The 72,089-nt window shown below is 39.7% G+C and overlaps 1 protein-coding gene across 1 annotated transcript; it reads right to left on the minus strand.

Annotated features, from left to right (window-relative positions):
- Positions 1–20,260: 20,260 nt before the first annotated feature.
- Positions 20,261–59,159, minus strand: lgr4 (leucine-rich repeat containing G protein-coupled receptor 4). The gene is made up of 19 exons (XM_079467272.1): positions 58,733–59,159; positions 58,291–58,565; positions 44,397–44,468; positions 36,607–36,678; positions 35,726–35,797; positions 30,611–30,826; positions 29,383–29,454; positions 28,021–28,089; positions 27,461–27,532; positions 27,283–27,354; positions 26,760–26,828; positions 26,505–26,576; positions 25,807–25,872; positions 25,636–25,707; positions 25,193–25,264; positions 24,852–24,977; positions 24,517–24,614; positions 23,858–23,914; positions 20,261–23,355 (listed from the first exon to the last, which is right to left on the minus strand). The coding sequence occupies exons 2-19, from the start codon at positions 58,479–58,481 to the stop codon at positions 21,977–21,979; spliced, it is 2,919 nt and encodes a 972-aa protein (XP_079323398.1). The 5' UTR covers positions 58,482–58,565; positions 58,733–59,159; the 3' UTR covers positions 20,261–21,976.
- Positions 59,160–72,089: the final 12,930 nt, after the last annotated feature.

Here is a 72,089-nt window from a genome sequence, read left to right on the forward strand (position 1 = left end):
GCCTAGTGCTCCACAAGTAGTAACCCACCCACAGGGCGGTTCCGTCTGTTGTCTTCTCATGAATGGCTCTCAATCAATGGCCCATGACCTCTCCCAGGTGTACTTCACCTGCTCGCGACACCATCTCGTGTCTGCATGTTTCCCACGTGCTCTCCCCTATTCGGTGAGACCGTGTGTGGATCTCCACTAAAGCTCCTCCCTGCGGTAGGAAATGGTCTCCGTAGCGCGTTCCCTCAGGGGGGAATGACGCTTCCCAGTGGCCCTTACGGTGCCGGGCGGCTTCTCGCTGTTAAGAGAAGTAGGCCGCCGTCCGTGACGGCCGGTGGAAGGGGCTCCCATCTTTTTAAGAAAGCTCTGGACTCCTTCCCTTCCACTGGAAGGTTGCAATTCATGCTAGCGCTCACGTCTGACACGCCCAGGCCAGTCAGGGTCGCTTCGCGAGGAATTGTGACGCGGCACAGCGCTGTGGCGTTTTCCGAGGAACCCCATTCTGTCGACACAACGTCGATAGACCGACAGAAAGGGAACGTCTCGGTTACGTATGTAACCTCCGTTCCCTGATGGAGGGAACGAGACGTTGTGTCCTTCATGCCACAACGCTGGCCGCCCGCTGCAGCAGTCGGGGCACGATCCTCAGGCTCCTCAGCACAAAAGGTGAATGAATGCAGCACGCCGGCTCCCTTTTATACATATAGAAATCCAATAAATAAATTTTAATAAATAAATAAATGAAAACCATGGTTGGATTTAGTTTGTAATTTGGTTTATTTTTATCCCATGAATCCTAATAAATGCCACTTCAACTATTTCTAAAGTTTTTATTTTATTTGGTCTCACATAAAGCAGTCTGTTTAGAGTGAATAATTGATTGTCGAGCGATCGATATCCATTCATTCAGCACCACGTAGGAAAGTACCTCCCAAGGTATAGTTCGGGAAACACACGTAGAAAAGCTATACCTGTAGTTAAGATATACCTTTAGAGTCTTCGTAGCACGCCAAGAGACAGCTTTATTGGGAAACGCAGCCCATATCATTACAGTGTTTTCAATTTTGTCATAATTTATTGAAAACATGTTGTTAGTTGGTGGCACATCAGAGTGGCATGTGCCACTGAATGTTATATGTAACGCCAGTGTTGTTGATCATTCAAACTGCCCATTGCAGGAAACAAAATGAAGAAATATATCATAAGTTCACCACGAATTCGACATTCACACTCGCGTTACTGTGTTTTTGCATGATACTGCATGCACGCCTTTAGGTGGCTGTATAAGTAAGTGTACACTGGTCAGCACTCAATAAACCAAAAATCTGCAGCCTCACGTGTCACAAGGCTGAGATGTCACAATATACGACATATTCCACACAATGTCAGTGGTGCACAATGCAATAGATCGACACATGTGACATGTTTTAGTGGCACATGCCACTATCCATTGGCACACGCCACCACCAACTGACACATGCCAGTGCAAACCAGATGCGCCAGTAGGTTGTGTCATGATGTGCCACTGACCTGTTGCAGAAATGTTGCTGTACAGTATGTGGCACCTAGTGACACATGCTACTCGCTGTATCTATTGTGTGACATAATTTCACGAGTTCGCCTTAGCAAATAATTAAATAGGTGGTAGTTTAAAAATAATGTTTATGCGTATTTGGCGTGCTTGGCAACCGGCAAGTTCTACTTAAATTTTTTTACTTTTTACTGTCACATGTCACACGTTTTAAGTGACACATGTCACTATCCACTGACTCATACCAATGAAAACCGGATCTGCCACCCAATGTACCACTTAGCATAGTGACGTGTCAATGGCTTCTGTGCGTAAGATGGCATGTCACGTAATGTTAAATCCCCCTCTCTCTATCTTATATTTTTTGGCATTAAAGAAAATTTTAAATTTTGATCCACAATGTATTATTGGCTATCGCTGCAAATATACCTGTGCTACTTATGACTGTTTTGGTCTGGTGCTTTTCCACTGTAGCTTAATTTATTTTTGTTTTGGCTTAATTTTGTTGTGAACTTGTAAATTTTGTGTTTAGTAAATTTTGTGCACCTCTACCACCTTGCATGTGTTCATATTTGATGTAATATTTGAATGGATGCATCTACTCTAAACTGTCTGTTTGGACATTTCATTTTAACTGTTATTGGCAAATATTGGCTTGTTATTTTGTGTGGAGCCAGGAATCTTTCACTCCACGCAGCAACATGCCAAAGCACACGAGTTCCACGGCAACGGTTTCATAACGCCACAGTCATCAGTGAGATCAGTGGATGAGTTGTGGGCAATGAACTCTTCGGCTGACTGTAAGTAATGGCATACAGCAGAGGTGTATTCTGACCTTCTCCTGTGTCACTCTACAAAGAGCATTGTACCCGTAATGATTTAAAACAACTCACATAATTAACATTTCTCAAATAAAGCATTTTTGATCTTTGTGTATTGACTACCTAATATATTCTAATTCACTCACTCCCCGAAGGATCAGAATTACTTGTTATATCGACATTAAATTGAGACACCCGTGTATGTATACACTCACCTAAAGTATTATTAGGAACACCTGTTCAATTTCTCATTAATGCAATTATCTAATCAACCAATCACATGGCAGTTGCTTCAATGCATTTAGGGGTGTGGTCCTGGTCAAGACAATCTCCTGAACTCCAAACTGAATGTCTGAATGGGAAAGAAAGGTGATTAAAGCAATTTTGAGCGTGGCATGGTTGTTGGTGCCAGACGGGCTGGTCTGAGTATTTCACAATCTGCTCAGTTACTGGGATTTTCACGCACAACCATTTCTAGGGTTTACAAAGAATGGTGTGAAAAGGGAAAAACATCCAGTATGCGGCAGTCCTGTGGGTGTAAATGCCTTGTTGATGCTAGAGGTCAGAGGAGACTGGGCCGACTGATTCAAGCTGATAGAAGAGCGGCTTTGACTGAAATATCCACTCGTTACAACCGAGGTAAGCAGCAAAGCATTTGTGAAGCCACAACACGCACAACCTTGAGGCGGATGGGCTACAACAGCAGAAGACCCCACCGGGTACCACTCATCTCCACTACAAATAGGAAAAAGAGGCTAAAATTTGCACAAGCTCACCAAAATTGGACAGTTGAAGACTGGGAAAATGTTGCCTGGTCTGAGGAGTTTTGATTTCTGTTGAGACATTCAGATGGTAGAGTCAGAATTTGGCGTAAACAGAATGAGAACATGGATCCATCATGCCTTGTTAACACTGTGCAGGCTGGTGGTGGAATGGTGTGGGGGATGTTTTCTTGGCACACTTTAGGCCCCTTAGTGCCGATTGGGCATCGTTTAAATGCGACGACCTAACTGAGCATAGTTTCTGACCATGTCCATCCATTTATGAACACCATGTACCCATCCTCTGATGGCTACTTTCAGCAGGATAATGCACCATGTCACAAAACTTGAATCATTTCAAATTGGTTTATTGGGGTGTGAATTGGTAACACCATATCTTCAGTTTCTGCACCAACTTCCCCGTCTGTCTTGTCAGAGAGCTCTGAAGTATACTTCCTCCCAAGACATCAGTCGGATTGCTCTTTCAGCAATGGCATCTTCTCCCCTCCTGCTGTGAACACCGTCCTGTCGTCCCTCACCCCTTTCCTGATTGAAAGGCTCCTGGACTTTGAGGGCTTAATCTTCATCCTAGCCCACTGTATCAGTTCGTCAAGGCGCTTGAGGAGCCGGGCTGTACATTGAGCTGTCTGTAAAATGGTTGTCACATTTAATTATTATATGAGTTGATAATCAATATGGATTAATTAATCTTAAACATAGCATTTAAATTAATACAACTATTTTTGCATTTTTAAGTAATGAAGTGTACATATTATCTTTATCTTTTCGTAAATCTATATAAATAATTTAAATTCAGTTGATTCTGCATTGATATAGTCAGTAGCTGACAGAGAAAGTTTATACCAAGCGTTGTACTACAGCTGAACCTGATCTAAACCAGGTTGAGTTTGTCTGGTTTTGTCAACTCAAAACTTTCTCTGCTACTCAGTGTTTGTTCACCTTGCTTCGTGATACAGGCAACAGGTAAGGTTTTTGTTTAGTAGGTTCTCTGGTGTAATTTATCCGGTCCACTACTTTTGTGTAAAGGACCAAATTTCTCTTCTCCTTTGTTGAGTTCCCAGTAGCCTGTGACAGATCGGGTTAAGCCTCTGGCAGTATGTATTACGATTATATTCATGTCTGAGCTGATATCATAATGGTTCAAAGCAAAAACAGAATGGGCTAATACAAACTGTACTGTTATTGTCAACTCTTTATTGTCATTGCGTGGTAAATTCTTTGTTTATCCAAAATTATAGCCAACAAAAAGTCTTGTGAAATCATCATAGACATCGCTCGAATGTCAGACAAATGTTTCTGCTGCTGTTGGAGAAGTGTGTGAGCACTTTGGGATCCCTCCTACAATGTTGGCTTCTCAAGAGCAGTGAAACGCCCACCAAAAACCTCTGTTTTTATCCCTGCCTCTCTGACTTATGCAAAGGAATGACTCGATTCTATTGATAACATGATAAATGTAGAGATTTTGACGGCAATGTTTTTGTCTTGCTGAAAGAGAAGGTTTATTCAGTCCATGACAAATTAGGTCTGTTGCAGCTATGGAAATGATTCATTTTATAAGCTCTCTCTCTATCTCTTTCGCTCTTTTCTCTTGTTTCTCGCTCTGCAACCACAGGTTCTGTAATCTGCCAATGAAACACATAAAGAGCCACAGAGTCACTTCAGCAACTCTTCACTGAGCCACAAACACACACATGAGTCATCATTAACCAGCCAGTATGTGGCATGATATGGAAGTTTTCATGCAGCCCTACAAAGTGTGCTGACACATTCGCTGAGAATAAATAGCACTTTGTTCAATGATCCTGTTTATAATATGGCCTCAAAATCATATATACATATTCATGTTTTTAAGAGCAAAGCTGTTTGCGTGAATCATTTTTTTTTTATATACAATTATTTGTTTACCTTTAAGGTTTGATTACAGTTTTTGTATGGAACAAAACCACAGCAATAGTGGTATACAACCACGGCAATAGTATATGCAATGCAGGCATGTGTATTATTGAGGTATACATCAAGTTCTTCCAAACCTGTATACATTTCTTTATTCGGCTAAACACAAAGGAAGATATTTGGAAGAATGTTAGTAACCAAACAGATCTCATCCCCCTTTGGGTATTTTGAGTATTTATTGTCCCTACCATGGGAGGGGGGATGAGATCTGTTTGGATACAGACATTGTTCCAAATAGCTTCGTTTGTGTTCAGCAGAAGAAAGAAGTTTATACAGGTTTGGCACAACCTGATGGTGAGTAAATGATGTCAGCATTTTTCTTTTTGTGTGAACTGTCCCTTTAACCAGACAATTTCAGAGTAACTGAGTACTATACCAAGAAAATGATGCCTGACATCCGCTATAATAGGCTATTGTTTACAAGTTTATTACTAAATGGCAGACATGTGTCATTCTACATTACATGTGGAAAAATATAATTTTTTTACTAATTTAATAAAAAATATTATTGCTCCCAGTGTTTGCACTTGCTAGGAACAGACAAGGTTATTTTCCGAGTTCATTTTTGGGGCAAATGCACATGTCAGCTCGCAATGACGCAAGTAAATATTTCTATATATGTACTGTGTATCAAAACCTCTCGGTGGTGTTGAATAATTAGTTTGGCTTGGACCTTTCTCTGGATTCAATAAGGAACAGATGTGCTGTCTTTTCCTCTGTGTGTGTTTGGGAGAGCATGATGACAGAGGAGCATGCTAGATTGCTAGAATGTAGTGAGTTGCAGAAACTCTGTAAATGTTTCTTGGCAGTTGGCTAGATCCTGGCTAGTTTCCTAGCTGCCATATCTTAGCTGGTTTCTCCCAGTTGTTTGTGTCAGCCGCTGTGTGCAGTAAATGCCAAGAAATAAGGCCTGCATTCACAGAGAATTATGGGAAAATTACAATCCCTTCTTGAGGCATGAAGGTGGTGAGTTATTTGTTTAGAACCTACAATTTAATCCCACAGAAAGATATATACATCACTTTGCCAGCGTATGGCAATGCTTATAAATCAATTTGACATCAATGGCTACCTAAAAATCTCTGAATTATGAAAACAAATTCATGGGATTAAAATATGCGCACCAATTATGTTCAAGACACTTTTGCAATGCTAAAAATAGATGCAGTATCCTTCTGCAAGGTTGTGCTTTTTCACTTGAGGTCAAAAAGTAGAAAGCTTATCCACAGGTTAACAATCCCTTGATTGAAGAAAGTAATCCTTGACTCGGACAGATTCGAATGAATTTAGTCAGTTATATGCGTTTATTCCAGTGATGCATTCTGCTGATAAACGGTTAAGAGCAGAAAAGCTGTTAATTGAATCTCAGGTCGAATCTCACGGTGGGTTTATCAAAATGAACTTTTTCCTCTTTCTATTTCTCTTATCTTTAATTCTTTCATCTCTGAAGGCTGGCTCTTGGACAAGGCTCCCTAAACAGCTACCCATGGACTGAGAGGGTCCTGGTGTGGGTGTCTATGAGCACTTTTCCACCATTGCGCAGAATCGTTCTCGTTGTTTAATCGTTCCACTCTGTGCCGATCCATGCCAGACGATACAAAAATGGTTTAATTTTCCTTCGTAGGGCTGATAACGGAAATGTTAGAATGTAAACACAACACGTCACACGCTGCCTTGATAACACAAGAGACTGAGCTATAACGTCTCTGTGCATTCATTAGCACGATTCAGCATGGTTAGACAACCGTGCCGAAAAAATAACTGTAACCGTTTCATACTGTGCTTAGAACAGTTCGGCGCAATGTTGGAAAAGCTCTCTTTGAAACCCACTTGGAAAAATAATATGAGATTATGCTGTTGTTGTTTCTTAAATCTACAGCATGAGTTATGTTTGAGAACAGCTGCCTGTTGTTTTGTTCACATAGAGAGGGCCCTTATATCACCTGGCTGTAGGTCTGGAGGATATTATGCGAGTTTTGGACATTGGCACTCGGTGCTAGTCAATCATGTGATGCCAAAAATAGATAGCTACCCTTAGTGGACTGGAAAAAAATTACAGGCTAGTGCAAATCCCTCCAGAGCTAGTATTTTTAAGGAGAGGATAGAAGAGTCGGGGCAACCATATACTGTTGCTCAGATTATGAAGGGTTTTCCTCGTGTCATGTTTTTGTCATGGCAAGGGTGTTCCTCTGCAGGTGTGCATTAAATAATTAAATTTTTACAATTTACATAATACAAATAGCAATGAATCATTTTAAGAATGTTTTTGGAATGGTCTACAGGGATTAAAATAATCTTTTTAGTAATAAATACCTTTAGTATAATAGTTAACTGTATGTACAATGTTGTGAGACATTTTACATTTACAGTATGCAATTGGTAGACGCTTTGATCCAAAGTGACTTACATGCATTGTACTATAGATTTGTTTCAGATGTGCAATCCTCTGGGATCAAACCCATTACCTTGGCGTAGCTGGCACCATGCTCTAACCACTGAGCCACAGTAAAGCTGATTTTGTCATCAACAATTTGTCTAAAAATATTTATTTGAATATTGAATTACACATTTACACTAAATAGTCCTTGAGGAATATTAAAACGTCTAATAAGACACAATGTAAATATACTATAGTGCACCATAACGGGGCTGCTAACAAGAGCAGGGATCAGTGAACAACTTTGACAGCTGAAGCTTAAAGTTAACAAGGGAGATCGGTACCTCTAGTTTTAAAGATGTTTGCAGTTCATTCCAGTTTTAGGCAGCAGAGAACTGGAAGGAAAGGCGGCCAAAAGAAGACTTGACTTTGGGGACGGCCAAAGAAATATACCTACTAGAACGCGTACTACGAATTGAAGTTGCTACTGTGATCAGTGAGTTGAGATATGGAGGGGATATATGGGGTCAGAATTGTTGCATTAATCTGAATAAATAAACTATGATCCGCAAATAAATGTAGAGTTTCACAAAAAAAAATTAAATCCACATATGCACAAAAAGCGAACCATAAATATATGTTAGACGTTCCACAAAAAGAAATGGCATTCACAAATAAGTACAATGAGATTTGCAAATAAAAAATATTTACACATTTATTTTAATGGTATTTATTTGAAGATCGCTTTCTGAACATTTGTGGATCAATTTCTGTGCATTTGTGGATCGCTGCATGCATTTGTGGATGGCTCTCTGTGCATCTGTGGATTTTGAAACATTTCTTACGTCAAGGCGTGTGCACAATCCACAAATAGGTGGACTCCGCCCACTATCTACTCAAGCCAATTAGGTAATTTTAGTAGACCAATAGGGCACGTTCTAACTCCAGCCAATCACGTTTTGCTCTGCACTAAGATTCAGGGAGCAAGCATTGCGGCTAGTGACGGTCTAAAATGCGTTAATACCTAAGAAATGAGAAGGGCCTCTTCTTTATACTTCTCAGTAATGTTTGGTTGTGTTTATATGCATTGTCCATATGTTAGTGACAAACGACTGAAGTGTTTATGACTTGACACTAAAAGCATGCACGGACTGGGGTGTACAATCTCTGTCACCAAAAACTATAAAAAAGCTAAAATCATTGCAAGAAAAATTCCTTTACTGTGACAGCTCTACGGATAGGACTATATTAAAGTACATTACACATCACATGTCTTTAGGATGTGTGTGAACGCATGCACAGGGTCCAGAAAATCATTAGCAGTTCAAACTAAAATCCACCGATCCCGTCATCCCGACCACATCTTCCGCTTTACTGAAATTAAACACAACAGAGATGATTCCAGATAGGGATAAACCGAGACAATTTAGACCGCCACTAGCCACCATGTTTGCACCCTGAATCTTAGTGCAGAGCAAACTAGAAGTCACCAGATTGGCTTGCGTAGATAGTGAGCGGAGTCCACTTATTTGTGGATTGTGCGAAAGCCTTGATGTAAGAAATGTTTCAAAATCCACAAATGCACAGAAAGCCATCCACAAATGCACGCACTGATCCACAAATGCACGCACTGATCCACAAATGCGTGTAGCGATTTACAAATGCGCAGAAAGCGATCCACAAATGTGCAGATAGCGATCTTCAAATAAATGATATTAAAAATAAATGTGTAAATATTTTTATTTGCAAATCTCATTGTATTTATTTGTGAATGCAATTTCTTTTTGTGGAACGTCTTACATTTTTAAAAATGTAACGCTTTTTGTGCATATGTGAATTTAAAAAATGTTTGTGAAACTCTCTACATTTATTTGCGGATCGTAGTTTATTTATTCAGAATAATGCAACAATTCTGACCCCGCAGGGATAAGCCTAATAAGGACTAGGAGCCAATGAATTCGGCGGCAAGTATGTAGTGAGGGCCAGCCAATAAGAGAATAAAGATTACAATGAATCAGGTTGTTCTTTTATGGGAGGCCTGTTATTGTGCTTCTTATTGTTCTTATTAACAAGCTACAGCTTTCCTGTAGCTCATTGGTAAGAGCAGGGCCCTAGCAATGTCAAGGTCACATGTTTGATCCCAGGGATGCACATACAAATGTATAGTATAATGCAATGTAAGTTGCTTTGGGTAAAAGAGTCTGCCACATGCATAAATCTAAATACATGTTATCAGTGCATAACAGTTATAACTGTTACATAGTTCTTTCTTCAACAAGTCCATTCTTATTGAAAAAATTACATTTATTCATATTGTTGGTCTTTTCTAGTTTCAAATAAATATGGTTTGTTTTATTAAATAAATAATAAGTCATAATGAAGTGCAAAATCAAAAGAACAAGTGTTTGAATATTATGTCTTCAGAGAGCAAGGTTTGACAGGTTAAAAGTTTGGACATAAAAGTAATTTGAAATGGCTGACATTGTCAACTTTTCCCTAAAGGTACAATGTTATAAAGTGATAAAGGAGAGCTGACTTTGACTTTTCCTTTACGATTTTGTTATATAATGTCATTATAATAACATTTTCATAACATTTTTCGAATAGTTGTTTACTTTAAAAGCAAGGTGGCAAATTAATTATACCAATTATACCAATTGTAGCACAAATAATAAATATAATACTTTTTAAATAAACTGAATTTAATAATTAACCAATGATAATTTTTTTAAAAACATCTACAGAAACTGGTCAGCAATTAATTGTTAAAGTTATTTTAACACACATAGGAGGGTTATAAATGGCACCTGTTTTGCAGAATGACCCTCGGTTTTCTTTCAACCTTCACTGATTGACAGATGCACGCATACACACACGCACCCTTAACAATCTGTTAAAGAACTGAGTCATCAGGAGCATGTTGTCCAGGCCCTGGAGGAGAGCGAGAATAACACAAAGGTGAAACAGAGATGAAGAGAGAAAGTGAAAGGAACAAATTCAGGGAAAGTAAAGTTTATAAAAAACAAACCACAACAAAAAGTAAAACAACAGCCTGTGCCAGTCTGTAAATATCTGCATGATTATCTCAAAGTGCACGCCCCCCTGACTCATGTTCTGTACTCTGTAGATGATGTCATTGGTATATTTGGGGGACAAATAGAGACCATAAGCTTGTTTGACATAATGGGGTCTGACAGAGTTTGTCACAAACCAGTATGCCCTCATCCTCATCTGAACAGTGACAACCACAATGTGCCTGTACATAAGGGAAATGATGTCTTCATTTCAACCTTGCCTTAAAAAGGCACATTGTTCACTACATTAATGCTCTGCAAACTACAAAATAAATGACAAAGTTATCAAAGACACTTGAATAATACCCGACAAGCTTTCTGAAATAGATCAAACAGATGTCCAAGGACACTGCATTTAAGTTCCAGTTTGAATGAATTCAAAAGTTTTAAGGAAGAGAGATTCAGTGGCTTTGGATCATGGACGGGCAGTCCTTCAATTGGTTTAAACAGAATCCAAAAAAGTACAGCACCGATGGACTATTTCTCATCCCTTTATTTCATGGCTCCTCCCACCTCCTCCCAGTGTCAATCAACCATGAGACATTTATCGCTTCAGTGAACAAACACCATGGAAAATAATCCATTATTTTTATTTCAGTTATTTAATCATGTGCGCTTTTCACATCAACATTTAGAAAGTAATGAAAATGAGGGCAAGTTAGTGGGGCCGTTTGGAACGATCACATGGATAGGTTTCAGTTCGAGAGAACCGTTCACTGTGAGATGTCCTGGAGGTCGATGATGCAACAGTACAGGGAGAAGGTTAGAGCTAGTCACACGTTTGCTAGTCCACTGTTTTCATCAGGAACGGTCCCCTGTGACAGGACAGCGTGTGTCACCGCCACAGTCGTGGCAGAACACTCACTCAGGACGAGCTTACGCTCAAACGCGTGCACAAACACACAAATAATTGTGCGCGCATAGCCACAGTTGGTCACACAGTGCTGTCATATAAGCATACAAACGTATAGGTTCATCCTGTTGAAATGATGGGACAGCAAAGCTGTCTGATTTAATGAACAGTACGGTAAATAAATACATTCAGATTTAAACTCACGTATTCGCACATCACACTGTTGGATTTTGGGCTGGGGAGGGGCTTCGCGGATGTCTGGGTGGGATACTGCTATGATGCAAACACTTGCAAGTCACTAAATCACCCTCTATCTGTAACCTAAGACAAGATAATTTAGTTACTGAGAATATGGCAAGCAAAAAGGGTGATGCTTACTATATTATGATATATAGGAGACTGTATAATAAATAAACTATTATTGTGAGGAGAGTCTGAAGAGCTAAAGATGTGACTGCACATGAGAGTCAGGGTGCACCCTTTTTGTGTACCCTTTAACTTTTTCAGTGTGTGTAGAAAACTGTACAGTATTGATGCATGCATTAAACCTCATTGCTTTTCAATTAAACAATCCTAGTGGCTGTATGAAGTGTATATTCGTCTGTGTTTCTGGCCTCCGAATTACATCAGATATTTGTGACAGAAAAGCCTTTAGGCTCTGAGATCCCCCTCCGTTAAATGAAGATTGAGTCTCATCATTTCAAATTGACAAAGCATCAGAGCAACAATCTGTTATATCAAGTCAAGGTCAGTACGAATCAGCACTGTTTCACAGTATAAACGGACAATAGCAGTAGAGAGTAGTAGAGAAAATATTGTAAAAAGACTGTATAAAATGTTTCTCCTAGCATCGCACCTCCAACCACAAAGCTAAAAAACAGGAACATCTCTGTGGCTCCCTCTCCATCCGTCATGCACAAAACACTTATATAACAGTAATAAAAGACACAGCTTGCGATGAGTATTTGATTTTGTATGTCTTTGGAGCATTCAGAGCCATGTTGCTGCCTGTGGCCCAAAAGGAGAGAGAAGGAGAATGGGGGCTGGGGGTTGTCTGGCGACTGGACACACTCATGTGGAAAGGAGGATCTGGCCTGGAGGGGCTCGGCAGACTCTCACAGCCCCCCCCCCTCACTGTGGTCATGTCTATGTGTGTGTGAGAGGCAATGTAAAGGAAGAAGGTGTCTGAGCAAATGAGATTCTGATTGTGAAATATGTGGGTGAAGTTGTGTATGAGCATATATGGATGTGTGGCTGAACAAAATGTTTCTATGCCAAGAATGGATTCGTCACAGGCATGAATGCGTTTGTATGTGATAATTTATGTACTCATTTTAAGTAGACTTAATTGTTTGGTTGTTTAGTGTTTGTTTGAACGCCTTTCCATTCCCTTGAAGAATGTAGAGGATGGACACATAGGCCCTTCTACGGTGACACAAGCACGCACACGCACACGCACACACACACATTGACACACACGCATGCACACACGCATGCACACACACACCTTGTTCTCTGACAGTGCCTTAAGTGCTTCGTTATGACAAATGCATGTGGACGTGTTCTGCCCCATCGGGCCTGTCTTCACATCCCTCTGTAATGACACAGAGCAGTAAGAGACAGCTCATCTGTATACAGATAAAAAAAAAACATCAAACAAACACGCACGCACGAACACACGAACACACACACACACACACTCACACACATCGTCTGGTTTATTATCTCGGTGGGGACAGTCCATATGTGCAATGTTTTTTTAGATAAACTGTATATTCAAAACCTAAAGATCATAGAAAACGTTCTGAATTTTGGTCCCCATTGATACACAAGTCCACATGTGTTGGTGTGCATTCAGGTTTAGGACCCCACCGGGATATAAAAACAAGGCCACACATCACACACATTCAGCAGCATCATTCTGAAATGACGTTTTATTACATAAACAGTGAAAAAAATTATATACTGTATACACAGAAGAAATGCATGCAGTGGTGTGTCTCTGTAGATATTCATAATGTATTTTCACAGAAGGTGTGAAAGTGTTCTGGAGATCATATGATTGGGAATAGGGGACCAGCTATTGAGTATATTTGGCTATATGCATCTCCCCTGCAGTGGAATTTGACTTTGTCTCAGTTGTGTCGTTAAATTTGGTTTGATGCTTCGCTGCAATTTTTTTGGTGACTAGTTGATACGTGCTGTCCTTTCATTTAGCACTTTCATATGAATAATAAATGAATGGTTAATATCCAGTTAAATGTCTCCTACAAAAGTAGCTGCAGATAAAAACTTTATAAAAACTTGCCTGAATCAGCATTGAAGCAGGAAGATCATTTTGAACGCCTGCTGCAGTGAAACTCTCCATCATGTCATGTTTGATAATCCATGACCAATTTAATTTCTTAATGGATCTATTACTGTGGCAAACCCAGCTTCCCGTTTTGATCACACTCATCCATGCATGCAGAGAGTTTTAAGATTAATGTCAATGTGGTTGCATAATGTACTTACATAATGACATGTATCATCTCACATTTAGTCATCGATGTGACATTTTTGATAACTTTTGTGCCACCTTTTGGGGCTGTAAAGAGGCGTTCGCTTTTTTGAAGTCACCCTGTGGTTAAAATCAAGTTTAATGTTGTTTGCATGTATATGTGGTGGGGGTTGCAACTCAACATTAATGCTCTGACGCGACATTTAAAGCTTGATGAGTCAGGGCCTTGTGGGTCATGTGATTTTGACACTGTTCCTTTAAGAAGAGGTTGACTGACTGTTCCTAGAGAGCTGCACAAAGATGTCATTCCCACCCGCTTCAGCAGGATTATGTCACAGTCTTGGCAATAATATGCTTCCGCATGCATCATTCACAATGTGTCCTGTTTATAACTATTTGTTCTGATGCTGCAAAAGCTTGCAGGTAACCAAAAGCCTAATGTTACATAGATTTGTTACACTGCTTCTACATGCATATCTTTTAATATTATATCTTGTTTCCAATTTAATAAAACATGAGAAACAGAATAAATTTAAATGTTTCTCATAGTGGCTGCTGCGTTTACATGGACCAATCAATGTAATCCGATTAAAAGTCCAATCTGAATGAAAATGCTCAATATAAACGCGTCAATAAGATTAAAAATGCCCAAACCGATTGAAATTTCAGTCGGATTGTAAGGGGTGGTTTATGCCGTTTGTAATCCGCTTGATAGGAATGGAAACACTTGATCAGATTGAAAACCAAAAGTAAGATGTTTTTTACTGCATAGCCCCGCTATCATCCACCTCACGCTTTAAAATTGTTTTATTTTAGGTAAGTTGTTGCTCTTGTACAAAAGACAACAGTTTATTTGTATTTGGATACTATATACATACAGGCTATTTTGCGGGCCCGCCATTTTCCCGCAACCTGCACACATGGGTGTCTTTCTGCCCACACCCATCAAATCTTGTTGCAAAACATTCTCTCGCTCTTATTTCATTTATTAATGACACCGCCGACATAACCCAAAAGTTTAACTTTTAGTTGCAAGATAAAAAAAACAATTTATCAAAGAACGGGTGTTTTGAGGTTTTTTGTTTGTGTTTGCATTGTATTTATAACATATTTAATACATTTGGCAAAAATAAAAGTGTTATGTCATGGACCCTAGTAATAATAAGAAATGTTTAAGGAGACAAATTCTAGAAACATCTTCTAACAGCAATAAAATGATGTATTTGATTCTGTCAATCCTACCATACTTTTATCCTAACATTTATTTGTCCTTCTTTTGTCACACCCTTTCCTATTCATTTATTTGGCCACCTAATTTTTACCCAGCAGAACAAGCAGTTCAATAGCCCAGAATGGTGTTGCATTTAAAACACAACATAAAATACAAATAGGCCTAAACTTGTAAAATTGTGATACACACTACTGCATTTAGACCAGCGTTAGTAGTATATTCGCTCACAGTGGTTGAATTTTAAAGAGTGGCCCAGTAACACTGTGTCTAGAAGGGTTTAGTAGAATAGTTTAGAGCCATAAATGTTTCAGTCAGGCTGCGTTAAGATGTGTCTTACATCCTAGTGCTTTGGACGATGCATAAGATTAAATCAGCGGTTGTTGAAGGCACTTGGTGAGAGATGCGGTTGGAATTAAGAGAGAAAAAGGGCACTACCTTCCCCTAAACAACCACCTACTGCATGAGGAACTCCAAGGTGTCAGATTGAATTAGAGCCGCCCGGTAGGCTGGAACGGCTGATATGTGTAAATGGCGAAGGGCAGTAATGGAAAATATTAAATATTGTTAATAAATTGTTAATACTTCATTATTAATCATTTTAATTAATAATGGGTATCCTTTCAAACACCTAAGTTTATATTTGAGTAAAAAACTGAGCCAGGCAGCTTTTTTAAATGTGAGTGAAATGTGGGGTATTATACATTTTTAACATACTACATCAACCATCTTTTCATTGTCATGTGTCCTTATGTTTTAAGTTTGAATTTGTTTATATTTTACCCATCTCTGCATTTACAAAGATTATTTTCAATAACATCCCATAATAGCCTTCTATATTTAGACAGACAACACTTATGAAAAAAGTAACCTGTAACTCTTAAATAACCTCCCCCAATCAACACACAGGATTAAAAATGAGCCTCTTGCCGTGCTTCATCCGTGTGAGACGTTTGACAGCGAGAGATAATCAGGGATGTGGCTAAACTGAAGCCGGTTCCCGATGAGCCAGTGATCACCTTCAGCCGTGGAGAGCGGAAGGCCGGAGGGAGATGGAAACGGGCAACTCAGTATGATTAGGTGTGTGCTTTCTGTACAAACAATCAAGATGGCAGATGTGCCACTGTGAATTACCTTGTAATGTTAGCGAACGCTAATCCCTCAGCACATTCATGCCCTTTCCTCTCTTTATCAAATGATGTCTGCTGATATGAGCAGAGCATGTTGTCAGAGATACCACAGACAGGGCCATGGGGAAGAGGAACTGTGCTATTAACAGTGCATTTACATCCTGATGTATGACTTATGGTCTACATTTTGTCAATCATTCAAGATATTGAGAGAACACATCTGGCTTAATTCAGTTTAGAATCATGCCCACTCCAGGTTGGTGGAGAGTTCCTTCCTCAAGTGGAGGAGTTTAAGTATCTCGGGGTCTTGTTCACGAGTGAGGGAAGGATGGAACGGGAGATTGACAGACGGATCGGTGCAGCTTCTGCAGTAATGCGGTCGATGTACCGGTCCGTCGTGGTGAAGAAAGAGCTGAGCCGCAAGGCGAAGCTCTCAATTTACCGGTCAATCGTTCCTACTCTCACCTATGGTCATGAGCTTTGGGTCATGACCGAAAGGACAAGATCCCGGATACAGGCGGCTGAAATGAGCTTCCTCCGCAGGGTGGCTGGGCGATCCCTTAGAGATAGGGTGAGAAGCTCGGTCACCCGGGAGGAGCTCGGAGTAGAGCCGCTGCTCCTCCACATCGAGAGGGGTCAGCTGAGGTGGCTTGGGCATCTGTTACGGATGCCTACTGGACGCCTTCCCAGGAAGGTGCTCCGAGCCCGTCCGACCGGGAGGAGACCCCGGGGAAGACCTAGGACACGCTGGTTGGACTATATCTCCCGGCTGGCCTAGGAACGCCTCGGTGTCCCCCCGGAAGAGCTGGAGGAAGTGTCTAGGGTGAGGGATGTCTGGGCATCTCTGCTTAGACTGCTGCCCCCGCGACCCGGCCCCGGATAAGCGGTAGAAAATGGATGGATGGATGGATGGAGTTTAGAATCATAATGTCCCGGCTTGTTAAATTTATGGACAAATTTTTACCAACGGTTTTGGCAAAAGCTACTAATTTCTTTAGTTCTTTAGTTAACTTTAGCCTGTGCCACGTCTTACTGCAAAGGTCATTCATCTTGTAAAAGACTAATCCCTTGATAGTGAGCAGTGCTTTTGATGTAGGCCTAGAGCAAAATGTCTATACAATCCTGTTTGGTTTGGTATACTTTTATATTTGGAGAGGCATTTACTTAAAAATTTAGTAATGTGCTCATACTATGGCTACGATTATAACAGTCTTATAACTGGAATATGACATTGCACCAGTGTAAGTAGGGTAAAGGCGGGGAGAAAGAACTATATTTGATGTGCAAGACTGTGTGCCACAGCTGAATGAGTTTGTAGCTGACAGACTGAGGGGGGTATTTTAACAGCTGATGTTTCCAAAAAGTGTCTTGTTCATACTCCGCCAACTTTGTCTTATTCCGCTCCAGATGGACAGTTGCGCTAATACCTCTGCTTATTCATTTCACGTCAGAAAAAGTCTACACAGTGAATGTCAATAGGTTTATTTTTCTCTTCTCTGTGTTATGGTCCAACGGCCCTCCCTCCCAGTTTGTCCTTTGTCCAGAAACTGCACTGAGAGAGATTTGTGGCCGTGCCGCTCCATTGGTATTGTGCTTTGAATGACTTTTATGTGCTAATGACTCGATTTAATGAAACCTTGTAAAATTCTGCACGGTGAAGGAAGCCTAATAAAGGCTTGAAGATTTCTACATCCCTCGACTGCCTGGTTGGACATTGGATTTCTTAATAGTTCCCAGAATCCACATATCTTGAAAATAGATTATGTTCAGCACGTTTAAAATATCTTTTAGTTTTTTTCAGACAGCGATACCCATTTTGCATTTTGCCTTATGTGTGCCACGAGCGATAGATCATTACGTAAGTTTCTGTTAATGATGTAAACTGAACATTCATCCCAGCTAGGTAAAGCTCCATCAGCCTTTACAGTTCATAGTATAACCATAGCAACACTCCTAGAGACTAAACACTTATAAATGGCTATGTCATACATCTGTATAGGGTAGACTGAATGTTTCAGCAGTACCAGATATTAGAAACGGTCTAATAAATACCAAAGACAGACAGAAATATATACCTCACAAAAATTATAGGCCTTGAATCTCGAGTGCATTAACAGGTGTTTGTCCTGAAGCCTGTTTGTGCTATATAGACAACTCATTGATGTTCATAGCTGGTGGTTTCACTGTTAACCTCCATCACGGCTAATGCAGACTATAGACAGCATCATATGCAGTGTGTACTTATAAAGGAAGGTTATGGGAGGATGTGGAAAGATCAGAGGCTCTCAGCTGCTTGGGAACATTTTAACACAGAGCCAAGTAGTACTGAGATGAGAATACATCAGTGTATATATATACAGGCTGAATAGCACTGCCATCTAGAGGCTTCTGCAGCCCAAGCCACGTGATGGTGAGTATGTGTGGTATCATATGAAGCCTCTCTTGTCAGAATCTCTAATTCCATGTTAAATGGCCTGCAGATGCCGTATATTTAGTACTGATGCTTGTATTACTCTTACTAATGAGTCTTCTCTCAGCATGGATGGTTTTGGTCTATCACCGGGAGCGTTAAAGTAATAACAAATGCTGGCAGACTACTCTTTCTCACTCCTTACTAATCAAAGCTATCCATTCAGAACACACAGTGAGGTCTGCAATGAGCACCATAGATCTTCTCAAAGCGAAAACCATAGACCTGTACGTCTCAAAGCATCGAGATCAGCCAGCAGAATCCTTTTAGTTTAGTATACACATTTCTTTCATTAAGGTTTTGGAGTTACAAATCCGTAACACTAATAAACTTGCGTTCAATCAGGGTAGTTTGTTAAACGTTAAACCATCACGACTATATTAAGGAAGGAGGTTGTGCTAAAGAAAAGGGTACAATTTAGAGCACCTTAGAAAGGATTCCTGCAGAAACACGCCCAGGGGGTCTACTTTAGAATTTCGTGTTCCTCCCCTCTAGGTTAGCATCGAGAGTCTGATAAGAGGAAAATTAAAAGTAGAAAAAAAGCACTCTACTGCCCTTTGTCAAGACTCCCTCTCTATTCCCTCTGGCGCTGTCTGATAGTTTCACACTTCCAACTCCTCCTGTCCTGAATGGCTTTTTTTTACCGCATGTACTGCCTGCAATATTTCTCACTGTAATGGAGCACATAATTCCCATAAACAGAATTTAATTTGTAGAACTAACACAGTAAAGTATTAAAAATGGCAGGACAGGTTAAGAGATCCTTCACATATGTTTAACAGTATTTGCACATCACATTTTAGCGTTAACATTTAAAGTCACCCTGTGGTCGATAATCTTCTCCCTTAAAACTAATCGTTGACCCTCAAAATTACACATTTAAAGTTTTTTTCCCCCTGTGGAAATAATCTTTCCTGCTGTAAAATAGCTTGAATGTACATCTCAGCATCATTAAGTATATGCAGAAACATGAATATGCAAAGTAGCCCCGCCTCCACTTAATCATACTCAGCAGTTCCAGATGCTGCTAAAACTGAAAGTGAAACTGAGAACTGACAAAGCAGTGCAGTGATCATTTTAGCCGAATCTATGCGGCACCTTTGTATATTTACGCCTCAAACTGCTGATCCATAGGGGTCAAATGAGTTGATGTGATTGCCTTTGTTTATGACATCATAAATCTGTAACCAGTTTCGAACCACATTTTTTTTCAGCAATGGTTTAAAATGATAAATTTACACATGTTTTTTTCTTAAAGAATATAAAACAATACTGTTATGTAATTTCACTGAAGAGGTGTAATGTTATGGCATAAAAGTGACATTTTCGGAGATGAAATAGCCGTTGTAGAAAAGATGAGCTTGTTTAGGATGACAGCAAGAATATCGCAAGTATTAAATCTAACCGAGTATAATGAACAGATTGCCACAATGTCTTAGATTTCACTTCCATCATGAGAAAAAACACACAGTATGTAATACTGCTAACAAAACACATACTATAACAACAAAAACATGTCTTAATTATAAAAGCAAAACAAAATAACAAGGACTGCTCTCTTAAAAGCGAATCAGTTTATTTGGTTTACAAAAATTGTATGTATACAGTATGTAATTTCTCCCGGTATAAAACGTGTAACTCATTCAGTGAGAACATACATCTAGATGCATCTACAGAGCAAGCAATCATACCAACAAATGAACATGGAAACGCGACCACACGTTCTACACACTACTGGCAGCCACTACGGTTGAAGAGGTAGCTTCCATGGTTAGACAATGCATCCCATTTTTGATTAGATTAGTCCTATAAAAATAATTTACCACATGCAGACATTTCTTAAAGTCACACCGGCATACACACACAGACACACAATGATTTGGAATTCTGTCAGTTCTATTAGCTATGACCTGCAAGGCTTCTTTAAAATTGTCAGCTGATGCTACAGCTTATACTGAATGACTGGCAATATGGCATCCGTGAGAAGACCGCTTCTTTGTAAAGAGCAAACAAACACCGTCATCTGAACTCTTGAACACATGGACAAAGGTGCACATGAGGGTTCATGATGATTATATTTTGCTCTGGATGCTTGAACACAAAGGCACTCTATGGTCTCCTTACGTCAGCATAAAAGACAGCTACTCACATGAATGCTACCGTTTGATGTAAAGAGTAAAATGGCTTTTCGTTTTATACAAATCTTGATGTAACATCAGAATTCGTCTTTCACATAGAACGTAGCAGGATTATTTGGACAGGGAGGAGCTGACCCTCTAAAACCTTTATTTTTCACTTAACCCAGTGTACAAAATACATATTAAAATTATCTTATTTTTTGGATCAGGAGTAATAGCAGAATAAAAGAGCGTCATTTGCCATCCATTCATCGAAGCGTTATGTCTTAAAATAAATTAGTAGAAAATGACAAGTGATTAAGGAAGAGTTCTGGTCAAGACATCCATTGTCAATGTAGAATATAAATTACTTTCCATAACAGCTAATAGCAGAGCATTGGCAAAGCATGGCCGGCTTACTCTAGCAGCTGAAAGAGAGGACTGTGAATTAACAACCACTTTCAGAATAAACATAAAACGAAGGAATGTCTTAAAGAAAACATGAACACGACGTGTACACAAACATGGTCTATTGTTCTAGATTACATTCTCATTGGCATACTGAAACTCCAGCATGAGGAACATTGCTACATGGGATCCCCTGACATAATTAGGATTTATGACAGGGAATACGGTAAAAATAACATTTCTAAAACATTGATTAACCAAACATTTCTGACAGGAGAAATGGCACACATATCCCTGCTTTAAAATCAAAAAATATGTCAAAAGTATGAAGGTATCTGAAACAATGAACAGGCGAGTTATATTCTCTACCAAACAAAAAGGCAGGCACTGGAAGATAAGATCATCATCTATCAATCAGCCCTGGTTGCCACTGCAACTGAATTTGGCTGAGGGGGACAGGAAACAGAAAACAAGCATTGTTGTTTGCCGACAACATTTGGCTCAGAGAGTCTTTCTGTATTGTCAGATTCCCTTTTCGTGGATCAAGGATTCAATCTATCCTCACAAACACACGTTCTCCCCAGGTGTAAGAAAAAAGAGAAAAAGTTCTTCCGGTCTGTCTGTGTCTCCATGGTTCTGCAGCCACATCTACAGCGCCTCCCTGTTCTCTGTCCTTTCCGAGCAGGGACGCTTCACACCCTGGAGGACTCTGTGAGCGGTGTGTGAGTGCTTTGGGATGTGAGTTCAGTCTGCCATGCGAGGGATGTTATAAGAGTAATGTACCAATGGAAGACCGCGGCTTTGACAGAAACACGCTCGACCGCACGCCTGCACCTGTTCCGAACTGTCCGACACGAACGAATCGCCCTCGTCTCCGTATTCGGACTGGGCGGAAAGCGTCCCGGTGTCCGGCCAGTAGCCCTCTGAGCTCAGGCACTGGGGCGCGTTTGCCATCAGGGCAGGGCAGCTGTGTGACTTCACTAAATGTCTGCAGGCTGAGGAAGAGGAGGAAGAAGAGGAAGATGACGTCCTGATGTGGAGGCCGGCGTCACAGTGTTCGCACATTCCCCTGGTGTCAGCGTGAAGCTTTGTGTACATTCCGCAATCGTAACCAATGTCGTTGGACACCCCCTCACCATCATCAGATGTCGCGGAGCCCCCTGCTACCGTCCCCTTGGTAACCACTTTACCAACCCTCCCGCTGCAGCCTCCACCCCGTCCCCGAAGATTAAGCCAGTCATATCGGAAGGAGGGACTGAAGCAGACATACAGGACGGGGTTCAAGCAGGCGGAAAGAGGAAAGAATATTAGAGTCACCGACTTGGCCATCTCGGGTCCTCCAACTGCATTACTAGTCCCGGCCAGCAGGGGAGCAAAAGAGAAAGCCGCCACTGGGCAGAAGAAGATGCAGTTGGTAAAAATAAGCCAGGCTATATGCCGTACGGACCCAGCCTGCTCAGGGTCAGCCAGCTGGGCCCGACCTAACCTGCAGTATAGACGTGTATAGACCACAGCACTCAGCAGGTAAGCAAGTGTATTCATCAGCACCAGCGCTACTGTGAACCCCAGGCCTGGTCCAGGACCTCCAGAAAAGGGCAGGCAGAGGGGTGAGCCCATAGCTGAACCGTGATACAGACTGAGGCAGGCGGATGCCACGGCCACCAATCCCAGCAGGAGCGCGGCGATACCGAACCTCCTTCGTCCTTGCCTTCTTTCGCTGCTGGATCTCAGAGCTCCTGCCTTCCCCATCAGAGCCCTCACGGCCAAGCAGCGCTCCACCGCAGCTAATGCCAGCAGCAGCACGGCCCACTCAGAAGAGAACACGGCAAGGAAGCCAACCAACTGACATCCCACGCCTGTTTCCCACCACACACCATAGTCCGCGAATGAGCCCCAGGTGGCAGCGTCCAGGAGTGTCAGTACTGCCACGTACACCCCCGTAAGCAGATTGGCGGAGGCCAGGAGAGCCACCAGGAGGCGGGCCGGGGAGAGACGGGAGGTGCGTGAGGAAAAGGTGGCTGCGAGCACCAGGCAGTTGAAGAGCAGAGCCACCAGGCAGATGAACCACACGGTCAATCTGATCATCCAGCTACCCAACAAATGTTCACAGGGTTTAAATGCACCTGTAATAAATAAAAACAAGAGAGACAGAGACATAAAAAAGCGTAAGAAACAAAGTCAAACATTTATGTCGATAAAAGTAGAAAAATAAGGATTAAAAGGGAAAGAAATGTATGGAGGACCAGACCTACAACAATTAATGAATTAAAACATCAATATATGTAATACTTTGAAATTAATGAATATAAAATGAACAAATTCATAACTACATAAACACATATGAAAATAAAATATGAAAATAAAGCGTACATACAAATAAAAGGAGAAATAATTTTTTTTTAGTATTTATTTAGTCAAGTTATTTTCCTATCATTACAATTATGTTTTATTTATTTTAATTATGATTCATTTTGGTCCTTATAGTGTAGCAAAAACATAGAAAAAAACAACTTGCAAAATACATGTAATGTAGCAGAACTGCTTTATTCTACTTCTGTGAGTTTTATTACATTACATTACTCCGAGTTCTCAAAATGGGACAGAAAAATATGAGCCTGTATTTACCCGGCGAGGGTGAGCAGTGCATGACCAAAGGAATCCGTTCCATCTCCTCCTCTCCACCTAGCACATATAGATATATATCCAAGTCAGCTATGCGAAACCTTATACCACACACACAGCCAGACCACCTCATTCAATCACATATAATTAAACTGTAACATTGTGTTCTAACTAGGCGCAATACAAGATTATAGTGACAAGCAATATTTCTCCCTCCAATGAAAGCAAAATGGCCGCATGATGCAACCTCAACCAATCAAAACAATGCATGACGAGGTTCTCAGTTTTAAAATCATCATGTTCCGAGTGCGATCAAATAACACATAGCTTGCATTTAGATCAATTACGTGACGATTGATAGGGACTTAATCTTTATCATTTTCCCGTGGAACCTAAGAAATTATTTAATATCAAATGTTTCTCAATTTACAATCCCAATTTACAAACTCCTAGGCTCATCCATGTTTAATGTTTTGTCCACAGCAGTCATTTGTGTAGGAAAAAAATGTAGCTGAAATGGAAACCAAATAACCGACAAAATGTAGCATTGCTTGTTGCATCTGCTTAGGGCAGACACTTAGCATTTATCGCTTGCCACTTTGTCGTGTTGCGACCGGTAAGGACTCGTGCTGAGCTCATCACAGTGTAGATTACTGTCATACCGAACACATTTCTCCTCTCGTCATCCTCGGCAGGGCTGATTGCACTGTCACACGCTACAAAAGCACAACACTGGTAGGCATAGGGAACCGTTATAGACCTGTGGAGAATGAGTGAGAGAGAAATAAGACATTGTGACATGATGGTCTTACTGGAAGAGATACTTCATTATAAGGGTTTCAATCAGAGAACATCTCAAGGTCTCTCTGAGCATAATGTGTGCGATTACAGAATACAGGCGAGGAATTATTTATACAAACTGAACTGGGACACGAGAGCCACCGTTAGGACCTGCAATCAGTCACGGCTCATTAGTAAAGCTGTGAAGAGCTCTAACCTGAGTTTGGGTAGACTCTTAGACGTCAGTCCGTTCCTCAGCTCCACGTTTCCAGTCAGTTTCAGCTGGTTCAGTGCGCTCAGTCCTGCTGTGGGGACGCTGGCTAGGGAGTTCAGACTCAGTTCCCTAATGGCATGATGGAAAAAAGGCAATTACATGCACATACACACACAAACACACAGGTGCTGTGGTGGAAATAAATGCATCAAAATACTTTTTATTTAAATGTTAAATAAGTCCAAAACAGTATTATGTGTATGTTTAATTCAACAGTTGTTCATTTATGAATGTGTTAATAAATGGAGCAGATGAGTTATGGTGTTGTTTGACTGTAGACTCACAGGTTGGTGAGAGCGCTGAGTGAAAGGAAGGCATCTCTGTGGATAAACTTGATCTGGTTTCTGCTCAGGTCTCTGTAGAGTGGTGACAAAACAAACATACACAGGCTGAACATATACAGATGGCTCTGGGGAAAGATGTAGAATTCTTTACTGTGTGTGATAGTTAAACTGCTATTCTTTAAGTACAGGGATAATGTACAGACGATTCTTGCGATTAAAAGCGGCTTTCATTACATTATCTCTTTTTTTCTGATGTAATAAAATATTCTCAAATCAATATTTAATGGCCAATCATTTATTTAGTAAGAAATAATTCCTTTTCAAACAGGTTAATGTACAGTCATTGGTCATTCTCAAGACACAACTTTTTTCGGGTGATGGTACCGAACCAATTAGCCTGTCTGGCTTTGTGATTATGATCCGACAGCAAATGTGATACTTACAGCACTCGAAGGCTGGTCATGCCCTGAAAAGTGCCCCTATCAATCTGTTGAATTTGGTTATGCTGTAGACTTCTGCAAAACCACAAAATTAAGAAAAACAATCAGCACACGTTCACATGACACATTTGTGTCTGAACATCAGAGAAAATGTGGCACGTTTCTGCAACTCACATGTCTTGCAGTCTAATGCAGGCCTGAAAGGACGGCAGGTCTTGGATGTCATTATAGGACAGATCACTGTGGGAACACACACGACACGCTGAGAAAAAGAGCTTGCGAGAAACATTTTGATGAAGTTTAGATAGGAGCTAGAGGATCTGTTATGTGTTAAAGCAGTCAGGCAGGGTGCGGGCTGGCTTCTACATCGCTCTCCTCTGGGAGGTCATTAGACATCACTTTGAAACGTCCCCCTGCAGCTGAGCCTGTGATGGGCAACTGCGCACAGGCCTGTGAGGTGGATGACGTTTGACTGACGCACACTGTTTTTGCGTGATGGTGAGCGTGAAACGGTGGGGAGTGTTTAGATATGACTGACATGTCGAGCAAATGTCAGTAGTTTGACTGACAGCATAGCCTTGAAGGCTTTGCGGTGACCGTGTGAGCATTCTGAGCGACGGCTAACCTTTGTGCGTTCCGGGCTTGTGACTGATGTTTAATTACATAGAGCTTGAGGCTGTAACAGGCACGTCATTGGCAGCTCATGGACATCTGACTGACATGTGTTGAGAACTATTATGAGTGGTATTCCCTGCTTGAAAGGTGCGTGTGTGTGGCTACAAAGAGGCGTTTAGTGTTAATGCAATGTTGTGCGTTGTGAGTGGAACTGAATTGTCAGGCGTTGTTGTGTGTCACCGTCAAGTCGCACTTACAGCGTACGTAACACGGTCAGTTCTTCACACAGGTCAGCTGGTATGCTTCTGATTTTAGTTCCTGTTAAAGTCCTGGACAACACAAAGTACAAAAGGGGATTTATAACAAAGTAAGCATTTTATTAAGTATCTGGCCTCTTGTTTTTTTGTTTTGTTTTATGAGAATGTACTATTGTTCCTACTAGGAAACTTGACATCATTGGTTGGCTGATGGTTTGTTTATCATTGACACTGTGCAGTATAAAATGAACTCACAGGCTCTCTAGATTTCCTGTTCCAGTCAGCCTTGGGAAATCCTGCATCATACTGGCACCACGCAGCATTCTGAAATATGTAACAAATTAAAAGAAAAAAACACTGTCGTCATTTTTTACTTTTGTTCCATCAAAAGTGGTACACAAAAGAAGAGGTGTAGCAGAATGAGTTTTTTTAATTCAAAAAACCTCCATGCCCCTAGGACTTGTGTGTCATTAAGTCTTCTAAATATGAACAAATTTATAATATATCAGTGCTTTAGTTACTTTTTGGAAAGGATTTGTCCCCATTCAATTGACAGAAAACGTCTTCTTCACATCAGTTTCATTTTTAAAGTGATGAAAATTCTGTCATCATTTAGTTACGCTATTGTCATTTCAAACCTGTATGACTTTCTTTTGATCGCAGAACATAAAGTGAAACATATACAGTGGTTAAGGGGGAGAATGTCTCATGTGATTGGCATGTTAAAGCCGGATAATTAGCTTGTTCAAGAACATAATTGAATAATGGTTTTGCTCACAAAGAGTGCAGGTCTGACAGGTTCTGGAAGGCAGAAGTTCCCACGAAGGAGAGGGGGTTGTCAAAAAGATGGCTGCACAGACAGAAACAATACATCTGATTTATAGACAACAGAAAACATACATGATTTTCTTGTGTGAATGTTCCATGATGGGGCAGAAGTGCGAGCGTTTGCTTACATTGTACGTAGCATTGGATTCCTATAAAAGGCTCCCTCAGGGATGGATGCAATGTTATTGCTGTGAAATCCACTGGCAAAAAGAGAGAGGAAAAAAATCATTAGGAAATCAGCAAGCCAAAACGGTTAAGTAGCTCTGTGAGATAAGCAATCTGAAGTGTTCTCCCTCAGGTCTCCATTACTGGTCACGACAAGCAGTTCTAAATCTCAGCGCTAGATGGCCTCTCTGCACACAAGTGATTTTTAATGTACACTCAATGCAAGGTTCTGTGTCTGGATTACAAAACACAATGGCAAGAAAAACACATACCTGTTGGTGGACTTTACGTATTCTTAGAATCCTATTCTAGTTTTCCTTCCATGTAGAGTTTAGAGACTATCTGTTATAAGATTTTCAGCAAATCTGTAATCTGGGTTTTTCATTTGAGCTCCTGGTTCAAAAATCCCCTTTTTCTGAACAATGATTTACATCAATAACTGACCTAGAAAAAAATGGCTGAAGGGGAAACTATTGCAATGACTGTAAATGAGTGTATGAGTGCGTTTGTTGTTGATCCTCACAGTTCTTTCAGCTTGGGCAGATTCTGAATGGCCTCCGGGAAGGTCTTCAGATTGTTGAAGTTTAGATCCCTAAAAGGACACAGAATAAAGTTATTCATATTAAATTAAAACATCCCTGGTGTGAGCCTAGCAACACCCAGGCTAAACCATTCTGCTTCTCCTAATATGGCTCCTAACATGTTATTGTCATGCCTATTTCAATATAGCAGTATAATATTTTTATACTTGACGGGACCATCTTTGCTTTAGCTCAACTTTTAAGGAAAAAACAGCAGGCCTCAAATTCTGAGCTTTTGCCGAAAGACAAAAACAAACAGTTTGAAAAAAAACTGGAAGGAATATAAAAGAAAATCGGTTCGTTAAAATCCATGATTCTGTTAATAAAGCCCAGTGAGGACATCTTGCCGGCTGTATTTTTCACTGTGGTATTGTTTGTCTTAACTTCCACACGATACGGCTTGGTATTCTAGCCCTAATGCCTATGTCCCACTCGCCTCCCAGGGGCACAGGACGTTGGCGTGCCCTCATCCTGTCCTAATTATTGCCGGAGTAAGTAAATAAAGTAGAGTCAGCGATGGCTATCTGCCTTCCCCTCGTCTCTTCCTCCCTGATGCGGTGGATGCTTGCTAAACGAACTGTGGTAAGTGGAGAGAGAGAGAGTCAATAAGGTAAAGCCAAGGCTCCTAAAAAGACTCCTTGTCCTTTATCAGTATACTGTAAATCCTGATTAAATGAGTTCAGGCGAATCCGTAATGACTCATTAGAGTTGTCTTACCTAATGAAGGTTGATCACTACTTGCATCTTAATATCCAAAACATGTGGTGAATCAGTGCTTGAATCCTATAAACTGTAATTCAGCTGGCACAAACTCTTTAGACCGAGCTAACCAACTGTGGTTCTTTAAAGTCCTGTGCAATCGAAACAATATTTTGTAGTAATAGCTGTTCATCAAGGTTTCAAGGGAGGGAGTTAAAGAGCGAGACATCTGTTCTGGGATTAAACCCAACAGCATTTGCCCGTGTTTTAAACCAACATTCAAAATCAAATACTGTCTGCTAAAGCATCTCTCTACAGTAGAGTGCTTTTGTTGTTCTCTGTGATCCTAAAACATGCAGAAGAGGGCGCTATAGCAGCAGAGAATTATCAAACAGAACAAGCACTGTCCCTGTGCCCACAAAGAATTGATTCACAGTGGGAAAGTTTCCATATTATCTTGTAATTCGCTATTTAATGAGCATGAAATAAGCTAAAAGTCTGGTAAAAACGAATGCAAGGATTATGTTACTGATCCACTGCAGAAGTAAATTTACCGTAACATTCTCTTAAATGACAGGAAGTGTGATCTCATCATTTACACTCACAATGTCTCTAGGTTGTCGAGCCCATTAAAGCAGTTCTTCCCAATCTCCTGGATTCGATTATTGTGTAGATGCCTGAATGAAAAAATATGTTTAAACATGTATGTCATTCACATGTGCACTTTTTAACCCTGAATTATCAAACAAAATAATGCATTTGTGATTGCATTGCATTTTTTGTTAGCTATTAAAGGGATAGTATACCCAAAAGAGTAGTTGTTCCTAACCTGTATATATTGCTTTGTGTGGTTGAGCACAGAAGATATTTGGAAGAATGCTCGTAACCAAAGAGTTCATGGCCACTATTGACTACCACAGAAGAAAAAAATACAATGATAGTCAAAAGTGCCCCACAACTGTTTGCTTTTCTACATTCTTTAAAATATCTTCTTTTGTGTTCAACAGAGCAAAGAGAAAAATGTCCTACTATGGTAGTTTTTGGTGGCTATGAACAAAGACATTTATACAGATTTGGAACAACTTGGGGTGAGTAAATGAAGACAGAATTCATTTTTGAGTGAACTGTCCCTTTAAGTGAGTGACAAAACGACTACACACTTCAAACAATGGTGGATTACAGCGGATATGAGCCGACAGATAAAGAAATGTAAAAACTTCTCATGCGATCTATCCAGCATTAATATGCCAATGCATCATTTTTAAGATGCCATGGGATGTCTACTTTTCTCAAATGTTCCAGTCATTAAAAAGATGCACTTCTCAACAGCAAACCAATGCAAACATTTTGTGTCTCTGAACGGATAACTCATCAGGCGCTGGTCTGTGTGTTTGTTCAGCCTACTTAACGGATTAATTGGCCCTTTACTCCTAAGACAAATATTTTCCAGCAGCTGGAATGTAATTGGTAAATCAGACCCACAAAGAAGCTTCCAGAAGAGAGACGCAAAGCCTACAGCCTCTGTTTGACTTTGCAAGACACAAGGGTCCATTCTGCTTCCCTCTCAGAAAACCTCTGTCCACATCGCTGTTTACCTGTGTGTGTACTTAACCATGTGCAAGTTTATATGCATGACTGTTTTATGAGCAGCCAATGACCACAGTTAGTGTAGTGCATTGATTTATTTGACCGATGTGTGGTGAAAGGCAACCGACCGAAGTACGTTTATCAGTAATAGAAGCAGAACATCATGAATTACTCCAGTGTGTGTAGTCTCATTTTTTCAGAACAGTATTGCAAATTGTTGTAAAACCGCTCCGGTTTGGCACTTACAGCACAACCAGGCTTGAGAGATTGGCGAAGGCGTTGTCCGGGATGCGTGTGATCCGGTTGAGGGCCAGCGTCAGGGCCTGAAGGTTGCTCTGGTGATGCAGGGGGTCGACAGGAACCTCGGTCAGGCTGTTGTCATCCAGCCAAAGATGCCTGAGCTGCTGGAGACCCTCAAAACTGTCCTCAGGCACAGACGTGATGTGGTTAGCGTCCAACCGTCTGCAGAGAAAAAGGGAGAGATTGACTAAACATCCGTGCGCTTGTTTGAAAAAAAAAGCTTTTTCTTAACAAAACAGATGCTTCAGGAAATACGCCACCAGGGGAGCGCGCATAACAGTGGGCTGTCATGTAGGTGCTAAAACATCAGTTAGCACTCACAGTCCAAGCACTGCGCAGAAACGCAAGCCTTTTCCATGATCTCACTACGCTGGCCTCTCTATTCACACAGCCCAGGTGGGAGTCCTGTGGACCTACTCAGGGGCCCCTTGACTGGGATTATGAGAGAATGGGACCACACCTTGCAGGTTCCCCCGAGGGCTTGTGACCGAGGCAACGGTGCTGTAATATTGAAGATGCTTAAAAGATCTGACTCAGTGTCCATATGTCTCTCAAGCAATGTGTTTGTCTAATAGATTCAAGTAAAGCCAAGGGTGTTAACATCACTGGGCTGGAAGGAAAGACTTTCACATAAACTTTGGTCAGTTCCTCAGAAGCTCAAGGCTTTAGAAGACTTTAATGTGTCTTTCATGTATGACTTTATGATCGCTTCAGTCCGCACTTTTTTATTGCTCTTAGGCAGTATAAAACAAAAGTTTTTTACACGTGTAGTATTTTTTCATAGAAAAGATTTAAATAGGAATCGGTGGAACAAAAGAAAGGGGCAAAGTAAAGAATTAGGTATGAGGGGCTTTGCTTCGCGTCGCGCCTCCACCCCTTTTAGCAGTGACTTACTCATGATAAAGCACTAGCCTCAAGTACCTTATTGCTTTTATAAAACGGTTATCACACTATACAAATATTAAAGCCGAAAAATGAGTAAGGCCCTAAGATCTAAAATTGGACTCAGTTTTTACCACAGAAGCCAATCACTAGGAGGAAGGGTTTGATAGGTAATAATGGTGGGGTGGTGACTTCCTGTTTATGAATGGCTGACAGGCTATGCTCTACTCCCCTCCCCGGAAGATTATACAATTCAAAATACACGAAAAATCTTGTAAGCTGCAATTCAGTCTACAACCTACATACTAGCCTTTCAAGGCAACAGAAATTAAACCTTATAAGCAACTTTTTTAATGTAATAGTTATAACCTCAAAAGAGTTTGCCGGTAACATTGCTAAACTGTTGATACAATACTCTAAAAAGAGCACAAATACACATTGATTAACCATTTTCTGTGCATGGACTTTATTTACTGACATTACCACAGTGCATTGTGGGATGGTCTTTTTCAAGTGAACGGTACACTTCTTGTGCTGTGAACGTGTCTACGATGACTTAAACTGTTGTCTATATAGGCAGCTTGCTAGGTTTTGGAACAGCAACGCACATTAAAACAACGAGGCGGGGAGCTTATGAATGACTCTATGTGATGGAAATATATTACAGAGGTCTTGAGGCTCTACCAAATGAAAATATAAACACAGCTCATAATTGTTCACAATAGACCGGCCTGGAAGAGTGTACATACAGTGTACCTTGAGCTTAGTCTGACTTTTTAAATAAACTTTAACCAACATGATCTCTCAATGCTTTCTGGGAATGGAGGACTAAAGACCGCACATTCTCTAATGAACCAACAACGAGTGAAAACAAGTTTGCAGCATGTGTATACACTTCTCCTGTTTGTGTGTGATTCTTCAGGAGAACCTTTCAGCACTGCGAGGCATTCGTGAACTAATGCACGAGATCATCTAAAGTGACGTGTGCTTTGGATATGAACTCTGGATCACTTTCGGCTTTGGCGCGCTTAAGAATGTCTAATTCTCAGCTCGACAAGAAGCAGTCTACACAAACGTATTGCTCACACAATAGGCATGATGTGGGTCCAGTGAATGACAAGTGAACTAAAATCAATGAATGAACAAGGTGGCATTCACAATTCCTTGGAGTTTCATTCTAAAAGGGATTGTTAAGTTGTGAATTGACTAAATCATGAATTCAGGAGTCAACTCTTATCTATAGAGATACGATCTGTCAGCTGCTGTGCGTGCCGCTTGTTTTCAATGTGCAGATCTGGGCATGTCCACATCAGCCGCTGCCAAAGCTGAGCTCACACCGACTTACACATATAGAGCATATTTGAGACATTAAAATGACAGACAAATGGTAGGGTGGCAAAGAGGAGAGAGAGAGGGGGTCTTAAAGGGATACTCCACCCAAAAAAGGGAAAATTCTATCATTATTATTATATCACCCTCTAGTTGTTCCAAATCTATATCCATTTGTTTGTTCTGTTGAACACAAAAAGCATATTTGGAAGACAATGTTAACAACTGACATTTCTGGGATATCACTGACTACCATATCAGGAGCAATTTTTGTAGCATTTTCTTTGTTCTGTTGAACAAAAAAATTTGATATTTACAAAAATGTATGAAAGCAAACAGTTCGGGCACCTTCGACTACCATTTAAATGTTTCCTACTATGGTAGTCAATGATGTCCCAGAAATGTCAGTTGCTAACATCTTTCCAAATATCTTCCTTTGTGTACAACAGAACAAAGAAATTTAAACAGGTTTGGAACAATGTGGGGGGATCATTTTTGGGTGGAGTATCCCGTTAACACTATTCATTTTAGATGTACATCTACTTAGAAACCTTGGCCACCAATGCCAGTGTAATGTTAAACACATTAGCAGCTCGGAGTATGTTAAGATTTATCACTTTATAAGCAATCCATTTATTAAACAAACCAAATCATAGCTTTAACCCTCATGGAAGGCTTAAGGATTATTGTAGATGATAAATAATTGCTCTCTGGTCTGTTAACTGGCAAACCACCGAATTGACTTTTGAGGTTAGACGTAACCAAGATTAACCAGATCACTGCGAACTATATGACAGAGGTGGCCACTGGAAATTGATGGTTCACGCGGAATAGATGGTCATAAGATTATAATTGTGGTTTTGGATGTACTGCTCTATAGAGTCTCATTTCCATCCAAATAATCTACAAGTGCTGAAACTGAAACATTAACTGTTGAAGAGGCCATCAAGCATTTGTGTAAGGCTCAGTGTATGAGCAGAGCAGAATGGCTGTATGAGGTAAAGTAAAGAAGGTCTTGTGTTTTCTGAAGGCTTTGTGTCAGTCTTGCTCTCTAAAGAAATGTCACTGTAATTAAATGAGAAAGTGGGTTTTTTTGGTAGCAGCCTGATTAACGCAGCTGAGAAACCTGTGTAGAAAGCCTGCAGGGTGAACACATTCCCACTCAACAGCTCTCTCTCTCTCTCTCTCTCTCTCTCTCTCTCTCTCTCTCTCTCTCTCTCTCTCTCTCAGTCTATCTCTCTCAGTCTATCTCTCTCTCAGTCTATCTCTCTCTCAGTCTATCTCTCTCTCAGTCTATCTCTCTCTCAGTCTCTCTCTCTCAGGTCTCTCTATCTCAGGTCTCTCTATCTCAGGTCTCTCTCTCTCAGGTCTATCTCTCTCAGTCTATCTCTCTCTCAGTCTATCTCTCTCTCAGTCTATCTCTCTCTCAGTCTATCTCTCTCTCAGTCTATCTCTCTCTCAGTCTATCTCTCTCTCAGTCTCTCTCTCTCAGGTCTCTCTCTCTCAGGTCTCTCTCTCTCAGGTCTCTCTCTCTCAGTCTATCTCTCTCTCAGTCTATCTCTCTCAGTCTATCTCTCTCTCAGTCTATCTCTCTCTCAGTCTATCTCTCTCTCAGTCTATCTCTCTCTCAGTCTATCTCTCTCTCAGTCTATCTCTCTCTCAGTCTATCTCTCTCTCAGTCTCTCTCTCTCAGGTCTCTCTCTCTCAGGTCTCTCTCTCTCAGGTCTCTCTCTCTCAGGTCTCTCTCTCTCAGTCTATCTCTCTCAGTCTATCTCTCTCTCAGTCTATCTCTCTCTCAGTCTCTCTCTCTCAGGTCTCTCTCTCTCTCAGGTCTCTCTCTCTCTCTCTGAGTCTCTCTCTTTCTCTCTGAGTCTCTCTCTCAGTCTCTCGCTCTCTCTCTGAGTCTCTCTCTGAGTCTCTCTCTCAGTCTCTCTCTCAGTCTCTCTCTCAGTCTCAGTCTCTCAGTCTCTCTCTCAGTCTCTCTCTCAGTCTCTCTCTCTCGCTCTCTCGCTCGCTCTCTCGCTCGCTCTCGCAGTCTCTCTCGCAGTCTCTCTCTCAGTCTCTCTCTCTCTCAGTCTCTCTCTCTCTCTCGGCGCGCGCGCGCGCTCTCTCACTTTTACAGGCTTGCTTGCCTCTTGTGCCCCTCTTTCCTTTCTTTTTCTTTCATCTACTGCTTCTACTCTGACTATATCCCACTATTTCTCTCATCGTCTATGCTGAGGGGCAGAAGGCACGTTGATTGATAGGTCATTCTCTGAGGCTTTATCCGAAAGGAGGCGGACTGTGCCAAAACACATTACTTCAGCGCCACAGGGAAAAAGAGAGGAAAAACACACGACATGAGGGGGTGCTGGAGAGAGAGAGAGAGAGATCTGGAGAGGTGATAATGGGTAAAAGCTGCTTTTTTAAACATACAATGTCCCACAGCAGGAGCAACAACTGGACAATATCTCAAGGAGACAAACTAAAAGGACACAGAATACACAATATTTATATCCACAAACACACAGGTTTTTTTATACTGTACATTGTGGGGACTTTCCATAGACGTAATGATTTTATACTATACAACGTGTACATTCATACATGTCATACGCTTACCCAACCCCAACTCCTACCCTCATAGAAAATGTTCTGCATTTTTACATTGTCAATGAGCTATGTACTGATATAAATTATACATTCAGGCCAACCAGTAATTATACTTTTACAACATTTACTGTTTTAAAGTTTAGGATCACTTTAATAAAAGCTTTCTCTGGACCTTAAAACCCTTTGATCTGAAGACTTAAATCAATAATGGGAAGTTAAGGCATCTTAGTATTTGGAGAAAAGGAAAGAAATACTCACAATGACTGCAGGGCATGGAGATTCTTAAGACTTGCACTGGGGACTGTTTTCAATTGATTATTCTGAAGCATCCTAAAAGCAAAATATTTACAGTGTTAAAAACCACAGTGTATTACACATTGTTCATTTCTATGACACACAATTCTGTCTTGCACAATGCTATACATTCATTAATTTTAATGGAATATGTGTGTGTGTGTGTGTCTTGTTCTAAGGTAATCTGAGTGCATATCTTGCTTCCTCCACACTATCAGCTCTCTCTGGCGTCACTCAAATGGCACAGGCCGCAAGGACAACTTTTCCCGGTCTGTGCCAGGCTACAGCGCACACAACTACACACACTCATATACACACACACACACACACACACACACACACACACATACATTTCTGAAAACCTATATATTCACATACAAACAAGCCCAGCCAAGAGGCATTCACAAACACACGTCCACCATTAATTAAAACTCCAAAATCATCTTCAACATCTACAGTTTGAAAGCCCTTAACCCAGTTTCCAACCTCACACTCGACATACTCTGGATGAGCCTGGGTAAGAGAACAGTGGGAGACAGGAAGAGGGAAAATAAGCTTTATGCAAAACGTGGCTGAGTGTACAAGACAGCCGATAAGCTTCATTTGAATTGGCTCACAAACACCTGAAGGACAAAACCTGAGTCACAGCAGAGAGAGAGAGAGAGAGCGAGAGCGAGAGAGAGAGATAATGAAAGGTACTCCATCAGACACTGACAGACTTGCCAATCCAGCAGCAGCAAAATTCCTGTTAGTACACAACGGCACTTAACAACACAACAAAACACACAGCAGAATCTACTGCTCTCTCAATGCGTTCTGCAAAAACAAGTGTATGTAGTACTCACAGGACTTTAAGCTGGTGGAGGCCAGAAAGCGCCTCTGGGTGGATGAAAGCAAGGTCATTACCAGCCAAACGTCTAAAGAAAGAAAAAGAGAGAGTTGGTTATATTCAGTGAGGTCAAATTGTCTCATGGAAAATGTCAAAAGTGACAGTTAAACATATTATAATACGTTTACTTTTGACTCAGTAGCCTATTATGGTTTGATGAACAGCACTTGCAGCCATTTCAAAATATAGATTAGTTCTGTGATCACACATTCAACATTACATTAATGCACCCATTTGTTATGTAGTTTGTTAACCTAATACAAACAGACAGTCTGGTGAACTTGGGTAAAGAAAACTTTTTCTAGCTCTACATTTGCACTTGTAATGCAATGCGTTATTAACTAGTTGAGCTCCAGCTGTTAAACTGTATATAATTTTTTCGTTTTTGTTTAAATTGTTCCTTGGTCTAACAGTATGATATGTACAGTAGCTGATATGCGCCATGCTGAGAGTAGTGTGTATGATAAGCGTTGCTCTCTGCTGAGGTGATAACTTGTTCTCTAAAGGCTCACTCATTGGCTGGCACAAATACTCCAAAAGTGTCAGAATGTGTTGGCTTCAAGTCGATGAGCAGATATGTTTTAGGCTTGACAACACCTACAACACTTATTTACAGCGTGATAAGGATGAAGAAGAGTTTAATAGGGAAATCATGAAATTCCTTATTTATTTGGTTAATTCCAGTATTTGGCAGCCAAATAATCATAAACAATAATGGCTAAACTGCATATTCCACAAACAATTCCTGACAACCGTTTTCCCACATTGTTCTGATACAATATATCACTTAGAAGCAACATCTCCTCTCATAGGCTTTTCAAATAAAATTTGTTCGTTTAGGGCTATAACAACCACTATAAGGGACCCCAGTGTATAGAAAGAAATAGCTCTTTCTAAGGTAATCAAAACTTAAATAAGCTATGTAACATCTCTAAACACATCTAAAGACAGTTATTGCATTTATGTCATATATCCTCCAAAAATAAACACAGCACCTTTAATTTCATTTTAATTTATATGGAAAGAAGCACACGATAACTGCCATAATGTCAGCACGTCTTTATCACAAAATACATTTCACAAACCAAGCCCCTCTGCTTCATGGGGTTCCGAACAAGGTTGTGTGTAAACTGTACGCTCACATGTAATTCAAAGTGCTGAGACTGCAGAGCAATGATGGCTTGTCTGTGAAGGTGTGTGTGGTAAGACAGACAGAGGGTCCAAATAACTTCGCCAAATCAGGCCTGAGAGATTAACACCAGATTTATCACCCACTGAAACTGGAGTCTGAGAACTCTCTCACACTCTTCCAACTCTCTTATCATCTCCTGCCAGGAGCAGCGGCAGGCTGCAGTGCCGCAGGGTAAGAGAAAGCCTACCGTTACCTCTCCTGGACTGCACATGTTTATCTTAGATCCTCAGGTAGAGACGTTTACAGCTTCAGGCTGAACTAACAGTCTCTTGGTGGCACTGAGATGCATTAATTAATCAGATCTATTTTATGCAAATAACATTTAGAAATTGTAAAAATGTCCATGACCTCTGAAGCTGCACCTGTCTATAGAATAATATGGGCGTGGCTAGTTTTGAACTTTACTCGTACTCCCTTTATTGATATGCAGAGGAGGCCAATACCTGATTGTTATCTCTTGAAAGACAGCGTCCAGTTATGTTATGGTTACAATATAACAATATACCTCATTGTGCTAGTTGATGTTGCAAGCTCGTTTTTATTTACTTATTTTATTACACATTGGTTTATAGCACGTATAGTTTTATCATTTACTGCACTTTACTGCAGAATATGACACCTCTCTTTTTCCCCCCTATCGCATGGCTTGTATTTGCACAAGAAGAATAGAGAGGAAAAAAAAGAAGCTTTCATGTAAAAAACCAAACCGCAATTAAGTCTGTATAATCCAGAGACACGTAGCTCTCTCATTCAGCGCCACATAACGGTCTTATATTATACATGTCTTTGAAAAATGCAGAGGTAACACAGATGAATATGAACAGAGGTTGACAATGGGAGACGGACTTATTTTTAAAGTTAAAAGCATGTTTTATAACAATCTCACAGAGCCTCATAATTGTCTGGGTCTGGATTTCATTGTTCAATGTCTTGGTCTTTCTTTAAAAGTCTCAGACAAGACCACAGTCAATTTCCAGCATACTAAAGGATGCAATTACCTTAACCACAAGTCAGCATGGTATCTTCAGCCCTTTCAAGAAGTCACTGCAGAACGTGTCTGGCATTTGGCCCTACACTTGTAAAATCTGAAATCCCCTGAAAGATTTAAGTAATTTGGCCTTTCATTTAAACTATGTACGTACAATCTGACCTGGTAAACCATTTAATTCATGTTGTCTCTAATGAACACTTACAATAAAATGCAGTTGTAATAGTTTAAATGAATCAATTAAATGCGACATTTTAGTTTTTTTTCCACACATTGCAAAGACAACACAGTTGAAGTTTAAGAACACGGCTTTGCTCAATTTTTGAGCATGTTTTTATCTTATTAATGTTCTAATTGTAAATTAATAAAATGTTTAAAAAGTTCTTCAATTGGTAAATCTGGGTTTTAGTGAACTGAACTTCAATGTCAAATTCTCGCTCTCTATCTAACACACCCTTAAAGGAACAGTTCACCCAAAAAAATCTTCATTTACACCCTCAAGTTGTTCCAAATCTGTATACATTTCTTTGTTCTGATGAACAAAGAGAAACATATTCGGAAGAAGGCTTGTAACCAAACAGTTCTTGGACCCCATTGACTACCCTAGTAGGAAAAATTTATTTGTTCTGTTGAACTCAAAAGAAAATATTTCGAATAATTTAGGAAAGCAAACAATTCTAGGGGATTTCCGATTTGTAATTTTCTCCTACTATATCTTTCTCTGCGTTCATCAGAACAAAGACATTTATACAAATTTAGAACAACTTGAGGATGAGCAAATGAAGACAGAATTTTCATTTTTGAGTGAACTGTCCCTTTAAATACCACAAAGCACAAAATATATGTGATAGTCTATGGTTAATTATGTCACATGTTTGTGCACCACCAGAAAATATAACAAAAATCAGAATGCTGTGAGGAGATGACAGGGCGGCTTATCACTCCAGAAGATCATAGGGGTTCAGCTTTTAAGTGCTAAAACATTGCCACACACCACGAAACACAAGACACACGCAGTCCCTCTCTAACCACGACACTAATCCAAAGAAACACAAACAACTGAAGTCCAACTGCACGCTTGTTTACATCAACACATTTGTTGTGGCACACCATTGCGGTCGGGCTGGCCTGCGGGGAAGAGACGTTCCCTTCCTCCGTATCCTTCTCTCTCCATCACTCTGGTTTGGCCACGTCTCAAAGCCACCAGATCTGACCAGGCTTCCATGTGTGGATTCTTAAAAACACACATGCATACTCTCAGCACTCTGATCTGTTGAGCAGGAAGATGTCACCCCTGATCTTTATTTGTCTAGAACTAATCAAAGTCTCATTCTGTGGTCAGCGTGTTGCTTTAGTAACCGCTTCAGTGAGCACGGACACTGTGACCTTCTGTAGGGTTCAGCCAACAGTTCTCTTTTTTCAGTCTGTGAGCCGTAATGTTGTATTTTTATCGAGCTGTTTGGAAAGCGCTTATTTAGGTCTCATAACTGCATTAAGCGAATGTGTTTTTAAAATAATTGCAGTTTCACTTTTTTGTTCCCCCACACAGAGCCATTTCAGGGAATTCAGCCAGAGCTGAAATAAATATTTAGTTTTAATTAGGAAAAAAGTCCACCTTTACTATATAAACATATTTAGACACATTCAAATTCTCCTTCACACACACACTTAAAAAGCCTGTACTATAAAGCCTGAAACATGCTTCTAGAGAGGATTCATATTTGACAGCTCTATATCTGTCACTAGGTGGATATGTTTGAAGAGGGAGGTAAGAGTGATAGTGGACTGCATGACTGAGGCAGGGAATGTCCCCTTGGCTCACCCTAAATAGCACACACATGCGAATAACTACATGGAACATAACTCTTAAAATGTATGTACATTATGAAAATTAAAATTCGTTCAAATGATTGAAAAGTCATCGGCCTTCCTGTTTATGTTTATTAATCAAACTTACATGCTCATTTTGCTTTAAAGGTCTACAGTGGGATTTATAGTGGCCACTAGCGGTGAGTTTGAGAATTGCAACCAATCTCTCACGGCCACCACAGTACAACAAGATGTCGTTGGCTGAGACAGCGTGTCTTCTCATGTTGACGCTGGGAAGAGATCATGCAAGCATTAGAATGATTGTAGAAAGAGCAATGTTTTATTTATTACATGAAATAAAGGGTCTGTGGATTTGAAGTATACAAAGAAGGATAAAAGTCAGGCCGGAGCTAGGACCTGCCATTTAATATTATAAAGACTTTCCAGCAGATACGCGTTAAGACCCACGGTACCAAAGCTTTTAGCAGTGATACTCAGATATATATGGAGATATTTTCCAGCAGAGCGACGTTGGAGAGAAAGATAATCTCAAAATGACCCCCGAGGAGGTTGCTTTGATTCGGATCAGAATGTGAGTAACATTGTTTTTTTTGTTTGTTAGAATCAAGATATGTTGTTGTTATTGTAATATTAGCTGTGTAATGGAGCAGTTCTGAGTGTCATGGTTTATCTGAAGCCATCTCTTGTTTAATTCATTTGCATTATTTGCGTGGTTTATGATAAAGCGAAGCATTTCATGCTTGCATTGCACAGTACGTTTGAGGGCAGTGTTGGCTAAAAGTTAATAGCAATGTTGTAAAAGGCGTTTGATCTGACAGCAAGATAGCAGTTATGAGTAAGTTAGTAGATGTTTTCCCCCCTTTGGGTCAACTGGACTTCGTATCACAGGGTAGAGGGAGAGGAAACGCGCTTTGTAGAGTTGTTTGTACTTTTAGGGCTACTGTACAAAACATGGCGGCTAATTCAATGTATGTTAGATATAAATAACTTTATTCTAAGGTAATACAAACATAACGGTTAATTTCGTAAGGTGGTCTTTATATACCTCTAAAGAAATAATTTTGTATATTATATTGCATTTCTGTCAATTGCTCCTTTAAGAATATTTGGTGCCAATATAAGGCCCATGAGATTAATAAAGCAGTTCAGAAAAAATTATTGAATCTCTTTTTAAGAAAATATGTCTACCTGAGCAAAGCATAATGGACCTATTACCTAAAATAAAATTTTGTGCAAAAATTATGCATTTATTAATTCAATAGAAGAAAAAATACATTTTAGGTGAACTATCTCTTTAATTCAGGTTGTTTTAATTAATTCAGATATTTCTATAGCTGCTCAAATGTAATTTGGCTGTAATCTGTGACTTTTACCTCTTAAAACCATCTGTGAAAAATACATTTGCAGGATATTTGAAATTGAGTTAAAACAAAGTGACATTTTCCTTGAAATCCTTCCCAGCAGCTTAAAATTTGAATCATTAGCCTATTAGAAGTTTACTGTTGCAAAACAGGGTAGGTAAGGAGACAATTTTCAACGTTGATGTTTAATGTTCTTGCTCAATAACTGAATTTTTATTCAGTTTTAACAACAACGATTGCAGCTTTAAATAGAATTCTAGGAAATGAATGACGTTGTAAACAACTTCACTTGACAGGTTTCCGGCTCTAATTATAACAGGTTTTATTGAACCTGTTGTTTTGAGAATACTATATTTTCCAATATTTTTTCTTTGTCCTTCACACTTAGATAAAATTTAGTGATTACAACAGTTCACAATATGTATGAATGTGAAGACTGAACTCCTGACCCTCTGACTGACCACACCCATTGTGTCCACTAAACCATGAGCAACCTGACAAAGAGCATCTGGCACAATACAGTCCTGTACAGGTCTTGGAGACCCCTGCCCCCCAATTCCCAGATAGAACACGCTCCTGAAAACTCCAGTTGTCACGGAAACCATTGTTTTGCCTTCCTCCTTCCTGCCATGCATTCCTTCTCACAATGCGTTGAAAAGCAAATTGGTCTTTGACAAAGCGCTGGAGGACTGTTTGGGAATGAGAGCTGAGCAGATTGGAGTGGATGAAAGACAGACAAGAGTGAAAAAAAACCTGTATCAATCAAATAAAAAAGGAAAAGAGCAGGAAAGGGTGAACAACAAGGGGAGCCTGCTTTGGAAGTCCATCATTTCATCAGTCTGTAAGCGCTGGTACCTGATATCACTTAGACAGATGTTATCTACCCTTCCCGCAGATGGGTAGACGCGGGACAAGTGAAGCAGTGAAGAAAAGACAAACACACGGATCAGACACACCCGATGAAGGGATCAGAATTTACCCAAACATTTTAAAGTAGCCGTTCAACCAAAAAGACCAAAGAACATGTTTTGTACTCACTGTATAGGTCTTGAATATAAACACATCACCCTTACTTCTCTCAGTTATGCAAAAACGCAGGTTGTTTGTATTTGTTTCGTTGCTTTCAGGAGCATGCTATAAGGATGATAGATATAACTTTTAAATCTAGTAATAATCTCTTAAACCTGAACCTCAAATAACGCATGAAAAATTATCCACCCGTTACATAAAAATATTAGCAGTTCACCCGACGGGTACCCACGGGTGCCCGCCCACGCTCAGGGACTCTGGTCTCCAATCCACACTGGTGGTGCAGGGGTGGCGGAGCCAAATCTCTTCCCTCCCTCTGAAATAGGTGTTTCTACTTTTTAATGGGATTTTTTCTTGGTTCTCCTACTTATTTGTGCTTTTTTAGATTTTTTGTTTATATATTATTTGGACGATGCATTAACAATATTCACTTTTCTGTCTAAATGATTAATAAACTGAATTATTTACAGTTGTTTACGCGGTCTCAATTATTGTTGAGGTTGTTTTTCCCCATGCAAAATGTTTAACTTCTTATCTCCCAAGGCCAAATGATAAAACAAAATAGGGAGTCCAATTGAAACATAGTTTAGCTTCTTTATAACCATTCATTATACCACTATTTGATTACCAAATACTCAATTGCAGTGGGAACAAGCTTTAATTCAAATGCATTTAACGTAACATAACAGGAAAGTTCGGTCCATAGACTCCCAGCCCTCTGAGAGGACTACAGAAGAAAATTCAAGCATAGTCATAAAGGTTGTCTGTGTTTTCTAGATGTCCAAGTGAATCTTATTCAAGACTGATTTAATTCATGCTGTTCATTTGTAGTCCTACAAGTTTCTTCAGAAGTATTACAAACATTTCAGGAGAATGTAAATAAATAGCAATATATTACAAAATATGCCTGCAGGAGAACCAAGAACAAAACTGCTAAAAGAAAACTGGCCAAGCGGGCAAAGGATCATTTTAGGTCTTCATGGGGTTATTCTATTCATAATCGTATATACTGTATAAGAAAATTAGACATTCAGAAGAGACAGACAGCAAAAGATACACTCTTTAAAATAAAGGTGCTTAAAAGGTTCTTCACAGCGATGTCATAGAGGAACCATTTGAGTAAAAGGTTTTATATAGAGCAATCTCTTTATAACTTTTTTATAATTTGAAGAACCCCTTTTTCGCCAAAAAAAGAACGTTTTGTGGAACAGAAAGGTTCTTCGGATGTAAAAGGTTTTTTATGGAACCAAAAGGTTCCTCTATGGCTACCGCAGAAACATTTGAAGAAGCTTTTTTTAAGAGTGTAGAGAAAGAGCAACCGAGAACAAAAAAGAAATCTTTCTCACAGTTCTTCTAGATAGACCAGGTTTCTGAAGACATTTGCAGGCAGCTCAGTGATGTTGTTCATACTGATGTCTCTATGGAAACAAAAGAAAAAATAGTTACAGTAAGTGGTTTTCTATAGGTTATTAACGCAACACACATCTATACATGCACAGTGATGTGAGTATCGGACATAGGAATGACTGCTTTGCCACACTGTATGGCAGAGACCAATGATGGCTTCACTTTCATTGTGCCGGATTTACCAACATATTAAGTTATTTAAGTTGATTAGTGTAGATACTTCTGTTTGAATCAGAGATTGTAAATGGTCATATCATGAAAAATGTGATTAATTATTATAATTTGTTTTTTATTTTTGGTTGAAAATTCAAAACCAAACACAAATAATAATATAAATATATATTTATATTAAATATTGATTACCAATTTAACGTGAAACCTAGGGTAACCTCAAAAGCCTGTCACAAAGCAACACATCTAATTTGATTATTTTTTATGAGATGTCCCACCTCCCGTACCTGATGCTCTTGCTCAACAAGTTCAAACAGAGAACTGTGTGTCTGAGACAGCTGATAAAGCCAGACTTCAGATTATTCAGAGAGATCCAGCAGCATGCAACAATAGAAATAGATAGAAAGCACTGCTAAATGAAAGTTATTTGATCAAGCCAAATCACTGCAGCTATGATGCGCATTACAGCGAAATGTTTACTTGGAAGATGATAATTTGAAGATCTGCAAATGTACTAGCATACATTAGGGCCCAAAATAAAGGAAATGTCATCCTGCATAAATTAATACATACATAACATATACATTTATGTATGTAATATATACATAAATTAATTTTATTTACCCAACATTCTCTGAAATACCTCCTGCTCGTTGTTGCCAAGATTTATCAAAGACAACACAACATAATTTACATTTACACTTATTTTGAATGTTGTAACTTATTAATGTGGGTGCCAAAGCAAACTCACACCATTAAAGAGGCCTTGCTCTCTCATTTTGTCCTACAGTGAAATGTAACTACAATCCATATCTCTATACTTACTCATACTATCATTTCTTATAAAACCATCTCTGTCCCTCCTTCTCTCCCTAAGGCTTCTAAGCTCTAAGCAGAGAGAGAGAGAGAGAGAGAGAGAGAGGTAGAGAGAGCAGGCTGTCAATGAGACAAGAAAGATAGCATGTAGCAGCATGACAGAAATGCAAGCAATACACAAAGTGTCTTCCTCTGTCTCTCCCTTCGCATTTGGGCTGAATGGTGAAGTGTGTGGGCAGCAAGAAAAGGAGCGGTAGACGTGTAGCGAGAAAGGTCAGAAGAACAGAACTTAAAATGCCCACTGTTACAGAAAACATAACACACTCCCAGAGAGGAAATGTGCGGGCAAATTATAATAAGTGCATTTTATGCTTGACAGCATTGTGTGCATGTTCTGTCTTTGTTCTGAAGGAGACACACTAAAGCCTAGACAAGGTTTTCAGCTGGGCCCTAGATCTTGATTAGGACTCCATTTGTGTGGCTTCAAAAGCCAGGCCGCACACAGTAGACGTGGAGACAGGGCCTGACAGAGCCCAACAACCACATTACAATAGCTAATGAGGCAGATCCCTGTCCCATCCCCCCAAAAAAGACAAGAGGGAGCGAGGCCGACATCTTGGATTTCACTGCAAGGCTTCTCTTTAGTCTTGAAAACGTATATACAAGTATTAGGGCCTCTGGCCACACTGTGTATCATATTACCCCCTATCACACACATACGTCCACTGAAAGGGGCCTCCATATCCCCCTTGCAGGTCTGACCTTCTGTCACTCTGCTATCATTTTTTTGATCCACAGGTTACCTATCCATTTACCCTTCAGGCTGATTTGAATGGACCTTCTACCAGTGCACTCAATTTTCTCCTCTCACTCCTTATCACTCTCCTCTGCACCCCCTCTCTGTGGAGCGCCCCTAGCAACCCCGGTGGTCCGCTGGATACATTATGTATTGCAGACAGTTCTGTCCCTCAGCTCACACACATTCATTCCTCCAGCCCGCAGTCTTTCGCCTTGCTGCAAACTCTCTCTGTGTTTTGGCTGAGGTGACTGGGAGCAAGATGAGAGAGAGGAAGAGCGTGTGTGTGTGGGTTCATTTCTGTGAATGTGATCTCTATCCTCGAGTAGAAGGTTTTCTCATTAGGGGGCAGGGGCTGCACTGCAGTGACAAAGACGGGGACGGAGGACTACTGGAGCCAGTGCTGTGGGAAACTCTATCCTAAGACTGATAACATGTTCGCTTGTATGATTTCACAAGACCAGTTCTACTGCATTTATGTTTGAATAAAGCATACATCTACATTTATTCATTTGTCAGACGTTTTTATCCAAAGCGACTTACAAGTAGTTTTTTACAGTTGCATATTACTGCAGAGCAATAAGGGGTAAAGTGGCACTTCAGTCATGACCTGCTGGCACAGAGATTTGATACTTATTAATCCTATGTGTATCTGGATCTTAAAGGTATAGTAAAGAGGTCGACCGATGTGTTTTTACTTCTCTGGCAGATTTTAAGAAATGTATGAGGCCGGTTTTTGGGCTGATTTTCTTTTTTCTACCTTTATCTCATAAAATCGAATTAAGAAATAAGAAGTGATACAGAATATTAATTGCAATTAAATTAAACATTTATTGAAGACAGGTCTCTTCAAATCATTGCATTTGAAATCTTTCAAATGATTCAAATCAACCTCAACAATTGAAAGATTGAGAAAGTGTTTATTGCAGGGTACAAGATAGAAGTCTAATTCATAGTAATAATTCATAGGCCGATCAATCGGTCGACCTCTAGTATAGTATCGCATTAACCAAAAATTCTCTGTCGATGACAGATTATTTTATACCAGTGATAGAAAAATCTGAAGACCATTCATAATTTTGACAGATTACAATGAGGGCAGATTGTAATTTTGCCCTTTTTGTCGATTTAGCATTCAATAATTTCCTTTCATCAGAACGTGATCACAAGCAACCAGAAGTATCCCTGCCCTGTGAAGTTGGGATGCATACATTTCCCATTCATTGCTCATAAACGCCTTGTCCATTCAGAAACCCAAGCAAGATAGGTGATGAATTACATGTTGAAGGAAGCATTCTCCTTTTTTTTTTACAAAAACAATCACGAGACAAATATCAAAATGCTCAAACTATACAAAGTTAAAATGTGACCCATAAAAACGTGGTTGCTTCCTATAACCTAATGTTGTCAGGTTAATTCACTTTCAGTAAGTACTTAATGGGATAGTCACCCTCAAGTTGTTCCAAACCTTTATAAATGATATATACATTTTTAATATATACATGATATATATACTATATAGATTTATATAACATTATATAACATACATATAATTGTTTTGTGCATTCTGCTGAACACAAAGGAAGATATTTGGAAGAATGTTAGCAGGTTTCAGTTCATTGACTACCACAGCAGAAAAAATGTTAATGGTAGTCAAGGGTGTTCCAGAACTGTTTGCTTTCCTCAATTCTTCAAAATATCTAATTTTGTGTTCAAGAGAACAAATACATACTTTTTCTACAATGGTAGTGAATAGTGTCCCAGAACTGAAAATTTGCAAACATTCTTCCAAATAGCTTTCTTAGTGTTCAACAGAACAAAGACATTTATACCGGTTTGGAACAACTTGAGGGCGAGTAAATGATGACAGAATTTTCATTTTTGAGTGAACTGTTCCTTTTCAAATGAAATAATTCACATTTTATCACACACCACATGTTTATGTGACCTGACAAAACACTTCATGTGGTCCATTCGTTTTCAGAACACATTTTTTGGCTGTGTAAAATAATAAAAATGCATTCATAGGTTCATAAAAATAGGTCAAAATGTCCCTATGAGGGATCAGGAGAAAGTAATCTCGAAACATGCTCACACAGTTAAAGTTTGCATGGCAGACACAATGCAGCATTGTCATGAAATTGCTAACTCCAGAAACACAAATGAGGACCACCCCAAGCGCTACAAATGGAGCATGACTGAATGAAAAATACATACATGGAAGGAAGAAGAAAAGCCTTATGTTATGAGAGCTCAAGAAAATGTCATGTCTCAACAGAGCACTCCAGACTTTCTGCCTATTAACAGAATAAAGGAAGAACTTACAAGAGCCCTTTTACGCTCATGCTTAGCTATAGAAAGGAAAATATAGAATTGACATGAATTACATCCCAAAGCACAACAAGGCTTTGTGTTCTTGAAATGCTCAGTGTTTGCAGTTACTCTCTGAGGGCTGCCCCCATACTAAACATCAACTTTTACATTTCAGCATCCGCACGTTTGCAAACCGCGGTAGCACCGCAGCAGACTTTTCTGTGGCCGCAGCTGCCCACAGAGCCCCACATCATAGTCGGGCCAGCTCGCTCACAGCCCTGCCAAGCCCTAAAGAAACCCAGCCACAGCCTGCCCGATGATAAGGCCTGTAGATGTGGTGTGTGTGTGTGTCTTAGGGTATGGGTGGGTCTCGTTCACGGGCTGGCTCTCAGCCCAAGAAGGGCGGGGCGTTTTTGTGCCAACTATTTTGATTGACGGTCTCACAAAAATAGGCTCATAAGGAACTGACAGGTGTGAGGTAGCAAAAAGGTGACAAAAGTAACAGGGACTGTGTTAATAATACATTTAGCCTACTGATTCACACACACTAAAGAAAAAACATGCATGGAACCCAGCTGGTAAGAGCAGACCTAGACAAAAGAGTTCCTTAGTGTGGATTTATTTACTACATTTTGCCTGTATTATACAGAATCTAAATTTGCATGGGACTTTCCCTTATTTTGGGCGCAACACCTTTAATCCCACGCAGGGCCTGTGTGGATTTCTCAGGGTTTGTTGATTCAAGCCGGACCTCCACCCTGAATCTGATGCACATTAGGCTCTTCTGAAGTCTGATTTGCTGTTCCTTTTGCATTATATACAGTGGAGAGTGAACACCAAACACTTGCAGTTTATTAGTGCGATGAATGATGTAATGTCTGACAAATTCCTCTCCTTCTGTACACAAGTAAAAAGACTGAGTCATATTTGTGCATCAGCGCACTGTCACACTATTCAGAGGGCATGATGTATGTTTGCTAAACCACAATATGACAAAAGGCAGACGGATAAGTAAACACACTGGTGTGGGTCTGTACTGTAGGGCAAGACACGTTTTATTAACAAAGAAAGGCCTGAATATCCCTCAAAACTGGGATTATGCACAAGAATTTAAACACAGCACTTGGTATTGAAATGTTTAGAAAGATAGCACTTCAAGTGTTTTACTTAAAATGTTCGAGAAAGAGTGCAGGCAGATTTTTCTTTTACTGAAAGTGTGATAGGTTCCAACCCTCTTTGAACTAAACTACCTGAGACATGAGAACAAAATTCAACAGACTTGCCCGGATGGTTGGACGACCACACACAGGCAGGCATAATACGTGCGTACGCTCTGAAAAATGTTATGAATAATAATAAAATGTTCACCAAGTCACTTAAACATACAGGCAGCTTTATGTCCAGTCAAAGAAGGCTACAGTTCTGGAGTCACAGAGCAGGAGGCCAATTCCCTCATGTGAACGCTAACGCAAACACTCAGCCATGAGTGCCAACATGGCTAGCAAAAAAAATTCTTATACAGAAATTCTGAGCGGCAGAGAGAAAGGGGATTTACTCAAGGAGAGAAACGGCAAAAACGCAAGCAAGGAAGTGCTTTAAGCCCTTAATTCCACAGGAACACAGTGGTTGTAAGCACACGTTGTCTTAGGGCTGTGATGATAGCCTATCTGAAATGAGATATGGACAAGGCTGAACAAATCAGCAATCAACACAAACAACATCCATTGGATTGGATTGCAAAAGTGCCAAGAGCAAACAATTCAAGTGCACCGCTTTCATTGACTCCCTCTTAATTTGTATGCGTTTTACATTTACATTTATTAATTTGGCAGATGCTTTTATCCAAAGCGACTTACAAGTAAGAGAGCATTTAACATTTTGTCAGCACGCTAAACAGTACCATTAGTTTACATGCCCATGCTACTAGGAGGATTAAAGCTGGAGAAAGCAAGGGAGAGAATACATTTTTTTCTAGACACAAGACATAGACAGTTATTGGTTAGTCAAATAAATGCGGAACAGGTATGTTTTGAGCTATTTTTTGAAAGTTGTGAAGGATGCTGCAGTTCGTGTGGAGGTCTTTTTCCATTGTATTACTTTTTAAGTAAAAATGAATAGGCAATAGTTATGATAAATAAGGAAAACTGGGATCTGAAGAACTGCTCACATTTGACAGGAGAGACAATAAAGTTTGTGCAATTAAATTCTAAATAAAAAAATCAGTCATCATCAGTTGTTCCATTTGCATCTGTTTTTATTCCTCCCAAGGTTGAATTGATATTTGAATTAAGCGGTACGATTTTTTTCAATATAAGAAAATGGGTCACACTTCAGTATAGAGGGCAGTTCTCGCTCCGACTTTTCCCCCAATAAACTTAATTTGTTGCTTATTAATAGTTAGTAAGGTAGTTGTTAGGTTTAGGTATTGGGTAGGATTAGGAATGTAGAATATGGTCATGCAGAATATGTGCTTTATAAGTACTAAAAAAAAGCCAATATGCCAATAATAGGCATGCTTCTAACAACTAGTTAATACTCTCTCCATCTTCTCAAGATCGTCTCTGACCCTAAGAAGCAGAGAGTTCAGGCGTTCAGTCAAAAAATTACCTTGACTATTTTTGATTTTTATTGTATGGCAACCTGCATATGCCTACAAGACTGTAGAAAAGTCTGCATTATAAACAAATGCATTGGTTAGTGGGCTACAAGAAATGTTCTTTAAAGATTGCATCCTTCAGTAATGAGAAACACACATTCTTCAGGAATAAATCTGATCATCTGAACAGCTGAAAAATAGCAACTGATTTAATATCAGCAAGGTCAAATGTTAGCTTGCCAGCAAACTTTCATACATACATGAGTATTCTCCAAATGTCTTTAACAATATAAATTCATCTAACAATAAAAAGCCACTTTGCAGACGAGTTCAATACTGAAAGTTTTTTATATTTGTAGTATTTATGAATGTGCATTTCTAAAATAGCTGTAAAAAACTAAATTCACAGAAACACTGGGGGAAAATATATCAAAACTATTTACAAAATATGCTGATTTTGAGACAAAAACTGCATAAAGAATAAACATTTTTATCAAAAGCAACATCCTGATCTACTAATATTCATGTATGCTCTCATTCTCTTTTTCTCTCTGGAGAGGTGAGCAAAGCTGGACAGAAGCTTGACAAGGAACGAAACCCAAAAAAGACAGTTTTCTGGGAAGTCATTTCACATTCCAGTGAGACCAGAGACGCTTCCCACCTTCCAGTAACAGTGTGTGTACAAACCTGTCTGTGGCTGAACATCTTCACGTGTGTGTGTGTGTGTGTGTGTGTGTGTGTGTGTGTGTGCTGTGATTCTAAAAAGACATAAAGATTGAAAGAGTGAGAAAATGTGTGTGACTCCATGTATCAGTCTCAGAGCTTTCTCCCTCAGTTTACCCTTCTGTTTATCATACAGCGCATCTCCCTCTGTTTCTCTCTTCATCCATCCCCTTCATTCCTTTCCACTGATCTCAGACTCTCATCCTGTCATTTGTCTGTTGTCCATTAGAAAAAGAAGATGTGATGGGAGACAGGCGTTTCTAATGCACCAGCTGGCCTACTTCACAGCTCCATCAGGAAGCTCACATTAAACAAACTCATTAACTGCCAAGGCAACCTGCGTGGGTCCCGACCACATTATTTACCATGAACAATCACATAGTCGTGTCTGTGAGAGCCTGAACCCTCTGCTTCTTAGGGTCAGAAACGATCTTGAGGAGATGGAGGGAGTGTTCAGACCAATCAGCACACTTATAAAATCAAAAGAGGGCCTCTTTTTTCAGTACCTCAGTAGTGTCTTGCAGTGCCATATAACTCTTACACAAAGTCTAAACACTTCCAATTCTAAAGCTAACAACAAATAGGAAAGATGAGGTCACAAGTCGCTGCACTACAACACCAGTACTAACTGTTGTTTCTTCTATTTGATAGTCGGCAAATCACAGGAGCTCTATCGGCAGTCACAGCATTTATAGGGCTATTATATGTAATTACTGAATGTCTAGCAAATAATTGTCAGACACCTAACTTTATACATACATAAAGAACTGTGCAAAACTTATAGACCAGCAATGTTATTTAAGCATGTTGTTTTAATGATCATGCATATTAAATTCAGTCTCTTTATTAAAATACAAACAGAAAATTTACAAACAATACATTTAAAACCAAGTGGCTTCTTTAAGCAAAATCTTAATGGAATCTCCTTTGGAATTAAAGTGTATCTTCAACTCTTTTGGGGAGAGATTAAACTTCAAGACAGCTAGGTTCCTTCTACTGCTCAAATAAGGGGAGGTCACATTAATACTAGTCACTTTTATAACTGCATAACATTTTCTGTATTTTTGCAGAATATACTTTTTGTATCACTTCTTTTTCAGTTTTATTAAGGTTTCAGGTATCGTAAGTGCAATTCATAAACCAAACTTCATTTACAAAAACTAAAAAAAGTACTATGAAAGTATTTTTTACATGAAAACTAAAATGTTTAATCTTAATATGTCAGAGCTCCGGGAAAAGTCAGTAATGAGATGGCTTACAAAATACAAAGGTGCTTTTAAGTGGGAAGTGTTCTAAGTGTTTGAATCCTGCTTGTGGCATGTCCTCATCCCAATCCCTTCCTCTATTTTACTTTACATCTGCGTCCGTTCTAAAATTATTTTTAAAATACATTCTCTTCGGATCTGTTCTTACCTCTGTCTTTGTTACTATACATGCCATGCTTGGTAACTTGTTCCCTCAAAACCCTCACATAAAAACAATGTTACTGCAAATTGTGGTCAAAAATTTACCTTAAACATTCTACGATCTCATCTGTCTGCTCAAACCAGAACTCCTGACAGAATTTACACACAAAATATTGCAAACTTTTAAAAATAGCAGATTAAAATGAAGCATGATGCTAAAAATGCCACATGTATCCAGACAAGTAGACAGCAGAGGTTTCTGAAATGAGGAAGAAAATGATGAACTGAGAATAACTGTTTATTTTACTACCCTGTTGACATAATGTATCATCAGCACAGTTTAAATAAATTCAACACTTTCTGCTTTTCTGCCTCTCTCACACTCACATAAATGCTCACACAAATTGTTGGCAGGGGTGGCGTGCGGACAGATGCGGGGGACCCGGGGTCATCTCTAGGTCAGGAAGTATGCGTTTCACGGGACGGCTGAGGAGTGATGACAAACCCTGTAACTCTGGGTCGTGCGCAATGGGCAGAGAAGAGATGCCAGCCAAGTGGCACTGTGCAGGACCACACACAAGCACGTGTACAAACTTATGCCATGGGCAGAGGCGCCACGTTAAACACTCCTTACTGGAAGAGTGGGGCAGAGAAGACACCCGCGCTTCTTCAGCTGCTAGAGATGTCTTAAGGAGCCTATCCACCGCAGTACACAACACAAACCTTAGATTACAGCTCATCTCCGGTTGGGCTCCTACTGGGGACTACATGTCTAGGCCCTCAGCAAGCCAAACTGCTAAACACTAATCCGCTCCTTGCAGTTCTATCCAGCACACAGACACTTGGTGGGCTTTTTAACCGTGTGGGAGGAAATCCATGACACAAGGTCCATAGCGAATAAGGCCTGATTTGAAGTATGAGCACGGCATGTGTAAACACTTGCAATGGTGTAAGAACTTCTGGCAGCCCAACAGTCTCTCTCTGCCCCACATCCACCAATTCTGATTGAGAGAAAAGCTCTTACATGTCTCTCTAATCATCATGAGCCTTCGTTCATACTCATCCAAAATAGAAAGACAGAAAAAAGCACCTTGCTACAAATACCAGTATGGGTTGTGTTTTGGATGCTGGTATGATGGTGTCTAAACCAGCTTCCCTAAAACCCAAGGTGCAAGTTTAACAACAAGGCATTCCATGACTACCAGCTTGACCAGCACCAAACCAGTAATGCAAATTTTCACTAGCTTGGACCAGCATGTGAATTTATCCTGACCTAGGCTGCTCAGAGCTAGTTTGGTTACCAAGTTTAGTGTTAAGATATCAGAGACTTGAGGTCCATACTCCAGCCACGGACATAAGGCTTCACCTTTAACGGCAGAAAGAGCCTTCCCTTGCCAGACCACTGAACACAGAGGGTCCTTTTCCTCCAGAACTCTTCTTGTGACCTGCGTCTGCGCAGGTATAACTGAAGGGCGCCTGTGTTCAAGTACATAAAACCAACCTTATCCTAACATCAACCGATTCGCCATATATCATCACGGCTAGAGCTGTAAATTATTGGTGTAGCAGTGAGGCATACAAATTGTCTTCGGGTCGAAGGTTTAAGTAAACCATAATTTACACCCTAGTCATTTTACCTGACAGATTCAGGAACTGCGCGTGCCTCTCTGGTGGTCTGTTTAAAAATAACTAGCATTTAATGAAAGTAAAAACATAATATAATAAATTCTGTTTCTTCAGAAAATAAAAAAAATGCAAATATTAAACACAATTAAAAAGTGTATTACTTGACTTTCTCTTGCACCCCCTGACTGAACAAAGATTATTGTCTTCAAGACTGAATGTGAAAAAAGGGATCACTAATCGCTCTATACATTCAGTCAGGCAAAGGTGTGGAAAAAGGGCGCTGCTGGTTCCATCTGACTGAGCCTGTAGATGCGCAAGCCTTCCCACAACCTTTAAGATGGAAAAGAACATGGCGTCTCTGTTTTGTTAATGGGACACAAAGACACATTCCAGCTCCTCAATGCTGAAGGGCTTTAGTGAGGCTGAGACAAGAGTGGGCTAATGGCGTGTGGACAGACGGTTAAGGGTGGATATCCCCACTGCACTAGCGTGCACACACACACGAGGGAAATTCTTTTAGCAAGTGAGGGGACACAATAAAAGGGCAGCATAGACTGAATAGTAGCAAAGGGTCAGAAATAGAGTTTTGGAGTCACACTATGAGGAATGTGCTACTGTATTTCAAATAAAAAAAGACATTTAGCAAGGACAAGACAATTGGGAGGGAAAAGCCAGTAAACAATGACTGATCAATACAGTATCAGGTTTTTTTTATGGGAAGCTCGTAAAAAAAGATTCCTTTCAATTCCGTTTGATTTAAACTATGTTGTAATAAGCAACGAAAAGCTTTTGTTGAGAGTTAAGTATATAGTTACATCCGCCCATACAATACAGTCAAGGTCAAAGTTTCACCGGTGTGAAGCGATACTACACTGCATATTTGTTCCTTAAGCCAGTGCGAAGTCTCTCACTCGTCCTGCTCCAATACTCCGTCTAAACAGAGTATGATTAACCTAAAGCGTTGCGCAACTACCCGTTGAAGTGAGCAAACTTTATTAAACCCACAAGACCGAGGGCTGCTATCTGCACTAGGGGAATAATGATCAACTAGACTGTGTCACCGTCACTCTCTCTTTTCCCTCCCATTCCAGTAACCCTGCAATTCCCTAATGTCCTCTGACAAAAACCTTTTTAAGGTTCATTTAGGCTATGCTTGATGGGCTTCAGTGTCGCCAAGAAATGATTACAAATCACACTGAAGTTTTTGTTTCATTATATTTTTCCTGTTTGCGCACATCCATGAAAATCTTGACCTGGGAGAAGTCGTCAAGCTGATGAGTGTTGATGATTGATTCAAACTAATCATAGGTGTGGTTTGGACGTGACATTCTGTATTAAGAATTGCATGTGCTAGTTGAGTAAATTGTAGCTAGCTAGGTTTAAATCTTAATAATATAACTCCAAAAAATAAATGTTGGGCGATTATTTTTATTTAAAAATGGCACAGTGCGCAAAAGAAACTCTGGCCTTGTTCCTCTCTAGTGCGCTTTAGTTTGTGAAAGAGAAAAGTTTGGTTTCTTTCACTGAATAAATTATACTTTTTCATTTCTAAAACTTCTCTATTGTCCTATTTCTTACTAATTCACCACGAGTGTCCTTTACTGCAGAGAGAGACAGTGTGGCGACAGCTAAAGGCAACTGAAAGTACAGGCAGACAGAACTGCCCTACTATTATCAATTACATAAATAAATACCAGAAATGCAGTAAAGCGTGCAGTGGGCCAATGCAGCCGGATGCAACAATGCGGCTAAATGGGTGGCATTTTTCAGCTCATGACAAACCCAATGATTATTATCATTCATCGAACTGACTGACAGGTGTCCCATCATCTGCTCAGCATCACTTGTGGATTGATCAGTAATGCATTTAATCAATACAGAAACATGGTGCACTAACTTATTAAATAAATACGTTGTATCGTTTCTTTCTTATTTATATCATTATAGCCTTTGCAATAGCCTAACAATATTACGTATGTTGTGCCAAAATACAGTAACTGGTGCTTATACTGTATTTATACTATTGATCCACATTATTCTTGTGTTTTTTGAAGGTGTGCCCTGTGCATCAAGAATCATCTATTTGAGCTCAACAACACAAAATGTTGCACATGATGAAAACATTCCAGCCAAGATCACTGCTGATGCCCTCAACATGCTGCCTCCCGAGTCACTATTTGCATATCACTCACTGATACCTAAGATGGCCACCGTTAGTGTTAACTCTGTGGCTTTATTTCTGGCTTTATCGCTTCTCCAGACTGGACTTAGCTTGGGTTACAAGCTGCTGCTTGGCAGGGATATTTCGAGAGCCCGGTCAAGCTGTTTTCAAAACGTGCAAGCTCCAGGAGAGAGCTTCAGAATAAACACTCACTTCCAGACACGCTTCAAAGAACTTTTGGCAAAAGTACCACACTTAATCATAACAAAGTAAAAACACAATAAATGCCTGTAGAGCCTAATGAGGTGAGAGAGTTTATTTACATGCGTGACAGTGGGCACAGTTGTGAGTGGGTCTCTCTTATTAACAGGGGAGGTAAATGTGAGGGGCACATATTTTCGAAGCCAAACAATGTGACATCAACGTACAACAGAGTTAATAAAAGTGAAGAGTCAGCATTACGAAATGCTAAATGATGATGAATGTTACTGTTTCAAAGTTTGCATGGATACACATCAAAAGTGTAGAAAACAAGGCTATTAAGAGTGGCCAGTAGCCACTGAAAATAAATCTAAAGCAGATTAACATGAACATTTATTAAGGCAGATGGAACTAAAAAAAGTTCTATTTTCAGAAATGCACCTTACAACACCTGTACAAACACTACTTCACTACGTTTTAGTGTGCTGCGTGTGCATAAAAGCTTGCTGGTAAGGTTTTAAAGATTCTCTATTTAATAATGTACTAGCAGTCTTCTTTAAATGACCCTTACGGGTGAAATGGGTTTCGGTGTTGCTTAAGAGCACCCAAAAGCCTTGAGCAACAACGTAAAAACAACTGCCAGGATAACAGTTATAGAAGGGAACCCAGTTTGGTTTTGATCCTTAAAGTTGCCTTGAAATGAGTTACATGATGAGTTACTGCTCTGGTGTGAATAAAAGCGTGTGTATTCAGCTGTGTGGCATTGGACAGTTTATCAGACTTTGATATTACATTATCAGTTAAACCTTAAAGATTTTCCTTATTTGAAAAGTTACTGTAATTTAACCACTTACATAAATGTTTGTTTAATAATAAACTACAAAGCCATTCTTTATAGTAACATTTTGATGGCCGTGTTGAAAAAATGTAACAAGGCAGTTTAGCTTTACATATACAACTCATGCCAATGTGTACATGCGATTTGCACACATGTTTGATGTGAAATGTTAATGTTGTGACTTACAGGTAGTAAGTGAAGGCGCTGAGGCCGGCGGGCACGGCGGTCAGTCCCCGTCCAGAGCAGTCCGCTCCTCCGTCCTCGTCACAGCGGCACAGCGCAGGGCATGTGGCCGCAGTTGACTGACCCTCTCCCGCGGCAGCCTGCCCCCCTATACACAACCACAGCACAAACATCCGAATGGCCAGCAGTGCCATTATCCGTTTCGCCCGACAGTCCCTCGAAGGCAGCTCGCTGGTTTCTTTCGCCAGAACACGGTGGTGGTGATAGATCCTTTAACCCTAAAACAAGTACAATATCAGACTCTCTGAAGACTTTCAATTCGCGACCTGATGCGGGCGAGTTAACGGGTTGGGAAATTCATCTACAAAATGTCCTTTGTTTGCGGGTCCCCGAAAACCTACGCGTGCAGTACCTGCTTTTCTTTCTGGTAAATAAGTGCTCTTACCTAATGCCCGCGAACGATCAGCAGATCGGGCCAGTCAACGGTCATAATGCCCGGAGTCTCGAGCTTCCAACAACGCACAAATAAAACAGAGTTAGCTCTGATCCCTGGGGTCTAAACACACGCGCTCCAGACTGCCGTGATTCCTTAGACCTCCGCGTCCGGGAAATACACAAAACCGCGACGAAAACACCGTGATTACAACAGTATTCTCTCTCTCTCTCTCTCTCTCTCTCTCTCTCTCTCTTCTCTCTCTCTCTCTCTCTCTCTCTCTCTCCTCTCTCTCTCTCTCTCTCTCTCTCTCTCTCTCTCTCTCTCTCTCTCTCTCTCTCTCTCTCTCTCTCTCTCTCTCTCTCTCTCCCTCTGATTTGTTTCCTGTAGAGAAAAACACGGTCAGTTCTCCGTCGAGCCTCACGTTTCCTCTCTCTCTCTCTCTCTCGCTGCAGGACAGCCAGTGAGGTGCTGAATATGTTAATACAACCTACATATTAATGATTTCACGACGTCAGCTATATAATTGTTCTGGTATGAAACTGAAGGCAGCATTACTCAAGCAGTCCTGTAGTCAATGAACGACGATATAACTATATAGCCTGCTGAATATATTTTCCACTTTAAAAGAAAAACAACAAAAAATGTAAAAACCCCAAACCACCCATGACGTTACAATAAAGGTGACACATGTATAGAGTTCAGTAGTGTAAGGTGCACTGGTGCAACAGGAGACGTCTCGGGATTAATGTAAAGGTTATAATGTCTACTCTTGTGAGATGTTTTTGATAGACATTTGATGTTTGTCTTCCAAAGTTTGTATTTTATTATCATCATTAAAACCAAGACTATACAATAAACACTACCATATAATGGCAGCAAACTATCCGTGATAAGAGAAAGACTGTCTGCAATTTCTCCTGTTCCACTCAGCTTTATAAGCATAATAAAGGTTTCATAAATGTTGAACACATATGCTGCACCACCCATGGGATTGCATGGCACTGACTCATACGCTCAACGGGTAAAAAGAGACAGAGGAAGAATTTTGTGTCTTGGCCAAAGTGAGTGTGCTTTGTTAAGTCTTCATGTTACCCCTTAACTCAAACTCTACATCACTGACTTCAGGGATCTTAGTTATCTTAACACTCTAAAAAGGGCACAATATACTGTATTAACATGAAGGAATTTTACATATTGATTTTTACAGTGGTTTTACGTGTATTTTACATTTTGAACTGCATTAAATTGCATGTTCGCATTAACGGAAATGTCTGTAAAAGAAAAGAAAATGTACTTGTAATTATCTGTTTTTTTAACAGGGTAGCTTGTTTGGTGCAAACTGTGTTGTGGAATTGTTGGACGCAAGATCCATTCACCAGCTATTCACAGCACACATTTGAGCCTTAAAAATCACTGACCAACACGTGAATTAGAGTGTGAATTGATATGCTCATTGTGTTAGCAGCCACTGTCAAGTTTGCATGTTGGAAGACTGATGAGTATCGAAACTTTTCCATTTCCAGTGTCAAAACTTGTCATCACTTTACTATATTGATGTGTTATGAAAATACCCACAGGATCAAATGAGCTACTCTTTAGACAAGATCAATTCATAGAGGCAGCAATATTGTCATTCTGACAGATAGCATCCATCTTATTCGCAGTATTTACAGCAGCTTCTATTCCCAGGGACAGGAAGGCCCCCCAATAAAATAAGTTTTCATGCAATTTGCATAAGCAACAGTGGTAACTAACCAGTGAAAAAGGCACTTGTGTAACTTGTTATGATAGATGGCTCAAGCAGGAAATGACATGGGCGAGAGCACATTTGAATGCCACAAATCAAGATGCCCTCTCAAATAAACAATGACTATCAAAACATGGCAATCAAAGCTGTGAAACAGAGAGGATAAAGATCCATTATTATATTGTAATATCATGGTGCTTTGAGAGCATTCGCTATTAATTTATTAATGTATAAAATAAATATATAACAGAATAAAATAGACTTTTAAATCGTTGGGATGACAAATATTGGCAGGTTACATCAAGGATAAAACCTTTAAACAAAAGAACATGATGAATTTGTAAATCAGCACACAGAATATTATCTTTAAAACATATAATTATAAGATTTTTTAATGAATAACAAATAATATTATTTGTCTCTCTTTAATATTAAACGGGCAATATTATAGCATAAAAGCCTTAATAAACAGAGAAAAGAGAAACAAACTTCAAAAAGTTTCCAGTGCTGAAGGACATAAGCGCACAAGAGAGATGGAGCAACAGATAACGCATTTCCAATGACCATTGACCACAACCAAAGCTTAAAGAGAATATAATGCGATCGTTTACTCCCATCTGCTGGAAAAATTCCGGAGTGCATGTCTGGATTGTAGAAAAGGTAGGTAAGCAACAAAAGTTGAAAACACTGACACGTAGTGGTTATACAGTATAATCACAGCACATTTTTTATTCAAACAGGACAAGGTGGTGAAATTTTGCATAAGGACACGTTTACATAAGCCTTGAAGAATTATGAAATAAGAGGAATTTTGAAAATTGTGGTTTACATTTAGCACAGCCCTTAAAAATGTATTTTTTATATATTGTATTTTCTATATATAACCACGATACACAAAACTGAATTGACAAAAATAACCCTGTTCAAAATGTTTTGTGATAGTTGTTCATTAGTCAAACTCTTCACATGTCTTCAGAAAAATGTGACTTGAGACGTTTTCCATCATTGACTTCACTGCATAATGCGGAGATCCATATTTTTCCAATGAGAACAATGGCGAGGCTCATATTACAAAAAGGGCAAACATTTGCTCAGGCAGTACAAAACCTTAAGAGCAAGAATTATTATGTTTTCTATTACATTATAATTATTTCAAAGACACACGATGTAAATATCTGTAATATTAAAAGGGTATGTTTTATATGCCACAGATACATCGGTTTAGAAGTTTTCCCCCTATACGTCTGCAATCTTTTTCTACAGACAGTTAATCAAAATATATTTATTCAAGCTAAACCACACTGAAATACAGCATGTATAAGAAACCAAAATTACTCCTCAAATTCAAAGCCTACATTACTAGCGACTAATTACCCAGATCCTCAGAAAACACATGCAGCCCCATGCTATTCCTCTCACAAACTGTCTGGGCATCAACCACGCCAAACCACAAACCACTACACGCTCCGCATATCAGGGGTAACTACAAATCATGAAGACTTTGTGATTGGTTCAAAGTGCTTCCATGTGTTACTGATTACAGACTATGTACCGCCCATGATGACAGTCAACCACAAGACACTACAGCTGAGCGCTGTATATGACACCGGGACACATACCCACAACCAGCGACCACATCAGTGTGGCTGTACACTAAATGTCAAAGTGTAGTACTTCTAGTACCAACAGACTGTCCCTCATTACTGTGTTTGTAGTTGCTCAGTGTTCTACTCTGACAAACATAACAGTGATTTGTATGTTTAACAAACCGCACCTTTGCATCTTTTGAAAAAAGGTAAAGAACAAAAGACACACATTCGCATGCACAAGCACGTATGCACTTACACAGACGAGTGTGAGATTTGTATGCGTGTCTGGTCATGGAGCTTCTCTTCCTGCAATCATATTCTCCACATTTCATTGCTTTCTCTCTCTCTATCCCAGCCTATTTTTTTGCACAGTCTGTCTGGCCTTGATCAACAGTAAGCAGTTGAGTAATCACAAAATAAACCCCTCGTCACATTCTTCACACCAGACAAATCTATCTCCTCCCTTCTCGATATTTAATCCCTATCATCCTACTTTATCCTTTCCTCCACAAATCCGTCTATCCGGAAGGTCTAGGAAACATCAGCGACTGACATCTCTAAACTGTCATTATAATGCAGCTTGTAAAAACACAATTAAAACAATAATAATGGTGATGTTAATGGTAAAAATGACAGAAGTGTATGACATGTGTATGATGTTCTGGACTTCTGAATTCAATTTTGAAGCGTCTTTTCCTCTTTAGATGGCGCTCATCCGCTTCTTAAATGTAACCACCCTACACTTGAAACAGCAAAAGATGTTTGACAGACAATAAGGCCATGTCACATTGATATCAAGACAGAGCTATCATTGTGCCCGGCCTGGTGATGGAGAATTTGAGGACACACGGAGAATGAAGAGGCCAAATATGAACAATCAAGCATCAGATATAAAATCTTTTAAATTGCTCAATTAATAATTTCAAAAGGAATAAAACTGACCATGAAAGTAGCTGGCCACAGAACACTTATCGCATTTCTCAGTCGACATTATGCGGAAAACCTTGTGGGCATGTTGGTTGCCTCTCTCTTCTGCTCACACAAATGAATGAAGCCATTGAAGGAACTGATGTTGGCTGAATGGCCAAGAGATGTTGTGCACATAATGAGATCCTTAGCCACCAATTACATCACTCATAAAACTATTAGTACCATTAGTATTACCCTGTTATCAAGGAAGCAAAACCCTGCTCATTGCTTTGAAAAATAGCTATAACATTTAAACCAAATTATGATTTATTTTGTTTTTCAACTTGGTCATGAGACTGACTGCCAGTGTGGTCCTGTAACTTATGTGTTTGGGAGATAAAGTGTCTGTGAGACTCCATGCAGTCTCCAGGCTTGACCTCCAAGCCCTTATGACGTGAACAAGCTTCTATTTATTTGCCTATTTTTTACTTCAGTGTCCATTAATTGCTTATTAGATTGACAGCTTAGGAGAGTACACATAAATAAAGACATGCTTTAGGATTTCCCCCGGTTTGACCAATATTGTTTTAAATGTGATTCAAAAATATTTAATCGGCAAATAAGGTATTTCGTTTTTTTCTTATTCAGTTTACAGTATGTACTTAATTGTGTCCTACTTTTTGGTTATAGACAACATTTGAATAACTTACTGTATATACAAGGCATGCGAATATTTGCACTCAACAGTAACAAAGTAAACATGTTGCTATTTTGGTTATGTCACAGATTATGTAGGTGTGGGTGAAGTAGTTATTTTAACCCTCATATCCATTCAAATGAATTGAGTGTGAACGTTAAAAAACACCCTACCTGAACTTTTTTGTCGCATATAATACTGTCGGGAATTCTCTTTATGCTATTAACTTTTCATTATTTCCAGTTTGCTTTGACAATTGCCTAAATTAGAGTGTCTGCCAAATGCCAAATTAAATGTATTATTAATAACTCATTTTAAATACTTTCTCACACACATTCCGGTTTGTTTTCTTACTCGCATTTAAAAACAATTTCACTGGCAGAAGCACTTTTTTTATATTTAAACAAACCTGATTTACCTGATTTAGAGAAAAATTCATTTAAAAATAACATATTGTCTCTTTAGAAAATGGACAAAACAATGTACATTTTAAAGGATTAAATACTGTTTTGTCAAAGTTGAGAAGCACTTTTTGAAACTTCAAATCGGTTAGAGATTTGCAAAACCCAGTGACAAACATTGCCGTTTCATTTATGGCAAAATTTATGGAGGGTGTTCCAATGCAGAATACAATAACAATGGGTTTTTGAACATGTATTTTTCCAACAAACCAAATCTGTGTTCAAGTCTAAGCTAGCCGTGTGCGTGTGAAGCGGCATATTAGGTGTGGGGGTAGAGGAGCACAGGTAAATAAAGGGTATTAGGGTGGTGTGGTGAAAGTGGGCCTCAGGCACGACTGCCTCTTTTATGTTGAGAGGGGGCATATCCGGGCATGTAAGTGGCCTGATGTGGACCTCCTCAAGTACATTCTGGTTCCAAGGCTGAATCTTAGAGGGTCTTGGCAAGCATCCATATGGCTTGTTTGTGCAGGTGTAGTCATCGTAAATGTCCCGAGGGCCTATCCATGTAAAATAAGCCAGGTGCACAATAAGTAGCTTTGTATATCCCCATGCGTTCTCTGTGTGGATGGTACCGATCATGTGCAAGGATGTGTCAGAGTGACAGAATTTAGGCTTTATTTGCAGTAGGTCCTCTGCCTCTCCCATCACGTACTTATACCTGCTTCTGGTCATGCTTTGGGCACCTAATATTTTAAACAAGAACAACTTCCCTTTGGAGTCCATAAAAGAACCACCTGCAGACTTTCTTCTGCTAGATGGCCTTGGGAAATTTGTGGTTGCTTGCTTGAATATCTTTCTGATGAGATGAGTTTATCTGGCAGGTAAGGGTCCTTATTGTGATTACATCTTTCATTTTGACCATCTGCACATAGTGGCTCTCGAACAGACTCTCCGAGCTCTGTGATGTGGTCTGGGTCCTTCATCTCAAGCTGTTGAAATTCATCTCTCGTGTACTAAGTGTAACTTTTTATCTTCAGAGCATCTGGTATATGTGACTTTTTATATAAAAGTATTTCCAATTAAACCTAACCCTCTGTTGTGGTCAAATAATTTTGAATGGCTTGCAGTAATCAAGTCATAATCAGTATAAGATTGACCTTTTTACCCAAGTTTGCCACCTGAACAGAGAAAAGTTGGACTTGAATACTTTTTTCTAATTAGTAGAAAAGGGGCCACCCATAGAAAATGAATGATTGAGACATTAAATTTTGTATTTCTTAATAAAAATCAATAAACCTAACACAATGAAGAGATCAAACACACCTATAAATGATGGGGTGTACCTCACACATGTACACACTTCAAAGTGAGATATAAGTTCCTTCCGTACGATACATTGCTTCTTCACAATTAACATATTTTGACTTCTAAAGTCTCAACCAAACCAACACATAATGGTTTTAAAGCAACCATACAATTTTAGCTTATAATGAAATATAGAAATTGAGTTTTTGAAGCACTGTCTTACTTTAAAACACTTAATACTCTAAAAAGCCAATACTGTTAAGCTAAATACTATTGTCACCAGAGACCCCCATGACACTGTGTTTTTGAGAATTTACTAGTAAAACACAAATAATGCTTATTTTCCATTTATATTTACGTAAAATCATCAAATAAAGGCACAACCTAAATGTAAAATGTTTAATTTCGTTAAGACACTTTAGGGTTATATTTGTTTGAAACAAAAGGCAGGAAAGTATTCCACGTATAAGGGTGGCCATTTTTGGCAGGAATGTGATTCTTTCATGGACAGGGTTGTAGTGTTAAATCAAGGCTTCAAATTTCTTAACATTTGTAATGAACATTCAACAAAGTGATAGCTCACCCAAAAAATTTAATTCTTTAATCATTTACTCACACTTTTGCCAGACACAAAGATATTTGGAAGAATGTCAGTAACCGAGAAGATGTCATGGTTCTCGTGGTGAGACACGGAGAGAGGACCCAGGTGCAGACAGAAGGTAAGGGGTTAACATATTTTAATAATAAATAATAAAACATAGACCCACGTGGGGGTAACAGAACAAAACAGGGATACAATAACATGACAGGACTAAAACTAACTACACTTAAACAAGACTTAAATTAACTTTTGACATGAACTACAAATAACTAAACTGACAAGACATGAACTCACCAACCAAATCACAATGAACCAGCACAAGACAGAAGACACAAGGGCATTAAGTAAGGAAGCAAATCAAGAGGGAAACAGGTGTAGGGCATTAATCAATACCGAGGGTAACGAGAGGATGGGAACAAACGAGACCAGAGAGAGTGTCTGTAAGACCATAATAATTGCCTCTCTCCACATTAAACATGAGGTTCTGTCATGATCCTGCCACTACACTAAGAGAAACATTACATGATGCAGCAGAATCATGACAGAAGATCTCAACCCCATTTACTGCAAAAGTAGGGAAAATATCTCAGTTACTGACATTCTTCCAAATATCTTCCTTTGTGTTTATCAGAACAAAGAAATGTATACAGGTTTAAAACAATCTGAGGGTGAGTAAATGACGACAGAATTTTCATTTTTGGTTGAACTATCACTTTAACTAAAAACTGAAGAACTTAATTAGAACATTAAATCATGAGAGGTCATGGGTTATTGCCTTTAAAATGGTGGCGACACCAATATTTAATAACCAGCAGTTCAAAATCAATTTAATTAATTAGACAGGTGTGCGAGTGCAACGTGTTGTCATAGCAACTAGGTACTTGCTGTTTGCTTTTCTGCCAGTATGTCCTATGAAGGACGTCTCGTTTAATTCTAAGTTGAGGATCCTCTGAATAACGCATCCTTTTCAAGGATGTAGCCTTCCGAAATGAGACGCAGCTAATGTATAAATAATTAATTCATCCACCAGGCGTTCACACACCTGTAGGCTATATGTGGTTGCTAAGCAACCTGGGAACTTGCCACAGAATGTGTTATGCCAGCAGTGCGTGTATAGTCATTTCACAATGGCTTAGAACATAGTTTATCTAATCAGAATTCATGAGTTCATCCTATTTGTTTTATAAGATGTTAGCGAACATTTAAAAGAAAGGTATTACAAGAATGTCCAGCTTTTAAAATTGGAGGTCCCTTTGGATGGATGGCTGGCTGGGGTTTGACCTGCAAGATTAGGAGCATTGTACATCTCTATCAGCTCCTTTAGTTCTTTCTCACTGTGGGAGATGGATTGCTGAACATGGTCCCATGAGGCTTTTTCTCACTCGAGCTTGTCTTTCTAGGCACACGTGGTGTGATGTGTGAGAATTGTGTCAGAAGTTTTATGCTGGACAGGAGACACAGGCTAACAAGACCATGTGAAGCAACTAATTGGTAGTTCCATCATGTAACTACCTGCAACTGAGTCAATGGCCGCACAAAGCCGCCAGCAAATGTCTCATTTTAACAGGCTTAAGTAGAGAGCGTTTGCTTAACATCCAGCATGTCACCGATGAGGAAAAGATGTCCTGCATGTCAAATGTATGGCCTAGTTGTACCCTTTGAAGATATAAGATATTTTTTATGGTTCTGAACCTTTGTGAATCTGATATTTTATCTCCATTATATTTCTTCTACTATAGTACGCTATCACCAATTGCTTTCTGTGTCAGTGTTGTGCATTTGCAATTTCCTCAGATTTCTCATGAATTCTCGCTACAAACTAGTGGAAGGATGAGATGTTCAAGGCTGGGCCAAATCCTTATCATAAATGCACAGAGAACAGACAAATTCATGGTCAGTTACCAAGTCGATTGCAAATGTTTAACACATTCTTAATGTGTTCTTAACATTCTTAATGTGTTAAGCGAGAAAAAGTTTAGGTTCTCTTCGACACCATACAATGTTGATACAGTACAGTGTACCCGAACTGTAGCCAGCATTAAGAGCAGATGCACAATGCTGTTGAGAAAGCATGTTTTCCAATGAAAGAAAACCAAACATTTTCATCTAAAGTCAACAATTTATCACTTAAAGGTGTGACGCTTTAAAAGCTGAGGACCAGGTTAGTCAGGGACCCCGGAATGGTATTTTCATGGCCACAGTCGATTCTAGAATAGAGTCTGCACGTCATTCTCACCCACCACGCTGTACTCCTGTAAGGCTATTGAGTTTTAGCATGACTCACCTTCCAAATGCTTTATTTCGTTTTCTTTCTCTCCCTCTCTTTACCACACTGACTCTGCTTCCATTCACAACACACACTGTGGCTGTATAATGAAAACGCAGAGGGGTAAAAAATACAGAGATAATACAAAGACTAGTTCTATACATCATGTTCCGCCACACTGCTGGAATTATAATTTGGGGGTTTGGGAAATGTGGTTTATATATCTTACTGAGAGGACACAAAAGAAAACAGAACATAAATCTGATGTGCAATAGTGTCTGCGGCTTTTGATGTGAAGCATCAGCAAAATGTATGAATATTATTGAAATTCTAACCTTTAATAGCTGCCGCGAGATTGTAATTCTCAGTTCATTCGGTTTTCTCTGCATGAAAAAAGAATGCAGCAAAGAATCTCATTTACCGCGTCTGTCTTGTTGTTTACTCTCTCCGCTCTGTGATTGGCGCGTGTGGTGTTACTTCCAGCAGTGCCACTTAAAGCTCCCAGGGTTCATTGGGACTTATGACCTTCTCAGTTGCCATGGTGCCTGTCACTGTTTAACACGTATGATAACAACATAAGATTACCACACCATCTAAACTGAATGTTTCTGTATCTGTTCGTGATTGCAGCAGTATACTGTAGGCCTATATGCTGGGATGATACAGCAGACACGTTTTACTGTGATTACATCCTTTGGGTTAACCATCTGTACATACTGACTCTGAGAGCTCTGTGATGTGGTCTGGCTCCCATCCCAAGCTGCTTAACTTCATTTATCACATTCTAAATGCAACCGTTGACACATTCTGAGCATGTCTGCCCTACTTTATAAGTCTTCATATTCTAATTAAAGCATGGCTATTTCAAATGACTGCAACGGCATTGCCAAACTATTCCAGTATGCAGAGTTACCATCAAAATGAAGCAAAAAAAACATTTCGTAACATCTCCCTGTAAATGTGTAAGTGGTGTTGCCATCTTTTCTGATATCCACAGAACAGTAAGATGCTTATAGCGCACAAGGATAACGCTGCTGTCCTTCTGAAACCTTGTATCTCTATAAAAATTCCTTTATGTTTGTCACTGGGTTTTGCAAATATCTACCAACAAAACCCATTAAAAGGTGCTTTGTATTTGTAATTTCACAGTTATACAAAAAACACAGTATTTGTAATTTAATTTAAAAAGTACAGTGTTTCTGAAAACAGCAAATTTGGACATCCACGGTTTCAGAAGGACAGCAATGATAACATGTTGTATTACCTAATGTATCTCGCTTCCTGTCTCACTCTTCCTCTCTGATAGTTGGATTACCTTATCCGCTCTGTTTTGGTTTTGTGTCTTCCAGACATTTGTCACTTCTGGAAAACACCTTTGATGTATCCTTTCCTCCTAGGATTGGGCAAGAATTCAGTACCCCTCATTCACTGTCAGTTTAAAACAATTACTTTTGTTTTATGGGCTTCATATAAACCAGTTTCCTTTGTTTGTCTGTGAAAGTTTGATCTAGCTCTTTATCGTAGTTACAGATTTAGGACCTTTCTGAACCATGTGCACGGCTGTTAACAAATAATGGTACACAGTGCAGGTGGAATGATGTGCGAATAGTAAACGTACGCATGTGAATATACTGGAGTGTAATCAAAAATCAATTACGATATCTGTTTATATACGCATTGCACTAAATGGTTAACATTACAGAAAAGTGCATATAAATTACTGGCAAATTTCATAAATATTATGCAGCGTGTCATGGTCATGTCAGTCCCATGTGTTTTGTATGGAGATAGAGCATTGTTTTGGTTTGTCACGCCATGCTCTCTCTCCGGTGTCGCGTCCTTTAGCCCCGCCCCCTTGTTTCCCTGTTATCTACCCATTAGTGTAAGTCTTGTCACCAGCCCTGGTCCATCTTTCCCTTAGTGTTTCATTCCCCTCACCAGCCTCATGCAATCCTCCTGTTAGCTTTCCTTTAGTGTTTCATTCATGTCACCTGCCGCCACTCTCCCTGTGTCATCAGTCCTTGTTAGTGTTTCCCTTTTTCAAGCCCCAGTTTCCTTCTGTCTCTTGTCGGTTCATTGTGCACATTTACTGATCCTAGTCTGTCTTTTGCTACCCTGCCTCGTTTTGGATTACCCTGTTTCCTGAACTCAAGTTTGTGGACTTATAGTTTATTTATTATTCTTATTACCTCGTTTTTTTTATCCCCCTTGTGGGAATTTTTATGTTTCATTTGTGTCTTGTTTTTGTTCATGTTTTCCCCATCGAGGGTCTTTGTTTTAATGAAGTTTTATTATTTAGCAAACTGCTGCCTGCGCTTGGGTTCTGTCCATACCTCATGACACAGCGTTCCTCAAGTAAAAAATATTTCAGAAAGCATTTGTATCTAAATGTTCTTGAAATTATTAAACGCGGCCTTACTTCTGGAGTATACCAAAGTCTTTTAAACATGCAGCGGTGGAACCACTGATCAAAAAATATAATCTGGATGCAACAGTTCTTGACAATTTCAGGCCCATCTCGAAACTTTCAAGTATCTTGTTTCACTGTTTTCATCTTGTTTTACCTGCTGACAATCTCATTTCTGCAGGGAGACCCCGCCACAGTGGCAGCTTGGCTGACGTGCATCTGAAATCATATTATAATTTAGTGTGCTAGTAAAAGGCTGGAGAGTAATGAGAAATTATGAATCTGTCATGATTACGCACCTTTATTAAGGCTACAAATTATGTTGGCCAGACTACTGACTGTGGCTGACTTGTACTAAATTAACATTTCGGCCTCATTAAAAAATGATAAACTATTTTGAATGTGGCTCACTGTCCCAGTACCTTTTTCACACCATATTCCCACAAGCCTTTATTACAATTTCTTGTTTCACAATTATTCGTTAACAGTGATGCATTTGGCTTGCTCTGCATTCAGGTTATTTGTACAGTTGTTCGCTGTGAATCGAATCAATGACTTCAGCCTTGATAGTGCCATTCCCCCTCCTACTTTTAGTTTGTGTATTTATTTTTTTGCTTTTTATCCTTGGTCATGATCATTTAGAGTAAATTTAAAGCACAGATTTTGTTAACTAATTAGTGCTTGGATTTACAGTACAGCAGCACAAATAAAAATAAAAAGCATTGCTATGAGCACTCAAATTTAGAAATATATATAACTATACAAATATAACTCTGTTCAAAGTTAAAAAATCTTAAGAGACTTTCTTTTGAAACATGGAGTCGTGATTGATACACTGCGCCTGGAAAGGAATACAAGTGTAAACATTAGACACGAGAGATGCAGAGAGAGATGGGGAATGACTCATGCCAAACTTCGAAGCCTGTTGAATTGAATCGAGCAATCTTCTTTACTTGTTGAACAGCTCTGCTTCATGGAGCCAAGCCTTTTTTTCTGGTAAAGTCTGATCAGCGCTCTGAGAAAGTAGGAGATGGAGAAACGGATACGAAAAGAGTGAGCAAGGAAGTGGGAAAGTGAAATTGGATCTTCATCACAGCGTTCTCTCTTTTTCTCTGCTGCCATCACTTGTGTCCAGCTTCTCTCAATCTCTCATATATCTTTCACTTTGTCTATCTAATGGTCTCACACACACACTTTCTCGCTCTCTCTACAGCCTCCCTCTGTGTCTGTATAGGTTTGGTGACTAATTTATTGACAGATAGTTGGAGAATGTTGTGAATGCAGGGGGAGGGGATTGTTTTCATACTCTCTCTTCAGACCCAGAGAGTAATTCAGTTCGTCCTTATGTTGTCTGGCATGACAAAACAAAAGATGAATGAAAAACCATAAAAATGCACAAGATGTGCTTCGAGAATGTGTGCATTACAGAATCAGAGATAGAGTC

This window comes from Barbatula barbatula, assembly GCF_947034865.1.
Source record: "Barbatula barbatula genome assembly, chromosome: 1".
NCBI lineage: Eukaryota > Metazoa > Chordata > Actinopteri > Cypriniformes > Nemacheilidae > Barbatula > Barbatula barbatula.

What these genes read in the sequence shown, in the direction of transcription:
- lgr4 (XM_079467272.1), bottom strand. Translation starts at nt 58,481, where the DNA reads ATGGCACTGCTGGCCATTCGGATGTTTGTGCTGTGGTTGTGTATAGGG. An exon ending in CTGACCGTGTTACGTACGCT is followed by an intron (nt 25,873 to 26,504) that starts GTAAGTGCGACT and finishes GTGTTCCCACAG; the next exon opens with TGATCTGTCCTATAATGACA. An exon ending in AAGAGTCTACCCAAACTCAG is followed by an intron (nt 24,615 to 24,851) that starts GTTAGAGCTCTT and finishes CATTCTCCACAG; the next exon opens with GTCTATAACGGTTCCCTATG.